We start from the raw sequence: 72,089 nt of genomic DNA, 5'->3' as shown, positions 1-72,089 counted from the left end.
AGGAGCTACAGATTAGATTTTGAGGCTAGAGATTTTGAACACATGAGATCTGCCGGAATGAGAGCACACTTTAAGGAACTGCTTCAAAGTGCTCAGACCTGGAAAGCATTAGACAAATGGGAAGGCAGATGACAAGAGACAAAAGGGATTCTTTGGAGCTGACTGCAAATGTCCAGCAGGGTAAAGATCCAGTGAAAATTTTACTAATGAGAGAGATTCCAGGGGAAATTTTGTTCATGTCCTGTGGAGCAGAAGTGACATTTTGCAATTTACAAATGATTACCCAAAAATTGAGAGAGAAGCCAGTAGAGTGGTATCAGCAGACAGATAGGTTTGTGAAACTTGCGAAGTGCCTATGGGAGGACTTGAACACATTACTAGAGATAGTAGTTCCAGCTGATCTGTGGATCGAGTGTAAGAGGAGTGTGGATTGGCTAACAAGTGAACCAGAGAGAGACAAGAATACAGGTGCACCATCTCCTGAGGTAATGAAATGCTACTGTAAGGTGATTGAATTTTTGAAAACGAAGATTTAGCCCAAGAATATTGATTGGCAGAGGATTGACAGGACAGCTCAGGAAGCAAAGGAGTCAATACATGCGTATTATGAGAGACTGTTGCAGGCATTCAAGCATTACTGTGGTACAGAAACAATTGAGGCGAAAAACATACTCCATTTTGTGTTCAGATTTGTGGAAGGGTTGAGACCTGAAATTAGCCAGATGATTAAGAGTTATTTGATTTGCTGGCAAGCAAAGCCGATTGATGAGGTGTTGCACTAATACCTGCGAAATACTGTAGGGATGAGATTGAGTTAAAGCATAAAACGTTGAAAGAGAAGGCGATGGCAATGGTGAGGCAGATTAAAGGAGCTCAAACAGGAGTGCAAGGGAATTTTCCACAGCAGTTGCCGCCGCAGCAGCAGGGAAACATGATGATTCAGCCCCAGATAAAAGGTAGAGGTTGTGGAGAAATTTCAGTTGTGGTCCAGACTTGAATACTGTAGTGGTTCAGAATGATGTGCAGGGGATGAAGAAGTTATTGCCATGTCACATTTGCGGAACCATTAGACACTGGAAACAGGAGTGTCCAATGATGGTGCAGGAAGGTATAGTTCAGCAGAGAAATGACATCAATTCATTCCAGACTGTGAGAGGACCTAGAGTGAGAGGTCCTAACCCAGATTTTAGAATAATGTGAATCAAGTGCAGAATTTCCAGCCCATGCAGCAGGTGCAAATGCCACGTGCACAAATGTCACAGTTGCAGCAGATGCAACAGTAGGTTCCCATGGTATCTAGACAGCAAATTCAAATACCTCAATCCCCGATGGAACAGCAACAGATGATGCTTTATCAACAGGTCACAGGTCAGAGGCATAATCAAAGTAGTAACACAGAGCACCAATTCCCTTTACACAGTGAGAATGGAATAAAGGATGAATGGATGAGTGACAGTTCAGATGATGAGCCGTGTGTGCTTGCAACTTCCTTAGAAGTAGATCAAAGAGGTCCCTATGTGAAGGGAAGGATTATGGGTCACAGAGTTTCATTCTTGATTGACACAGGAGCTACACGCTCTACAGTGAGAAGTGCAGAAGTTCAAAATGTGCCCCTTTCAGGTAGAACAGTTGAGGTTGCAGGAGTAGCGAACCAGTATTTGACAAACCTGATTACAGATCCAGTTCAAGTAGAGACTGGCAACTTTCAGGGATTGCACAAGTTCGTAGTCTGCAATTCAAGTCCGGTATCCCTACTGGGAAGAGACTTGCTGTGTAAAACGAGGTGTTTGATTACTTGTTCAAATGATGGAATTGAGATTCAGACGAATAGTGATGATGAAGATGACCAAGCACCAGGGATAGAGTGTGAAACTACAAATGAGGAGTACCCTCTGATTGAATTCTTCCCGATGTTCACAGTGAAAGAGCTTCATCCTGATCTGCATGGAACGGTTAAGGAGAAAGTGTGGGATTTGACAGGAAAAGAGGTAGGTTTGATAAAGGGAGTTGAGCCAGTCAAAGTTATTGTGAAGCCGAATGCAGTTTTTCCTCAACTTCCACAGTACCAAATGCCGCAAGATGTCCTTATGAAAGTAGCTTAAGTAATTGCAGACTTTATAAAGCAAGGGGTTCTTAAGGAAGTATTGAGCAGTCCATGTAATTCACCAATAATAGGTTTGAAGAAGCCAGTGGGAAGGTTAGAATTGGTCAGGATTTGAGAAAAATAAATGAGATTGTGGTCAAATATTGTCCCGTGGTGCCAAATCCAGCTGTGATAATGTTTCAGATTCCATGTGATGTCGAATGGTTCACTGTTATCGATTTGTCACAAAAATTTATTTTCTGTGCCTCTTCATGAGGATAGTCAATTTCTCTTTTGTTTCAAATTCCTGGATCAAATTTATTGCTGGTGCAGGATTCCTCAAGTGTTTTCAGACTCACCTTCCATATCAATCAGATCTTGAAAAAGAATTTTGAGTTGTTGGAATTGCCTTTCCAATCGACCTTGGTGCAGTACATTGATGACTTGCTGATTGTGTCCAAAACAAGGTACGAGTGCAAGTATGATACGATTGCCCTGTTGAACCATTTGGGAAAGAATGGTCACAAAGTGTCTCCACTCAAATTGCAGTACTGTCAGAAGGTAGTAAAATACATTGGTCACCAAATTAAGAAGGATTCAAGAAAGGTATCCAGAGAAAGGATTACAACCATATTGCACATAAATCCCCCGACCACACAGAGAAATGTCAGAATGTTTTTAGGGATGGTAGATTATTGTCGCCAATGGATTTCAAATTTTTCAGTCATTTTGAGACCAGTGCAGAAGCTGACTCATAAGGAAGTCACTGATCCCATAATTTTAGACCAGGCTGGAATGAGAACATTCACTGAATTTAGAGAGAGTCTGTGCAAGGCTCCAGCATTAGGTATGCCTGATTACACAAAACCTTTCACATTGTTTTGTCGTGAGCGTTGTCGCCAATGGATTTCACATTTTTCAGTCATTTCAAGACCATTGCAGAAGCTGACTCATAAGGAAGTCACTGATCCCATAGTGTCCCTCACATAATGAAAAGAGGCTTTACAAATAAAGGATTAGCTGACTCAATAACTGTATGATCTGTTACTCCAATGTTAAGAGAAGTAGACCTAGGTGTATATATATATATATAGAGAGAGAGAGAGATATCTATATCTATAAATATATATATATGTATGTGTGTGTATATATATATATATACACACACATACATATATATATATATATGTATATAGATATGTAGATATATATATATATATATATATATATACACACACACACACACATACATACATATATATATATATATATATATATGGTCTGGTTTATATAAAAAATAATAAGTAAAGTTATAGTAATTTTAAGACGTGTGTAAATTATAAATGTAAGGCATAAATATAACTTTAGAATTTCTGATGTGTGTGTAGTTTACGTTTGGTTTGTATAGAAAGAATAAAAAATGGTTTCCTAGCTATAACTAAGTTTTAACCTTTGTTTGTTTCATTGAATTTCAATGTTTTGGGCTTTTTAGTTGAAAAGTGTTTCAAATTGTAGAGTGAAGGGTCATTGAGTGAGGAGTTGTTAAGCGGAGTGTTATAGAGTGCAGTGGATGTGTCATACAGTGTAGAGTCAAACAGTTGAGTGTCTCAGAGTGGAGTGGCATAGATTGGAATAGTGTTGACTGGAGTGGCACAGAGTGGTGCAGAGTCAAGTGGCATGGAGTGAAATAGCATAGACTGGAGTAGCATATAGAGGAGTGGCATACAATGGAGTGGTGTACAGTGGAATGGTGTACGGTAGAGATGCATACAGTGGAATAGCGTAGAGTGGAGTGGCGTAGAGTGGAGTGGCATAAAGTTGAGTGACATAGAGTGGAATGACATAGAGAGTGAAATATCACAGAGTGAAGTGACGTACAGTGGAGTGGAGGAGAGTGTAATACCACAGTGGAATGTCATAAAGTGGTGTAGAGTGGAGTGGCGTAGAGTGGTGTTGAGTGGAATGGCAAAGAGTAGAGATGCGTAGAGTGGCGTGGTATACAGTAGAATGGTGGAAAGTGGAGTGGCATTGAGTAAAGTAGCTATTAAACCTGACAACATTACGGTGGTATTCCCCCAAACATTTTGCCTGCTATGCCTTATTTTTGCTGATCTGTTTTTGTTGGCCTTATGGCCCTGGGAACTTTACCACTGCTACCCAGTGCTTATGTGCATTTGGTCACTCCCTTAAAATATGATAAAATTGGTGTATCAACAATTGGCATAATTAATTTACTTGTAAGTCCCTAGTTAAGTGCACTCTATGTGCCCAGGGTCTGTAAATTAAATGCTACTAGTGCGCTTACAGCACTGATTGTGCCACCCACTTAAGTAGCCCTTTAAACATATCTCAGGCCTGCCACTTCAGAGCCTGTGTGTGCAGTTTCACTAATGAGTCGACTTGGCATTTGAAACCCTTTGCCAAACCTTAAATTCCCCTTTTATTACACATAAGACACTCCTAAGGTAGGACCCAGGCATCCCTGAGGGTAGGGTGCAGTGCCAGTAAAAGGCAGGACATGTGCTACTTAGTTTTACTCCTAAATGTTTTCACTACTGTGAGGCCTACCCCTTTCCATGAATAGCATTGAGGAGTCCTTAAAAAAGTAATTACGTGTAACTCCTGATTGAGCAGGAGTAGGACAGTCATATTTGGTACCTATAGAGTTGTAATTATAAATACTCTTTAATGGTAAAGTTGGATTTATGATTACAACTTTAAAAATGCCACTTTCAGAAAGTTGGCATTTTTCTGCTCTTAAGCCTGTGTGCCTGCTGCCTGCCTCCAATACACATCTTGGTTGTGTGACAGCTGGGGATTTGTGCAGTCTCTCAATACGGTCAGACACATAAGGAGCTGAGGTGTGCAATTTATATCCTGATGGCTCATCACAAGGCTGGTGGGCCTTCCTGAGCTAGATGGGAGGGAGGAGCTGACACATGCACCTGAATACGGCTGTGACTGTCCTCACACAAAGAGCTGCATAGCCTCCTGTAGCGTATCTGGAGCCAGGGCATGGAAGGAATGATCTGTGTGCACTTCAAAGCCCCTCTTTGAAGTCATTCCCCCTATAAAGGCACTGCTGGGTATAAGAACCGGACGTCTGACCCTACCAAATCAGTACACTTCTGGACCTGAGGATACTCTGCCAGGGAGAAGGTAGGCTGTCCTGCTGAAAGGACTGCCTCTCAGATGGACCACTGTTGGACTTTGCTGGACTCCTGCTCTGCTTTCCCTGCCCTGCTGCCTGCTGCCCTCCTTTCCTAGGAGTGAGAAGGACTGGACCTGCAACTCTCCACCCCCAAAACCAAGTATCTCTGAGGGCTTGCTGGTTTGCCTCCTCTTCTAGAAGTCTCAGGGCTATCAAATACTTCCCTCAACTCTCCTTCAGCTGTCAGACTCTGTCCACTGTGAGTCCAGCCCTGCCAAGAGGTGGCAATCCAGTCTTGGGGCTTCAAAGTGGACTCTGCAGTCGTACTTTTCCAAAACTTGATGCTGTTGCGCCATTCAGAACTCACGGAGTGTTCTTCGATGTGATGCAGTGCCGATTCGATGATGAAGTGGGACCCAACTGTGCGGTTCGAAGACAATGCCGCACCCATCAGAAGAAATCTCTGGGCGGCTTGATGACAATGTGTCGCTTGCATCAAAAGGGGTTTGAAGGCAACACAGGACCAGACTGAAAGGCTTGACGACAATGCATCTACCTGACTGCGTGGATCAGAACCGAAGCATTGAGCCTTCAACACTGATGCTTGCTTCGTCCAAGTTAATTTTACAGTGGGCCCTTCATGGGTCCTGTAGCCGGCCTCCCCTCCATCACAGGCAGCCTGAACCTTGGATTTACCCCGGTGTAGCACAACCCGAAGTAACCTTTTAGTGTGGAGTCCTTTTTGTGGTGTTTTCACTAAGTTACTGTAAGATAAGTGTTGCACAAATACATTACACATTGCCTCTTAAGCTAAACCTGACTGCTCTCTGCCAAGCTAGCCAAGGGTGAGCAGAGGTTAATTTGGGGTGTCTCTGACTTACCCTGAATAGGACTTTGGTCCCTACTTGGAAAGTGTACATACATCTGCCAACTAGAGACCCAATTTCTAACAGTAGTGAAAAGGGGCGTGTCGTATAGTGGAGTGGCATAGAGTGGAGTGGTGTAAAGTGGAGTAGCATAAACTGATGTGGAATAGAGTGAAATGGTGTAGAGTGGAGTGACATAGATTGGAGTGGCATAAAGGGGAGTAGATTAGAATGAAATAGTGCAGAGTAGAATGGCATAAATTGGAGTGGCATGGAGGGGAGTGGCATAGAGTGGAGTGGCGGAGAGTGGAGTGACATACAGTGAAGTGGTATAGAGTATAATAGCGTAAAGTGGAGTGGTGTAGAGTGGAGGATCATACAGTGGAATGGCATAGAGTGGAGTGGTGTAGAGTGGCATACAGTCAAGAGGATTAGAAAGAAATAGCACAGAATTGAGTGGTGTGGAGTGGAATAGTATTGAGTGGAGGAGCGTAGGGTGGGGTAAAGTCAAGTGGCATGGAGTGGAATAACACAGAGTGGGGTGGGGCACAGTGAAGTGGCACACGGTAGAGTGGCAGAGAGTGGAGTGGCATAGAGTGGAATAGCGTAGCGTGTAGTGTAGTAGAGTTGTGTGGTGTAGAGTGGAGTGGCATAGAATGGAATGGTGTAGAGTGGAGCTGTGTACAGTGGAATAGCATAGAGTGGAGTGGCATAGAGTGGAGTGGTGTGCAGTACAGTGGCATAGAGTGGAGTATTGTACAGTGGAATAGCGTAGAGTTGAGTGGTGTACAGTGCAATAGTGCAGAGTGGAATGGCATGGAGTAAAATAGCATAGAGTGAAGTGGCAAAAAGTGGAGGGGTTGTAAATTTAAATAGGGTGGAGTAGAGCGGTATAGAGTAGCGGACGGTTGAGTGGTATAGAGTGAAATAGCATAGAGTGGGGAGCCATAGAGTGGCATACAGTCAAGTGCCATAGAGTGGAATTGCATATAGTACAGGGCATAAAGTGGGGTAGCGTAAAGTGGATGAGAGTGGAATAGTGTAGAGTGGAGTGGCATAACATGGAGTGGTGATAGTGGAGAGGTGTACAGTAGAGGTGCATAGAGTGGGGTAGCACAGAATGGAGTATAATAGTGTAGAGTGGCGTGTCATACAGTGGAGTGGCATAGATTGGAGCGGCATAGAGTGGAGTAGCATAGAGTGGAACGGCATACAGTAGAGTGGCATAGAGTGGAGTGGCATAGAGTGGAACAGCATAGAGTGGTGTAAAGATGAGTGGTGCAGAGTAGAATAATGTAGAGTGGAGTAGCTTCAAGTGGAGGGTGTAGAGTGGAGTGGCATAGAATGGAGTAGCATATAGTACAGTGACGTAGACAGGAGTGGTGTTGAGTGGAGTGGCATAGAGTGGGGTGGTGTAGAGTGGATAACCGCAGAATGGAGTGGCATTGAGTAGAGTGGCATAGACTGGAGTCCCGTACAGTCAAATAGCATAGAGTGGAGGGGTGTTCAGTGGACTTGCAGAGAGTGCAGTGGTGTACAGTAGAGTGGAATACAGTGGAATAGCGTAGAATGGAGTGGCATAGGGTGAAATGGCATTGAGGGAGTGGTTTAGAGTGACGTACAGTTGAGTGGCATATAGGGGAGTAGGGTGGAGTGGAGTGTTATAGATTGGAGCAGCACAGAGTGGAGTGGCGTAGAGTGGAATACCATAGTATAGAATGGCATAGAGTAGAGTGTCGCAGAGTGGAGTGGCATAAAGTGGAGTGTTGTAGAGTGGAATAGCATATAAGGGAATGGTGTAGATTGAAGTTGCGCACAGTGGAGTGGCATACAGTACAGTGGCATAGAGAGGAATGACAGAGTGGAGTGGCACAGAGTAGAGTGCGATAGAGTGGAGTGGAATAGAGTGTATTGATGTACAGTAGAGCGGTTTAGTGTGGAGTGCTGTATAGTGGAATAGCATAGAGTGGAGCAGCATGGAGAGGAGTAGCATTGAGTGGAGTACAGTAGATTGTAGTTGCATAGAGTGGTGCATGGTTGAGTGCCACACAGTGGAATAGAGTAAAGTGGAGTAGCATACAGTGGAGCAGCATAGAGTGTAGTGGTGTATAGTGGAGTGGCATAGACTGGAGTGGCATAGAGTGATGGGGCATACAGTGGAATAGTGTACTGTGGAGTGGCATAGACTGGAGTGGCATGTTGTAGACTGGAGTGCCGTGTAGCAGAGTGGAGTGGCTTTGAGTGTTGTGGAGTGGCACATCGTTGAGTGGAGTTTTGTGTGTTATAGGGGAGTAGCATGTGGTGGAGTGGCATGGCGTGCAGTAAAGTGGAGTGGCATGAAGTGTGACACAGTGAAGTTCACTGTCGTAGAGTGGATTGGGATGTTGTACAGTGGAGTGGCATAGAGTGGAGTATCGTAGACTAGAGTGGCGGGTATGCCATAGAGTATTGTTTAACCAGATGTACTGTGAAAATGATTAAATGGATGTAGATGAAATATGTCAGAAATATAGATTATTTGGTGTAAAGGGTCTGTTTTGGTAATAGGCCTAAATCTAAGGAATGATTCGCAAAGGTAAACCTACACTTTTGTGTACGTCTGCAATTGTTTGCTATTCATAAAGGTCTTTTTTGAGTAGTACCTTTAAGACTACGAAGTTTCAGCGCATAAAAAGATGGGAGAGGCCTATCCTTTTATACACTGAGAATCCACAGTCATAAACATACTACCATTAAAATGCCTTTGTGAATAGCAAACAATGGTAAACTTACGAAAAGTGTAACCTTAAATTGTGAATCAGACCCATAAGGCACTAAACCTAGTGAAATGTTGGGCTGCAGTAATCGCAGTAATTTCACAGGATACCGCTGTACATGGCAATAACATAACAATATATGATTAGCTAATGACTCCCCTTCCAAAAGTAAAAGGCAGCCATATTGTTTAGATAAAACTTTGTGTGGTGACTTTTAAGCGTAAAGATTGTATCCTGCTGTTTTATAAGGGCATATAAAGGAATAAGTCAATTTATAAGTGTGCAAAGGTGAGTAAAAGTGTTTTTTTTGCTTTATATATCTGAAAAAAGTTTGCAGACTATTATGGTACCACCATATTATTTAGATTGTCTGCCTTCTGGGTTCCAATGGAAACTATAGTGTAGTGCAGTGTTTGTTAAGATCTTTTTCATTTTTTCCAACTCTTTTCAAGGACACTGTAGAACACTATGGGCCTGATTCTAACTTTGGAGGACGGTGTTAAACCGTCCCAAAAGTGGCGGATATACCACCTACCGTATTACGAGTCCATTATATCCTATGGAACTCGTAATACGGTAGGTGGTATATCCGCCACTTTTGGGACGGTTTAACACCGTCCTCCAAAGTTAGAATCAGGCCCTATATTTCTACTCAAAACTCAGATGGCAGAGTAAGTGTGGTCTAAACAATATTTCGCCCTTACAAAATTAAAAGTACAAAATATAGTTAAGACCAATGCTAAATTGCACCGTCGGTTTTAAGGGAAAATATGGTGTAATACTGTGTTCATTTTTTCATCTTTTTTTCAGAAATTCGTTAAGAACATTGTAATACATTATGGTGGTCATTCTGACCTCGGCGGTAAAAGGCGCCTACCGCCGGTCAGAAATCCTCCATAATTCCGCCGCGGTCGCGGTAACCCACCACAGTCATTCTGACCCGCAGCAGCCAAACCTCCGAAAATCCGACAGCCACAACAGACCGCCAGACCAGCGGTCGGCGGAAAAGTGGAGGTGACCAAACCTCCACCGTCACGCCAACAGAAATACGCTCATGCCATTACGACCCACGAATCCACGCGGCGGTCTTTCAAACGCGGTTTTCCATTGGCGGGACACACCGCCGCGGTCAGAATACACACAAACGAACAAAACTCAGCCACATTGGCCGATTTGAATTCCACACACCTGATACACATACACACACCACTCCCACACACACAATACAATATAAAACACACACCCACATCACCCACAAACCCCTACGACCAACAATTCAGAAAGAAGCACTGAGAGACACATCAGCGATCACAGAATACCATCACACAGAGGCACACTACACCATCACCCACACAATATCCACACACAAAACAACACACACCACCACACTCAACACACTTAACTACACATACTCCACACCACACATCATACACACCACTCCATGGCACCCCAAAGACACCCCCGCTTCTCAGACGAAGAACTCAGGGTCATGGTGGAGGAAATCGTTCGGGTAGAGCCCCAGCTCTTCGGCACACAGGTCCAATACACCAGCATTGCCCGGAGGACGGAGCTATGGCAGAGGATTGTCGACAGGGTCAACGCTGTGGGACAGCACCCCAGAAATCGGGAAGACATCAGGAAGCGATGGAACGACCTACGGGGGAAGGTGCGTTCCATGGTATCCAGGCACAACATCGCCGTGCAGAAGACTGGCGGAGGACCCCCACCTCAACCCCCACAATTTACAACATGGGAGGAGGAAGTCTTGAACATCCTGCATCCTGACGGCCTCACAGGAGTCGGCGGAGGAATGGATTCTGGTAAGTTGAAGCTTCAATACTGCTTCCCCCCCACCTGCATGCCAAATCATACCCCAACCCTCACCCCCATCCTCGAACCCCACCCTCACCCCCACCCCCATCCTCACCCCCACCCTCACCCCCACCACCATCCTCACCCCGACCACCATCCTCACCCCCACCACCATCCTCACCCCCACCCCCAGCACACCTATTCCCTGCCAATGTCTCACCATCACAACCCACACATCCCAAAACCTAGGCCTGCATGCGTCCACTAAGCATGGACACCCATCACCAAAGCATGCCCAATGCATATACACATCCCCCCCACAAGCCACCCTCACCAAAGCCCCCACACACGAATGCCAGCACTTGGGGACACGGGAACCCACAGATACACCCATATGCCACACATTGAAACTATAACCATACCTCTATACCCCTGCAGGACCCGACCGTCAACACACCGCCACGGAGGGCCCAGAATTCTCCACACCCCCCACCCAAGAGGCCGTCAGCGATGACAGCAGCTCTGTCGACCTGGACACTGATGACCAGCCCGGACCATCGGGGACCTCTGGACAGTCGGTTCCCCTCACACAGGCACAGGCCACTACAGACCCAAACCCCTCTGGGAACACCGGCACAGCTCCCACCCAGCGGGCCCATGCCTCTGTCTCCAGGGCGCGTCAATCTGCGGTGTGTCTACCACTACAGGGCACCCAGGATAACCCACCACCCCAACAACAACAGAGACCTGGGGGCAGTGGTAGTGGGCACACCGGCCAGGGGGCAGAGGCCCAGGGAAACAGGCCAACTCGGAGGGCAGCTGTGCGACAGGGGGGGGACGGGCCCAGGGAACCCACTCTCCACGAGGCCCTCACCACCATCATGGGAGCATACAACCGCTCCCAGGAGACGATGGCGACGGTACTGGCCCGGTTCCAGGAGATCCAGGTACTGCAGGAGGAACACTATCGGGGGTACAGGGAGGACATCAGAGCCCTCACTTCCACCCTGGTTACCATGGTAGGGCTGCTGCAGGACCTCATCAACACCAGGACGGACACTCAACAACAACAAAGGGCCCCTGCCACTAGCCTGGCCCAAGAACAGCCAACCACCTCCGCCGGCGCTAGTGGACAGGAGGCCCCCGCACAACAGCAGCCCACCAGACCCCCACCTCCTGCAGGAGAAGAACCACCCCACAAGAGGGCCCTGAGATCTCGCAAGAAGACAGAGTAGGATGTCAAGACCCCCGCCAGCAAAGGATACCACCTGATGTCAGCCCACTGTCCCACATTGTCACCCTGTCCATCCTTGAACTGCCCATGCTCCATCTCTCCACAGGCCTCTGGACAATGCACCTGTGTGACTGTTACTCTGGACTCTGCCATGGACATTCCTTCACCATAGCCCCCACCCACTTGAAACCACCCATCCCATTTTGAGCACTGAAATAAACACCTATTTTGCACAAAACTATCTGGAGTATGGCTGTGATTTCAAAATATTGTAATTGACATGACATTGCAAATATGTCCTTGTACATAGTGAAGTCAACAAACAGCTGCCACAAAGCTGTAGTCCATGGGGAAACGAAGCACAGGACTCGTAGTGGGGACCCCAGATCTGAAATAGGGAGGGAAAAGCCACAACTCAGTCATCATACACTGGGGCAAATAGACAGGCAGCAGAGATGCAGGAGAGTAGTTCACATTTACTAAATTATGTTTGAATTGTTACCTGTGTCCTATTGGAAGTACTGTTCAATGATTCTGTCCCTGTTGTCTGTTTCAGCACCGTCGTCTTCCTCCTCGTCACTCTCCACAGGTTCCACAGCTGCCACAACACCACCGTCTCGACCATCCTCCTGCAGGAAAGGCACCTGGCGGCGCAAAGCCAGGTTGTGAAGCATGCAGCAGGCCACGATGATGTGACACACCTTCTTAGGTGAGTACATTAGGGATCCCCCTGTCATATGCAGGCACCGAAACCTGGCCTTTAGGAGGCCAAAGGTGCGTTCGATCACCCTCCTAGTACGCCCATGGGCCTCATTGTACCGTTCCTCTGCCCTGGTCCGGGGATTCCTTACTGGGGTCAGTAGCCACGACAGGTTGGGGTACCCAGAGTCCCCCAATAGCCATACACGGTGTCTCTCTAGCTGTTCCATCACGTAAGGGATGCTGCTATTCCTCAGGATGTAGGCGTCATGCACTGACCCTGGGAATTTGGCATTTACATGCGAGATGTACTGGTCAGCCAAACACACCACCTGGATGTTCATGGAATGGTAACTTTTTCTGTTCCTGTACACCTGCTCCCTGTCTCTTGGGGGAACCAAAGCCACATGGGTCCCATCAATGGCACCAATGATGTTGGGAATATGTCCAAGGGCGTAGAAATCACCCTTCACTGTAGCCAATTCGCCCACCTCGGGGATAATAATGTAGCTCCTCACGTATTTCATCAGGGCAGACAACACTCTGGATAACACCTTCGAAAACATGGGCTGAGACATCCCAGAAGCAATTCCCACTGTTGTCTGAAATGACCCACTTGCCAAGAAATGTAGTACTGACAGGACCTGCACCAGAGGGGGAATCCCTGTGGGTTGGCGGATGGGGGACATCAGGTCGGGCTCCAGCTGGGCACACAGTTCATGTATAGTGGCACGGTCAAGCCGGTAGGTCAGGATAATGTGGCGTTCTTCCATTGTCGACAGGTCCACCAGCGGTCGGTACACGCGAGGATTCATCCGTCTCCTCGCCAAACCCAGCGGACGGTGCCTAGGAAGGACAACATGGAGCACAGAGTCAAGCAACCCACAGGTACGTACTCACAGCTTGCACAGTAAACGATTCTCTATGCAGTGAATGGCGTGTCTGAGTGGCTATGCAAGGCCTAGGCCTGTGTGACGCAGTTGAAATTGAGCCATGTGGACCCTCGAAATGGCGGCTGCCTGACCTGTGAAGTGTGACAATGGGATGTGAGGTCAATGCGCTGGCGTGGCACACCGCGGCGGTCGGCGGTCGAAGACCGCGGCGCGAAGCCGCATTGGTTAACATTGAAGCCTTTGGGTTTCAGGAGCCAATGGCGAAGGGCGCCGGCGGTGGCGGTACGCACCGCCGCGGTACGCACCGCCGCGGGCGTGACCGCCATTTTCTATCTACTTATTCACTCGCGACTTGAACTTTCACAGGAGAGGACCTATACTGCAAGTGTTGCTGTGACCTCGGTCTGGAAGGGACAATGGCTGCTGCGCCTGGGGAAAGGGCCCCTGCCTTCACTGGAGAAGAGTTGGAGAAACTTGTGGATGGGGTCCTCCCCCAGTATGCGCTACTCTACGGTCCTCCAGACCAACAAGTGAGTTTAATTCAATATGGATTTGGGGCCACTGGCTGGCTTGGGGGCCTGGCGGGGGGCCTGGCGGGGATGGGGGGCATGTTGGGGCTGGCGGGGGGCCTGGCGGGGGGCCTGGCGGGGGGCCTGGCGGGGGGCCTGGCGGTGATGGGGGGCATGTTGGGCCTGGCGGGGGGCCTGGCGGGGGGCCTGGCGGGGATGGGGGGCATGTTGGGCCTGGCGGGGGGCCTGGCGGGGATGGGGGGCATGTTGGGCCTGGCGGGGGGCCTGGCGGGGGGCCTGGCGGGGATGGGGGGCATGTTGGGCCTGGCGGGGGGCCTGGCGGGGATGGGGGGCATGTTGGGCCTGGCGGGGGGCCTGGCGGGTGGCCTGGCGGGGATGGGGGGCGTTGGGCCACTGGCAACGAAAATGCAGACAAACTTGAACGTGGTATTTATCCCTCCCTGTACGTGTCACATAGGTCCGCACCCATGAGAAGATCGGGATTTGGCGTGCCATCGCCAAGGAAGTCCGGACCCTGGGGGTCCACCATCGACGGGGCACCCACTGCCGCAAGAGGTGGGAGGACATCCGCCGCGGGACCAAGAAGACCGCCGAGTCTCTGCTGGGGATGGCCTCCCAACGTAGGCGGGGTGCCTGCCGTCAACTGACCCCCCTGATGTTCCGGATCCTGGCGGTGGCCTACCCTGATTTGGATGGGCGCGTGAGGGCAGCACAGCAGACACAAGGGGGTGAGTACAAGCATTATCTACTCTGTTGTCGCGCAGTGGAGGTGTCTGGGTGGGGGAGGAGGGCTGTGGGTCCCCCTAGGCCAGGGCGATATCTGTAGGCTGGGCACCCCCGTAAGCCCCTGTGTCCCCAGCCACCACCCTCAGTAGTGTGTCAGTACAGCCATCCCTGGGCCGTGTCATCCATGGGTGCAGTTGTCAACTCTAGGCGTGTAGGGCATGTTCCACGGAATGCGTAGCGGACCCCAAGTGCGCAACTTAGTGCAGGGGGCATCTGTGTCTGTCATGTCCGCTAACTGTACCGGTGATCCATGTACTCAAAATCTCTTTATTTCTCTCTCCCCCCCCCTTTTTGTTTGTCTTTCTGTGCTTGTGTGCATCAGCATCATCAGGCGGAGGAGAAGTGGCATCGGGGCAGGAGGGAGCTGCACCTCACATGGCCCAGGAGGGCCATGCCACAGAGTCTGACTGGACCAGTGAGACGGAGGGCGAGGGGAGCTCCACAACGGGGACGACTGGACCCTGCAGCGACACGGACACGTCCTCGGAAGGGAGCTCCCTTGCGGGGGTGGCACCATCCGTGCCCCCGCCATTACAGGTACAGCCGCCACCCAGCGCACCATCTCCGCCCTCCCAGCAGCCCCTCAGCGTTCGCCCCGTGCCCGCTCTGCCAGGAAGCCGGGCATCTCCTTCGCCCCAGGCACCTCAGGCCCTGCCCCTGTTACCCCTGCTGCCCTCAGTGAGGAGGTCATTGACCTCCTCCGAACGCTCATTGTTGGGCAGACTACCCTTTTGAATGCCATCCAGGGGGTGGAGAGGGAGGTTCATCGCAGCAATGCGTACCTGGAGGGCATTCATTCGGGTCAGGCTGCCCATCAGCGATCGTTCCAGGCTCTGGCCTCAGCACTGACGGCAGCCATTGTCCCTGTCTCCTGCCTCCCTCTACTAACTCCCTCCTCCCAGTCTCCTGTTCCTCTGCCTGTCCCACCCACACCATCAGACCAGCCTGCACACACCTCAACACCCAAGAGCAGCTCATCCAAACATAAGCACCACAGATCACGCAGACATTCACACAAGCAACATTCCGATGCAGACATGCCAACAGTCACTACCACCTCTGTGACCCCCACCTCCTCGTCTCCCTCCTCCCTCCCTGTGACGTCTACACTCACACCTTCATTCACCTCACCATCAGCCAGTGTTTCCATCACCAGCATACCCTCCACTACAGTCCGCACACGTGCAGTCACCACCCCCAGTGCCATTTACACGTCCCCTGTGTCCTCTCCCACTGTGTCTGTCACCCCCTCTTCCACACCACACAAACGCAGCCACCCACCCACCCAACAGCCATCCACCTCACGACAGCCTCCCGCTCCTGCACCTGCACCCAAAGACAGCAAACTTGTCTCGCCTACAACCACATCCTCTCCCTCCACTCCCATACCCACTGTACCTACCACTCTCCATTGTCCCAAGAAAATCTATCTCTCTACTGCTACCTTCTTTCCTGACCCTGAGCCCCCCCCTCCTTCTCGTCGGGGTAAAAAGAGCACCTCAGCCACCACCAGCCCTGCAGCCCCCTTGACAAGGGTGCAGGGGTATTGAAGCCCACCAGCCCGCAGGTCTGGATCTTCGCCCAGCAGCAAGGGGACAGCCAGCCCACCCGCTGGGAAGAGGAGCAGAAGGCGGAAGGGCCGCCGCCGGAGCCCGGATTCGATAGCCCCCCAGGACACTAGCCAGCCACCGTCAACAGCCACAGCTCCAAAGGGAGGAAAGGGCCACAGACTCCCGACTAAGGAGGGCAAGGGCAGCAAGGCGGAGAAGTCAGACAGCAGGCCTGCTGCCCATGGAGGACCCGTCACAGCTGCCCAGGAGGAGCCCGCAACCCCCATAGCCGCTGGCCCGGGAGGAACCGGCACAGCTGCCCCGGGAGAGCCCACCACCCCCATAGCCGCTGCCCAGGGAGGACCCAGCCCAGCTGGCCAGGAGGGCCCCACCACCCACAGCCCAGGTGGGCATTGAAGGAGCACCATCCCCGCTGCCCAGGAGGGCACCACCAGGCAATGAGCAGTTGGCCATAGAATGGCCGCCGTCTCCAGCACCGCTCCGCTGGGGACCGCCGTCTCAAGAACCGCTGAACTGGGCCCTTCAAGGCAAGAACCGCTGAACTGGGCCCCGCCGTCTCCAGCACCGCTCCGCTGGGGACCGCCGTCTCAAGAACAGCTGAACTGGGCCCTTCAAGGCAAGAACCGCTGAACTGGGCCCGCCGTCTCCAGCACCGCTCCGCTGGGGACCGCCGTCTCAAGAACCGCTGAACTGGGCCCTTCAAGGCAAGAACCGCTGAACTGGGCCCTTCAAGGCAAGAACCGCTGAACTGGGCCCTTCAAGGCAAGAACCGCTGAACTGGGCCCTTCAAGGCAAGAACCGCAGAACTGGGCCCGCCGTCTCCAGCACCGCTCCGCTGGGGACCGCCGTCTCAAGAACGGCTGAACTGGGCCCTTCAAGGCAAGAACCGCTGAACTGGGCCCTTCAAGGCAAGAACCGCTGAACTGGGCCCTCCAAGGCAAGAACCGCTGAACTGGGCCCTTCAAGGCAAGAACCGCTGAACTGGGCCCCGCCGTCTCCAGCACCGCTCCGCTGGGGACCGCCGTCTCAAGAACCGCTGAACTGGGCCCTTCAAGGCAAGAACCGCTGAACTGGGCCCTTCAAGGCAAGAACCGCTGAACTGGGCCCTTCAAGGCAAGAACCGCTGAACTGGGCCCTTCAAGGCAAGAACCGCTGAACTGGGCCCCGCCGTCTCCAGCACCGCTCCGCTGGGGACCGCCGTCTCAAGAACCGCTGAACTGGGCCCTTCAAGGCAAGAACCGCTGAACTGGGTCCTTCCAGGCAGGAACCGCTGGCCCTTTGGCAGACGTGGCAGGGCAGGATCTTTCTCGGGCAGGGCTGCAGGATGTCCTCTGGCCAACATGCCTCCTCCAGTGGCAGTGGAGTCTGTTATGGACTATTTGGACTGTGGCTTTGCTCTCCCCAGGATGGCCCAGTGGGCAGGCCACCCACTGTATGGACTGTTTGGACTGTGGCTTTGCTCTCCCCAGGATGGCCCAGTGGGCAGGCCACCCACTGTATGGACTGTTTGGACTGTGGCTTTGCTCTCCCCAGGATGGCCAATGGTCATGGAGTCCCCTCGTGGATCTGGCGTCGTGTACTCAAGTGGCTGAGGTGCCCCCCCTTCCCTTCCCCCTGAGGTGCCTGTCCTTTTTTCTTTCTGATGCCCCTGCAGTGTTCTCTCCGTGGAGTTCTTGTCGTTTGACTGGGCCTTGCCCCTTTGCTCAGGACCCCTGTGGTCCACGGACAGTGGTTGGACTACATTTAGTAGCTGTATATATTTTGTACATAGTTTATTTATTTATTTGGATTACTGCTGTCCATTTTTCAATATATCTGCCCGTTTGAGATCTCTTCTTTTGGTCTTTGCATTATTTCGGAAGGGGGGGGTTTGTGGGTTGTGACAGTGATCTGTGGGAATGCATTGATGTGTGTGTTGTAGTGGGTGTGGGTGGGTGGGTGTGTGCCTGTAATCTTTTCCCTCCCCTGTGTCGTAGGTGCAGTACTCACCGATGTCTTCCGCGCCGCCGGGCGTGCTCCTGGTACAGGAGCAGGTATAGGAGTGCGGGGATGACCTGCAACTCGGGTTCCATACTGCCGGAATCTCGCGTGGAGTATGTGGAGGTGAGCGTTTTCCCGTTCGTAGTCTGTTTCCGCCGTGTTTTTATCGGCGGTGCTCCCGCCCCGGAAAAGGTGGCGGATTGGTGGGTCGTGATAGGGTGGGCGGTACATTGTCTGCCGCCTGGCTGTTGGCGGGGACCGCCGCGCTGTTTGTTTGTTCCGCCGTGGCGGGCGGAGTGTTAATGCGGCGGGCTGTGTTGGCGGTTCCCGCCAGGGTCAGAATTGCATATTTTGGACCGCCGGCCTGTTGGCGGGTTGGCCGCCGCTTTATCACCGACCGCCAGGGTCAGAATGAAGGCCTATATGTTCCCTTAAAACCCAGAATGCAGACTAAGTGAACATTTAAAAAAATGCAAAAATATTTTTGAAAAAGCACTGTACTACAGGGTATTACCCTTTAAGAATGATGTAGTGGTGTTTTTTAAAAATGTTTACATATTTCATTTATTTTATATTTTTATAAGTAGCACTGTAATTTCTAAACAGTACAATGGAACTCCATTAACCTTTTTAAAAAAAAATAAATGTGAGGGTGCACTAAGGGTTAGGCATGCGGGGAAAAAATTAACCTCATACACCTCAGATTTATTTTCACCTGGATAAGAGCCAGGGGGCCCAGGGAGGCAGGAAGGAACTGGTGCCATGAACTGATGTCATGGGATGTCAATGGGTTGCGTGTACGAGCTAGGGCGATGAGAGTTCTGCAATTTCTTAGGGACTCTCCAGCCCATATTATAGTTTTACAGAAACACATTTGACTAAAGAGGAAAGTGCAGCCTTGTTCAGAACACAGAGATGGGTAGGGGATTTTGTTACTATCGAGCACAATTTTAACACAAAGGGAGTGGCAATTTTGGTCAAGCGTCAGTTGAATGTCACCCTATCTAAGGTGTTAACGGATAAGTTAGGGAGATGGATTATACTTAGATTGCAGTTGGGGGGTAGGGCATTTACACTGGTAGGATACTATGATCCCAACTGCGATGATTTGGAACCTCTCAGAATGGTTTTTTCCCATCTTTTGAGCTTTTCAGATCCAGTTATTATGATGGGTGACTTTAATGTGATCCTACATAGTAGGCTTGACAGGTCAGCAAAATCTAGGTCAGTGGGTACTCCAAAGTCTCAGCAATATTTAAAATTAATGATGAAGGACTTTAGTTTGTGTGACTTGTGGAGGCAGAGAGTAGGCCGAAAGCAGGAATTTTAATTTGATAATCAAAAGTACGGTCATGCATCACGGATTGATTATTTCCTAGTGGACCACGCTATATGTCATTTGGTAGAGCCTGTAGTTTATTCACCTGCCCATTTATCGGATCATGCTGCAGTGACGTTAAGTTTGAGTTGTCCTCTTGAAGCAGGTGGGGTTAGATGGACTTTCGATCGGTCTCTCTTAATGGAAGATGGGATTATTTGTACTCTTCGGAAGGAGGTTGAGGATTCTTTTAGGGTGAATCATGGGACGCATCAGGAGCAGTAATATGGGACACTTTTAAGGCAGCGGTAAAGGGGAGGATCATAAGTCTTGTGAGCTACAGGAATAAGAAATACAGAGAAGAAGTGAAAGTTTTAGAACAACAAATAGCTCTATATAATACTTACTACGACAAGGGTGAAGATATGACATATTTGGAAAATAAGATTTCTCAGTTAAAATTGCAGTTGGAATCTGTTTTACAAACTAGGATTACTAAGCGATGGGAGGCAAGAGAGAAAATCCACTTTGAATATGGAGAAAACATGGGGAAATTACTAGCTTGGAAGTGTAAAAAGGATCAGGGGGCGTAATAGGGTTAAGGAATTGGTGGATACCCAGACAGGGGCTAGTGTTACATCTTCAGTGGCTATAGAGGAGGTGTTTTATACATTTTTTTCAGAACTCTATACCGAGGAGAGGGAGGTAAGGGAGGAGATGATTGGTGAATGGTTGGGAAGTGATATGACCCCCTGTTTGTCGCAGAGTAAACAGAGCGATTTGTCCAGACCTAACACGGAGGGGGAGATAAGAGCAGTGTTAAAAGAAAGTAAACGTGGTAAGGCCCCGGGCCCAGATAGAATTCCGGTGGAGTTTTATAAAGCATTGGGGGATTCTGTAATCCCCTTTTTTCTGCAACTATTTTCAGAGATTTTTGAGGGTTGAGCCGCTATACCGGCTTCTTGGTATGGGGCCATTATCTCGCTTATTTTAAGGCCTGGTAAGTCTCCATCGAAGTGTGATTCCTATAGACCTATTTCTTTGTTAAATAGTGACTATAAGCTTTTTGCTAAGATATCGGAGAACAGGTTGAGTAGGGTCATGAGTCATTTGGTCCATTCGGATCAGAGGGGATTTATTAGAAATAGATTTCTATATGAGCAGACATTTAACTTGATGGGGGCCATTGATTTAGCTACCACCTTCCAGGACCCCTTGGCAGTTATAGCGGTAGATGCAAAGAAAGCTTTCGATAGAGTGAATTGGAAATATCTATATAGAGTTCTAGACGGTTGCAATTTGGGGCATAAATTCTGTCATGTAATTTGATCTATATATCAGGCACCTGAGGCTGGGCTGTTGGTTAATGGTAGTTCAACTGATTCCTTTAAGATTACAAGGGGTACCAGACAGGGTTGTCCTCTTTCTCCTTTGTTATTTAACTTGTACATAGAACCTTTGGCTAGGAGAATTAGGCAGGATTTGAGAATTTCCCCATTTAGGAGCAAGGGCTGGGAGAAGAAAGTAGCTTTGTTTGCCGACGATCTTCTTATCTATACCTCTGATCTACGGACAACGATGCCTGCTTTGTTGGCTATTACTGAAGAATTTGGGAAGGTTTCAGGCTATTGTATTAATTCGGACAAGACCAAAATAATGGTCTGGAACACGAAGTGTATAAATTGGCGTACCACGACTTGTATGAGGTATTTAGGATTGTCAATTGTCCATGACTTGAAACAAATACCTGTAGTAAATATTAGGTCAATTATAGCTGAGTTTAACAAGTTAATGCTCGGTTGGTTACATCTGCGCTTACAGTTATTGGGAGGGCGAATCTGGTTAAAATTATAATATTGCCTAATTTGAATTTTCTCTTCAATTCTATTCCGTTACTTTTCGATAAAACATTGTTGGCTTTGTGTCAACAGAGAATAACCTCGTTTATATGGGCACATAAGGGCCCTAGGATAGCTTGGAAGAAGTTGCGTAGGAAAAGAGAGAAGGGGGGTTTGACTCTCCCGGATGTTCAGTACTATGCGTGGGCATTCCATTAAAAGAATACAAGTATGTTGTTTGCTTCTCCAGATTTGCCAGCAGTGGGTACAATGTTTAACTGTATGGTGGCTACTGAAAAGGGGGGCACAAGGTATTTTCTATATAAGTTTGGGGATCCCAAATTCTTCAAGAAAGTTAAATTGAGAATACTACAAGATGCTGCTAAAGTTTGGTTTGAGGTGCGTCGAGTGAGAAAGATTCCATATTATAGTCTGGGTGCTCCAGTCTGGGATTCCCCAGGCACTCCTGAATGTTTAACAGATGTACTGGCTCGACCTTTAAAGAGGGATGGAGTTGAAGTGTGGGGGGATCTGATTAGTGCAGGGACCTTGTTGTCCTGGGATGAGCTTCCTGAAATAACAGAGGGATTACTTTCAAGACTGAAATATGTCCAAATAAGGAATTGGTACTGTGAGCCCGTTATTACTTTAGGCCATGCAAATCATCTAGAAGATAGTTTGGTAAGGACTCACGCCCAAGTACAAAAGGTTTCCAAATGGTATTGGGGAATGTTGGATGTTTTAGAGGGTGATTTTAGATTACCAGCTGATCTATGGAGGGAACAGTTTCCTCTTGGGCAGGTCCAGATATGGTGGGAAGTGTCAATGCGAGGGGTGTTCAAAATTGTGAAATTGGCGTCATTGAGGAGGAATCATCTTTTTACCCTGCATAGGGCTTTTTCTCCCCTGATAGGATTTCTAAGATGAGGGGAGGCGAGGATGTGTTGTGTGCGAAATGTGAATTGTCAGGGGCTTCTGATATTCATATGTTTTGTGACTGCCCAAGGGTGTTTCCCTTTTGGAGGGAAGCATGTACAGCTCTTTCAGCTATTTTTTTGACAAAATGTTTATTTAACTTTGTCTTTAGTTATTTTTTTGGTACTGGAAGGGGAGGAATCAACTAAGAATGATGTTAAAACAATATTGTTGTATGCAATATAATTGGCTAGGAGGGAAATTTGTAAGAAGTGGATGGTTTCCTCTGCTCCTTCCTATATAGACTGGCTCAATGCTTTGATGCCTATTTCAAGACGAGATGTGGAAGCAAGCAAGACAAATAGGAACAAGAAGATAAAGATTTGGTCACGTCTATGGGAATGGAAAGATACTTTAGTATAACGTGTTGTGTATTTATTACTTGCGTCCTATGATTAAAGAACTCAGTTAATCTCGTATTTGGGACATCGATGTCAGCTGGTGTTTGAGTGAGAGAGCTTGGTTCTCCCTGGTCGTAGTTAACTCTGTGTATGGTGAACACCATAAGGGCGCCATGGAGTGGTTCGAAGGCCAGAGGTGTATGAGGACAAGAAAAAAAAAAAAAGAAATGTGCACAAAATTGAAAAAGCACCGCCACGAAAATCATAGCCGAAAGGCTACCAGTGACAGGGAATTATTTCCCTGCCACTGGTAGATGACTCCCCTATCTCCTCCATCAAGCACTAAACCCCGCCTCCATACACAGCACCCCCCATCCCTCGACACCCACCTTCTTCACACACAGCGCCCCCTCCAGACCACAGCACCGCCTCCCCGCATACATGCACATGCACACAGACACCCACACGCACCATGCATACACTCATTCACTCACATGCATCCAAACACGCATTCACTTCAACATTCATACACGCATTCACTCACACTCATTCATACTCGCATTCACCTCAGCACTCATACACCCATTCAACCACGCATACTCACACTCATCCAAACATGCATACTCACACACACAGACAAACACGCATGCACTTGCATACACACATTCATACACACTTACATGCAAACATGCACTCACTTCAACATTCAGACATGCAAACAACCACGCATACACACATTCATGCACACACGCAGACACCACACACTCACACACGCACACACACATCCCTCACCCTCTCACCTCCCTCCCCTGTCGGACGATCAACTTACTTGCTCCAAGGGAGAGGTCGTCTGACAAGGAACGGGTAGGGGTGCTTCCACCACCTGCAGCACCCCGTCAGCAGGACACTGCCAGGCCGTATTATTGCATATAATACAGCTGGTGGAGTCATACTTGTGGGGTGGGGCGGGTGGTGGAACCGCCACAGCACCTCCGATTGCCAGCACGACTACTGCAGGATTTCCACCAAAAATGTGGCGGAAATCCTGCAGTACTCGTGATATGGTGGTAGGAAGACCGTCAACACTGGTGGTCTTCTGGCACCCGCGGCTTTGACGATCTTCAGAAAAGACTGCCAAAGTCGTAATGAGGGCCTATATTTTGTTAAATATAGTGTAGTACAGTGTATGTTGTTTTTTTCAATCATTTTTAAGTATTGCAGCACTTCCTAGGTTGTATTAGGGTACAACATAAATGTTTTTTTAAGTATAGAGAAAAAATAAATAGTTTTCCCTACCTATTACTACTTTAACCCTTTCCCTGCTAGATCTCCCCCCCCCCCCAGTTATAAGCCCTTTATTTGGCTATTTAGGGTAGGTTGCACCTAGGTCTCCATAACTTTTTCTCGAGATGGACAGACGTTCCCTGTGGCGAGAAATTCTCCAAAATATAGCTACATTTAGTTTTTGGGGGGACAATGAGAAACAGGTGGTGCAAAAGAAAGTGTCTGTCTTTTTCCCTGCAAATGTCATCAACAAAAGGTTTGGAGTGATAAAATCACCTTTTTCCCAGCTTTCAAGAACTGGTGTACTTGATTCAGAAAACCCATTTTTAGCACAGTTTTGGCATTTTACTGGGAGATAACCCATTTTTTCAATTTTTTTCCCCCTTCAGCCTACTTCCAGTTTGTGGTAGAAACAGGTGTGAAACTCATGGTGGTTCCCGGTGAGCTATACATTTTTTAAAACTGGACAAAATTCTGAATTTAGAAAGGGGTCATTTTCATAGATCTTTCATAGTTTTCTTAAAGAAACTAAGGGCCTGATTACATCCTTGGTGAATGGGATAGTCTGTCACAAATGTGACAGATATCCTGTCCGCCGTATTACAAGTTCCATCATATCCTATGGAACTTATAAAATGGTGGGTGGGATTTCCGTCACAATTGTGATGGAGTTTCCCATCCGCCAAAGTCATAGTCAGGCCCAAAGTCTGGAAATAAACAAATATTGAAAATTAGTAGGAAAAAAGGCCATTTATGGCAACATTTTCATTTGTAACTACTCGACTCAATGGGTGATTTACAAAAGCAATATAACATTCATCTACTAGACCCTTTTGGTTGTGGTGATATTTGGGGTTTGTGGGTTTTCCAAGAACTTGAGATATGCAGAGCCAAAAACGGAGCTGCACCTTACAATACTTTTTCACTCCAGGTACAGGACAATTCATATGGTAAAATAGAAAGACTGAAAGAATGGGTATCAAGCAAACCTATGTATTTGCAAAATGGGCACAAGATATGAAGTTTAGAAGCAGCAGTCATTTGCACATTGCCGAATGTATGGGTACGCATGCTAGCATGTTAATTGGAGGGCATTTCTCAAAATGTCTTCTTTCCTACACACTGGCTTACACTTCGAAGGCACAAATGCAGAGAAATACAAATGGTAGTAACACCTGTTCTACTATTCTGTGTTCCCCTAAATCTCCCAATGAAATGGTACCACACTTATGTTTTTAAGGATAGTACCCATGACAGGAATGTCCCCGAAACACAACATGGACACATCAAATATTTCCACTGAAAACTGATGCTTTTTTGCAATGTGCCTAGAGGTGGATTTTGGGCCATAGATCAGCAGGCACCTAGGGAAATCTAGCCATCCTGTACATTTTTGAAAAACAGATGCACAGGGGAATCCAGGATGGGGTAACATAGGGGGCTCTCACCAGGTTGTTTTATCCATAATCCCTTGCAAACCTTAAACTTTGACTGAAAAAACACATTTTCCTCATATTTCTGTGAGGACCAAAATGCAACATGAATACATCAAATTTTTCAACTTAATACGGACTTGTTTTTTGTAAAGTGTGTAGCTGGGGGTTTTGGGTCCTATCTCAGCCGTCACCTAGAGAAACACAGCAAACCTGTATAATTCTGAAAATTACACAGAGGGAAATCCTGGACTTGCATGGATCCCATGAGGGTTTTCCACCCACAATGCCCTACAAAGCTCAAACTTTGCCTGAAATCACACATTTTCTTTACAGTTCTGTGATGGAAACTTCTGGGATTCACAGGAATCCATTAAATACCTACCATCCAGTATTGCTCCACCTGTGCCAATAAAAATGCTGTCCCATTTGTGTGGCTGGGCCTAGTGCCCAGGACAGGAATGGATCTAACCAAGAACAATGAGAGCCTTTGTGAGGGGACTCCTATTGACCTCAGTTGGCTAGGGCAGAAAGACTGTTTCCCCAATTTTATAAGGGTGGAAGCATGGCCATGCCCATTCTGGGCAGCCCCTACCTCTATAATTAAAAACAAAGTAATCACTGGTGTCTAGTGGGTTTTCTGCCCCCGGGGTGCAGATAAGGGTAATTACCCCCATCTGTTTAGCCTAATTTTCTGGGGTTTGAGGCATGGCCATGCCTATGCTGGGCAGCCCCACCCCTACAATTAGAAAAGTAATCCCTGATGTCTAGTGAGCTTTGGGATAATTGTCCCTATCTGCCTGCCAGGGTAGGCAGACAGGCTGTATTATAAATAAATAAAAAAGGGGGAGAACAAGCCCTTGCCCAAATGGCCACTCCCCCTCTCCCTGGTGTCTAGTATGTGGATCCCTGCCTGGGGACTGCCCTCCTGCAGAGATCCCAAAGCAGGGATCCACTGGGGAATACTGCATTGGAAAGGGGAGATTCTTCCCCTGTCTGAATTGGTGCTAGGAGGGCTGAGCTATCTCCCCAAGAACTGATGCAGTGAAAATTAAATAAGCTGATCATCTCATCTCACTTTCACTTTCAATGTAATGACGTCAGCCTGCCACGCGCGCCGATTGTCATTACATTGACCCAAAAATTGTGGGGAAGCTCTTCCCTGTTCACAACAGAGGAATTTCCTGCCTCATGTGCAAGGGTGGCTTGGAGCTATTCTCAGCACATGAGCACCAATGTGGAGGATGGCACAGAGGCGTCCTCTGCACTAAACAGGGTAAAAAGTGGTAATGGGTAAGGAAAAATATAAAACCTGCTACTTACCAATATCTTGGGCCCTATCCAAGAAGACAGCTTAAGTGTGGTGAAAACAACATGGTTGCCTTTTTACTTATGTAAAGACAGCCATTAGCCAATCATATACTGCCTTGTTATCGGCATGAAAGCAGTATACTGTCAAATTACTGCGGTAACCGCTACCCGATATATAACTAAGTGTTATGCCTTATAACTTACCAATTACTGTACCAATTGACTTAAAATAATAAAAAGGATCATGTACACAACATAATCTATATTCATGACAGATTTTAATTGAATTAGTGAAGCCGTTTTAATGCTACAACTGAGTATACAGTCTGTGGAAACTGCATTGTGCAATAAATGTGCTTTGAGTCCGTCCTTTTTTCTTTGCCCCACCCCCAACAAATCAGCACAAAACATTGCATCATCCACCAATGTAGAAAAAGAAATAGGTCTGCAAAGTTTTGTGGATATTCGTCAAATGGAGGCAAAGTTATCAAAAACTTAAGGAACTCCTGTTGCTGGAAATCCTTACAACTACAGATAGGCCACTGCCTCTCTGTAATATGTATTGCCACTGGATAGTTATAGTTAGGATCAAAATTCCATATGAAATGTTTTTTTTTTATTTGCTAACAACTTTGGCACCATTTGACAAACCTTCACAAAGCTTTCTAAATTAAAAAAGTCTCATCTACCTCAGCTCCTTCTGGAAAGATTTGGGGTTATCCTTCAAACATGGGTTGAGAAAAGTGGGTCCCAAAATGCATTTTCCCCATGCAACTTTCCATAGGCAGCTAGAGCCCAAATGACTGTACAGAATTACACCAAATTTGTCAAAAAGCTAAAGCTTGGTCCACAAAGTGACATTTTTGAAATTCAGGCTCAAAATATATGTATATATAAAGCCACAGAGGATGCGCTGAACTTGCAGATCCCAATATAAGATCTTATACCGCATAACAAAGATTTTTATTCTGTAGGACAAACGCCTCCTGTCCTCTAGGCCTGGTTGGGGGGGTCCCCTGTGGTCCCCTTGTGACAAAAAACTTATTTTTGTTAACAAAACCATGGAATTTTATGCTCCTCAGGGTGGGCCAGAGCCTGGTGCAAACATTGTTTGGTAGACACGGCATGAGGCCCTCTCCCTGACCAATTTTTAGGCACTGGGGATCTCATTCCCCTGGGCCGTAGCTATGTCTAATTGGGGAGTGGGGCCTCCATTTCTGAGCCATCCTATGTCATAGGGACCCTATCCCCAGGGAAATGCTGTCCCCTACCCAGGTGAGTGTGGACAGGGAATAGCATTTTAGTTCCATGGCCACACTCTGCCGGGCAGGTAACACAACTTTGCTCCAGCATATACAAAAGCTGCTCCTACGCAGGTGGGAGCAAAAAGACCAGCCAGCTCCCACGACACCTAAAATGGGTGCTGGCTGTGGAGCCTGCAGGGTTTGTGGGGGCCCTGGTGCTCCACCTGCACCCTCAAAATTATAAAAAGCCATGCTGGCTACCTCCCCGCCGGACCCATTAGGGCTTTCCCGCCAAGGTGTCCGCCTGTCAGCCCAGCAGGAAAGTGGCAGCAGCATTGTTGCAGGCTTGAAATCGAGCCGGCTGCAATGCTGTCACTGCAAAATGCACCAGCAACCTCGCAATGCTCACTGTCTGCACAGCAGATAGTGAGCATTGCGATGGTGCTGGGCAGGGGGACCCCTGCAATGCCCATGCCAAGTGCATGGGCCCGCCTGTGGCCACCTGCACATGTTCTCTACCAGCCTTTAATTGGCAGTGATACTGCCATGAAAAGGCTGGCAGAGAACCAGGTCATAAACAGCAGGGAGGCGCAGATCGCAGCGCCGCCCTGGCTGAGTCTGACCTCTGCCACCGTCAACCCGTCTGGATCACTGATCCCCTCGGAGACTGCGGACCCTGGCGGTTGGATCGCCGAGGTCAAATGTGGCAGTTGGACTGCCACAGCAGCAGCGGTTCTGACTGCCACCGCGTGGCTGGCAGTCTCAAGACCAGCAGCCTCGAAATCAGGCCCAAAGACTTGTGACCTAAAGTAACTATAACTTGCACCCTTGCCATGCACTGTTTGAACTCTCAAATATTGCATCACTCATTATATATTCAAGTAACTGCACTGATAACATCACTAATGACATCTGAAATGACAGTTTTCATACTCAATATGTCAGGCCTACTGCTTTTAATGTAACTTTTTATTATAAACAATGAAGCATATAATCTTGTCACCATGAGCAACTCAAATTTACTGTGTTGGTTCATAAGCCTTCGCACAATGCAACCATTATGCATACTGTAATAAAATTACAAATGTGTACAAACTACAGTCATCAAAACAATAGAAAATCCGTACTGCTAGAACCTAATAAGGATTACCATAGTGCATATTATCTATCGACATGGATTGTTTAGGTGGGGCACCAGCATCAAAACCCTTGTCTACTGCACTAATCTGCATGATTCCATGCAAAAAATGCTTGCCTACAGGCTTTAGCACAGTGTAATAGTAATCCATCCCTAAAAGTGGTTTGGCTTGAACACATACTTTTCACAAAATATAAGTGGGGCCTACTTGCTTTGTCATAACATTTCATTATAAATAGATCACATCTAAGGCATTTGACATAACTTTTTTTACAGTGAACTGATATGGCCAATAGCCTGTGCCAATGGCTTGACACTATATAGAACTCAGGCCTACAGCATTATGCAGAAGGTGGACCCATCAGACATACATTTACAAGATTACAAATATGGACAGAATTACAGTTGGAAGAACAATATTCGGCCCCTCTTAATACGATCTAATAGGAATTATCACAACAAAAATTTTACTCACACGGTTTGACTGAGTCAGTGACCAACAGCAAAAACCCTTGCCTACTAAAATAATCTGTGAGATTACATATAACCAAATACCTTTCTACAGCCTGTAACATAATGTGACAACAATCCACTGTTAGAGGCCTACCAGCGTTACCTTTGCTTTTATTAATAAATAAGCCAAGCCTCCTATTGTTTTAGTACGATTTCCTAATAAACAGGTCAGACCTACGGCATTGAGCATAACATTTCCCTGCACACCAATTAAGCCTATAGCTCTTATGATTTGCTTATCACCATAACCAACTCGGCCTACGTATGAGCATAACTGTTCCCACAAGGCAACCATCATGCATACAGTCATAAATTTGCAAACGTATACAAAATTTCAGTTGATAAAGCAAAATATTATCTCCCCTAACAGGGTTTAACAAGGATTATCACAATGTAAATCTTCTAAACTCATGGTTTGTCAGAGGTGTGATCGACAGCACTACCCTTGCTTACTAATATAATCTATGACATTACGTTAGAAACGGGGTCTCTGTTTGGCAGTCAGTTTGCACTCTGTCCAAGCAGGGTCCCTCACTCTAGTCAGGGTAAAGGAGAAACACACCTGGTTAACCCCGCTGACCCCCTTGGTAGCTTGGCACAAGCAAAAAGGCTAAACCTCAGAAGAAATTTGTAAAGTTTTTGTACCAACACACACAGTAATACAGTGAAAACACTACAAAATGGATACCACACCAGTTTAGAAAAATAGGTCATATTTATCTAAAGCACACAAGAACAGAACCACAAAAATCCAACATACACAAGTCAAGATATGAATTTTCAAAATAATAAGTCTTAATCCATAGAAAACAGTGAGAACGCTGTTGTTACACAAAGTACCTTGTTTGTGTCAAAAATAAAGCTGCACTGGCGAGCGTGCATTGGAAAACTCAGTGATGCGTTGATTCCTTACTAGCAAGTGAGGACGTGCATCGTTTCTTCTCCGTTCTGGTCGGCGATGAATCATTTTCCTCCCTCACAAGAGAGCGATGTGTCAATTTCGGGACAGGCACATTGGGTCCAGGCAGGCTTTGCGTCAATTTATCACACCTAGCAATGTTGCATTCGAATTCTGGTTGCACAGTGTCAGGAAACCACGCGGCGTGGGGTTTGAGTCATTATCAGCAGCCGCAAGTGGGTTTTGAGGGTTGTTTCTCCAGCTGCAGTGCGTTGACCTTTCAGCCGTGATGCAGGTGGAGCATTGATTTCCACCGCAAGGCCGGCGGCATGTCATTTATCAGCCGCAATAAAGATCATGCATCTAAAATTTCCCGGCACGCCGGTCTTTGCGTGGATTACGGTTCTTTTGCACCAGCTTCACCTTTCAAGGGCCCAGGGACTGGATGGGGCACAACTTGGCAGGGCAGGAGTCTCACCAGAGAGTCCTGGTGCTGGAAGATAACGTCTTTGATGGCCCTGAGACTTCAACAACAGGAGGCAAGCTCAGTTCAATCCCTTGGAGATTCTTCTCAAGCAGGAATGCACAACAAAGTCCAGTCTTTGTTCCCCTTTCACGGGAAGAAGCAACAACTACAGGATAGCCCAACAAAGCACAGTCACAGGCAGGGGTAGCACTTCTCCTCAGCTCTTCATCTCTTCTCCTTGGCAGAGGTTCCTCTTGAATCCTTGATGAAGTCTAAAAATGTGGGGAGTTGAGTCCAATACCTATACCCCTTTCTGCCTTTGAAGTTGGCACACTTCAAAGGAAAGTCTCTGTTGTTCACAAGATCCTGCCTTGCTAAGTCCATGCTCCAGACTCACACTAGGGTGTTGGAGACTGCATTGTGAGAGGGCAGACACAGCCCATTCAGGTGTAAGTGATCACTTCTCCCTCCACTCTAGCTCAGATGGCTCATCAGGATATACAGGCTACTCCCCAGCTCCCTTTTTCTTACTGTCTAGAGTGAATTCACAAGCAGACCCACTGTCAGCCTAACCCAGAGAGGGAATCCAGAAACAGGCAGAATCTCAGTATGGTTTAAGCAGGAAAATGTCCACTTTCTAAAAGTGACATTTTCAAACTGACAATTTAAAAAACAACTTTACCAAAAGATGCATTTTAAAATTGTGAGTTCAGAGACACCAAACTCCAGATTTCCATCTGCTCCCAAAGGGAATCTACTCTTAAAAGTTATTTAAAGGCAGTACCCATGTTAACCTATGATAGAGATAGGCCTTGCAACAGTGAAAGCTGACTTAACAGTATTTCACTGATATGACATGTAAAACACACCAGTACATGTCCCACCTTTACCATACTCTGCACTATGCCCATGGGGCTACCTCTGGCCTACCTTAGGGGTTCCTTACATGTAGAAAAAGGAAATGTTTAGGCCTGGCAAGTCGGCACACTTTCCAGGTCAAATTGGCAGTTTAAAACTGCACACACAGACACTGCAGTGGCAGGTCTGAGACATGTTTACAAGGCTACTCATGTGGATGGCACAACCAGTGCTGCAGGCCCACTAGTAGCATTTGATTAACAGGCCCCAGGCACCTCTAGTGCAGTTTACTAGGGACTTACTAGTAAATCAAACTTGCCAATCAGGAATAAGCCAATCACACATACAATTTACACAGGAGCACTTGCAATTTAGCACTGGTCAGCAGTGGTAAAGTGCCCAGAGTACCAAAAACAGCAAAAACAGAGTCCAGCACACAGTCGAAACATGGGAAGCAGAGGCAAAAAAGACAGGGAACACTACGCCAAGGATCCTAGGTCTAACACGTGACCCCCCCAGCTGAAAGCGGGCAGAACTACCCAACCTCATGGGAATTCTCATCATTAAGGCTGAAGAATTTGGACAGACCATGAGCATTGGCGTGTTCTGTTCCAGGGCGGTGTTATACCATAAAGTCCATTCCCTGTAGGGAGATGGACCACCTCAACAGTTTTGGATGCTCACCCCTCATCTGCATCAACCATCAGAGGGGCCTGTGGTCTGTCTGAACCTGGAAGTGAGTCCCAAACAATTAGGGTCTTAGCTTCTTCAGCACCCACACCACAGCAAAAGCCTCACACTCAATTAGACTCCTCCTACGTTCTCGGGGAAGTACCCTCCGACTAATGAAGACTACAGGCTGGTCTAGGCCCTCTTCATTTAGCTGTGATAATACTACTCCCACACAAGGCTCTGAAGCATCCATCTGCACAACAAATTCCTTAGAGAAGTCAGGTGCCTTCAGCACCAGTGCCGTGCACATGGCTGCCTTCAGGGCATCAAAAGCTGTCTGGCAAGCTTTAGTCCAGATCACATTTCTGGGCTGCTTCTTGGAGGTTAATTCAGTCAAGGGAGCAACAATAGTGCCATACCCTTTGACAAACATCCTGTAATATCCTGTGAGACCTAAAAAGGCTCTCACCTCACTCTGGTCTTGGGAGGCTTCCAAGCCAAAATGGTATGTAGGGGTGCCACCTGTCCACTCCCCATCTGGTGTCCTAAGTACACCAAAGAACCCTGCCCTATTTGGCACTCTGTTGCTCTGGGGTCAAGGAGGAGGAGAGGTTCACACCCTCCACAGACCCATCCTTCTCCTTGGCAGACAGGAGATCAGGAAGAGGCTCACTGTATTCCTCCACCCTATCATCTGTTGCCAGGAACATGGTTACCTCAGACTGTTCAAAGTGAGGCTTGAGGTGCTTCACATGCAGGAGCCTCAAGGGGTACCTCGGAGTCCGCAAGTTCACCCAATAGGTGACATCGCTCTTGCTCTCCACCACCTCAAAAGGCCAGTCCACTTATCTTAGAGCACCCTAGGCTCCACTGGGGCCATCACCCAAACCTTTTGCCCGACTGGAAATTCAACCAGAGTGGTATTCTGGTCATACCAGCACTTCATGTCTTCCTGGCTTGCCTCCAGGTTCTCCTGAGCAAGCCGCCAGAAGCGGGCTGTCTGGGTTCTGAAAGCCGGCATGTTACTGAATACATCCCGAGGGGGCTTACTGGGAGCTTTCTCCAAGCCCACCTTCACCAGACTCAAAGGTACCCTGACAGGGTGGACGTACAGTAACTCAAAGGAACTAAATCCAAGACCCTGTTGAGGCACCTTTCTCTAGACGAACTGAAGGCATAGCAAGAGGAAGTCCCACTTCTGCCTCAAGGACTATGGCAAGCACATAATCATGTCTTTCAAGGTGAGGCTGAATCTCTCAACCAGACCATTACTTTGGGGGTGGTAAGGAGTAGTGAACTTATATGTCATCCCACACTTCTTCCATAGAGACTTCATATAAGTAGATATAAAGTTGGTACCCCTATCAGATACCACTTCCTTGGGGAACCCCACGGGGAGAAAAACACCCATAAATGCACTTCCCACCACAGGTGCAGTGATTGATCTTAAGGGAATGGCTTCTGGGTACCTGGGGGAATGGTCCAACAAGACCACGATAAACCTGTTGCCTAAGGTTGTTTTGGGGTACAGAGATCCCACAATGTCAATACCCACCCTCTAAAAGGAGGTGCTGACAACTGGAAAAGGTTGGAGGGAAGCCTTACATTTCCCCCCACTCTTGCCACTTGCCTGACAAGTTTGGCAAGACCTCCAGTATGCATCTGAGTGCCTGCACATTTAGGGCCAGTAAAAGTGGGTAACAAGCCTCTCAAAGGTCTTGTCCTGCCCCAAATGTCCTACCAAAGGCACATCATGAGCCAGACCCAGTAGGAAGGCTATGAAACACTGGGTTGCCACCAGCACACGGCCTGACCCAGGCTCAACAACCTCAGGCTCACCATACTGGAGGCTGTCCTCCCAGTAAATCAAATGTGATCTCGCCTGCTTGCCAGATGCCTGGTCTGCGGCCTGCTGCCTCAAACCCTCCAGAGAAGGGCATGTCTTCTATGCCTCACAGAATGCTATCCTGGTGGGTCCCCCTTCCTGCTGCCACTGAGTCAGCTCAGGGACCTTCCCCAGTTCAGCCACCTGTTCCCCTGTAGGCTCTAGGGCCTCCACCTCAGGATTAGCCTCCTCTTAGAAGGTGGAAATCTTTGGAGTGGGTTTCCGTGCCCCTTGCCCTTCCTCCTTCTGACAGACACCTGGACCACTCTTTCAGGCTCCAGGGTCTCCTGATCACCCTGACGGGCTGCCATGGACCGGGTGGACACGTATACCCACCCAGGAAGACCGAACATCTCCAAGTGAGACCTGCGTTTCACCTCCTTCCAAGGGGAATCCTCCAGGTCATTGCCAAGTAGACAGTCTACAGGCATGGTTGGACTCACAGCTACCCTCAAGGAACCTGAGACCCCCCTTCAAAGGGAGCCTGTGCCACTCTGCAAAGGTACTTTGAGTTGTCCACTGCAACTACTTGGTGAAGTGCATGGGGACCTACCTGTTCTTCAGACACCAGATGACTCCTCACCGTGGTCACACTGACTGCTGTGTCTCTCAGAGCCTCCACCCTCTGCACATTAATGGTCACCCACTGCCTGTAACTCTTAGTGTTCTCAGTCAATTGGGTTCTCTGGACCATTTCACTGTCCCCGAGTGAGACAAGGGTCATCTCAGCTGGCTCCCACCTACCTGGAGCCAACTCCTTCCCAAGAGCTACACTGGCCAACCCCTGTGACTGAGCACAAGTGGATTCCGGTATCCACTTGGGATATTTGGGGTCCCCTCTTGTGTGACCCACCTGATCACATGCAAAGCACTTGTGGAGACCCTTCTCTGCAGGTTTCCCTGAGGAGATCCATTGTTTTCTTTCTATTGGGGGCTGGGAATCCTTACCCTGAGAACTAGCTTGGGCCCTTTAGAAAATACCCCCTGTTTACCCTTACCCCGCACTTCTTCTGATGGGGACCCTGCCCAACATTGACATGGTCTCTCCATACCTATTCTGGATCCGGGTGCTCTCCCACCGGTCCGCTTCCTGTGCAAGCTCTCTGGGGTCAGTCAGCTTGCTGTCAATTAGGTGCTGGCGAGCTCTGGAAAACTAAGACTGGACAATTGTTTCCAAGCAGTCGAATTGTACAGCCCCTCATAAGTTGTAACCTTGCTGCCCTTCACCCAACCATCCAGTGACCTGCAAAAACGAGTCAACACATTCCAACCAAGTTTGGGATTCCTTCTTTTTGTAGGACCTGAACTTATCCCTGTACTGCTCAGGGGTTAGACCATATCTTGTGAGCAGGGCATCCTTCATGAAGGAGTAGGTGAGCCCCTAAGGATCCTCTAAGGATGTCAGAGTGTCCCTCCCTTCTACCTCAAAGTGTTTCCACATTCCCCACAAATGTACTTCAGGGACCATGTTCATGTGGAGAGCAGACTCATACCCCTTGAATCACAGATATATGTCATCTTCTCTCTTGTAATAGTTCACTAAGGGCCAGATGTAAGTAGAGTCTGAATTGCAAGTTGCAATTCAGAATGTAGGATGGTGACCCTGACACCATCTGCGACTCGCAAGGGGGTCACAAAGGCCTACCTCATTAATATTAATGAGGTTGATATCAATTTGCAACCCCCTTGAGAGTTGCGGCACTCACAGGGATGGTGGCCTGCTGGAGACAGCAGACCACCATGTCTGTGACTGCTTTTAAATAAAGCTGTTTTTTTTTTGTAATGCAGCACGTTTTCCTTTAAGGAAAACAAGATGCATTACAAAACTAAAAAATGAAACGTTTTCGTTTCATTTTTTCAGAGCAGGCAGTGGTCCATAGGACCACTGCCTGCTCGGAAAAAAGTTTTCAATGCCATTCATAAAGGGAAGAGGTCCCATGGGGACCCCTTCCGTTTTGCGAATGGGTTAGCACCCATTTGAAATGGGTGCTAACTGCGATTGTTTTGCGACCGCGTTCACGGTCACAAAACAATACAACATCGCACTGCGACTCGCAATTAGGAAGGGGAACACCCCTTCCTAATTGCAACTTGCAGTCCCATTTTTCGAATCAGTAACCAGGTTACTGAATCGCAAAACGGGGATTGGGCATCGCGATGTGCTTTTTGCACGTCGCAAAACGGCAAAATTCGCTGTTTGTGACGTGCAAAAAGTTTTGTACATCTGGCCCTAAGTCTTTTGGAATGTGTACCTCCTTTCAGGCCGCACTGAGGTACTGCTGCCACCATCTCTACTAGACTGGCTCCTCTGATCCAGCTCCCTCAAGCTGAGCTCATGAGCCAGCAGTAACTTTTACTCCTCAATGGCCAATCTCCTCCCTTCCATCTCCACTTTAAGCCTCTCTAACTCCAACTGGTGAGCCCTCTCTGCCTGTCTGACCTGCAACTCTTCAGGAGTCAGACCCTTGGATGACACACTGCTACCCGCCTTGGAGACCCTCCCCCCAGGCATAACAGGTGCATTCACCACACCTTTGTGAACACTGCACCTCCTCGCCCTCATCCTCCTCCTCTGTTTGCCTCTCAGCCTCCTTAGCTGCCACCCAGGCCCTCTGTGCCTTCTGCAGCTCCTCCTTCCTGGTGGAGCTCTTAATGGGACAGGCAAGATCCTTACAAAACTGCTTCGGTTGAGCCACTGTATACTCCTCCAGTTTCTCCAACTCAAAAACAGCTTTTGCAGACACAGCCGATGCATCCCCAGATTGAGACATGAGGCAAAGTTCACTCACTGATGCAAAGTTCTAAAAAGAACAAAAAGTTCCCAATAAAAGTTCAAAAATCATAAAAAAGATCACCAAAATATGGAAGCAGGAAAAATGTCAAAAAAAGAAAAAACAAAAAAACACCAAGACAAGTGACAACTGAAAACAGTTATGTACACTTAAGCACTGTATTTCAAGTACAAATGCAAGTCCAATCCCAACCGCTGATCACCAGTGTTAGAAACGGGGCCCTGGTTAGCAGTCAGTTTGCACTCTGTCCAAGCGGTGACCCTCACTCTAGTCAGGGTAAAGGAGAAAATCAGCTGGTTAACCCCCGGTCGCCCCCTCGGTAGTTTGTCACGAGCAGAAAGGCTTAACCCCAGAAGCAATGTATAAAGTATTTGTACCAACACACACAGTAATACAGTGAAAACGCTACTAAATGGACACCACACCGGATTAGAAAAATAGGTAATATTTATCTAAAGCAAACAAGACCAGAATGGCAAAAATCCAACATACATAAGTCAAAAGAATAAGGTCCTTATGATGACATTGGCGGTGAGTGATAAAGTGGCGGTAATAACGCCAAAAGGCTGGCGGTAATTACCACAAATTATGACTGTTAGACTTTAGAATTTATGATGTTATGCAGGGTCATCCCCAATCTTTTTGCCTCCTGCTTTCTATTTTGTTTGACCTGCTGCTGTTGGCTTTTGAACTCTGAGCACTTTACCACTGCTAAACGGTGCTAAAGTGCATATGCTCTCTGTGTAAATCATATTGTTGATTGGTATATCCATGACTGGCATATTTGATTTATTAGTAATTTCCTAGTAAAGTGCACTAGAGGTGCCCAGGGCCTGTAAATCAAATGCTACAAGTGGGCCTGCAGCACTGGTTGTGCCACCCACATAAGTAGCTCTGTTATCATGTCTCAGACCTGACACTGCAGTGTCTGCGTGTGTAGTTTTAACTGTAAATTCGACCTAAACCTTCTCTTTTCTTACATGTAAAGTACCCCCAAGGTAGGCGGAAGGTAGCCCCAAGGGAAGGGTGTAGTGTATGGTTAAGGTAGGACATATAGTAATGTGTTTTATATGTCCTGACAGTGAAATACTGCTAAATTTGTTGTTCACTGTTGCAAGGCCTGTCCCTCTCTCTCTTAGGTTAACATGGGGGCTACCTTTAAATATGATTAAAGTGTAGATTCCCTTTGGGAGCGGATGGACATGTGGAGTTTGGGGTCTCTGAGCTCACAATTTAAAAATACATCTTTTAGTAAAGTTGATTTTAAGATTGTGTGTTTGAAAATGCCACTTTTAGAAAGTGAGCATTTTCTTGCTTAAACCATTTCTATGACTCTGCCTGTTTGTGGATTCCCTGTCTGGGTCAGTTTGACAGTTGGGCTGGTTGCACTTCACACTAGACAGTGACACAAAGGGAACTGGGGTGTAGTCTGCATTTCCTGATGAGCCATATGTGCTAGGAGGGAGGGAAGGAGTGGTCACTCACACCTGAAAGGGCTGTGCCTGTCCTCACACACTGCACTCTCCAACCCCCTGGTGAGTGTCTGGGGCCTGGCCTGGCAAGGCAGGATTTTACATTCAAGAGAAACTTTGCTTTAGGGAGCTGCCCCAGGTTCATGACCTCCAGCGGCGATATGATTTCCACGTGTGGCGCGAGGGAGGGCTGTCCCGCGTCGGTGAGTTGTTTCAAGATGGGAAACGGCATACTTTCCAGGCACTCTGTACCCTCTATCATTTAGATCCTGGACAATTCCTAGCCCATGCTGCCCTACAGGCTGTAGTTCGACAAATATGGTGCCTTGGCTCCTTGGAACCTCCAGTCCATACCATCCTCCACCATTTATTGACCAGGACAGTGGAAAGGAAAGCAATCACTAATTTATACGCCCTATTGAGAGACACACCTGAGGTTCCCCACTCCCATAGCAGATCTAAATGGGACCGAGGCCTGGGAGTGACCCTCACAGACCCCCAATGGACGATGGCCTTACAAAAAGTCAAATACGTATCGCGGAACGCCAGACTGAAATTTACACATGTCAATTACATCCATCAAACCTATCTGTCTCCTCATAGACTGCATTGAATATTTCCGGGAGCTCTCTCGGTGTGCCCGCAATGTGGCCAAAACAACGCCACCTTCCTACATATGACATGGGAATGCGCTGACATAGCTCTCACCTGGGCACATGTTGTACAGCATATTTCTGATATTGTAGACGTTTCCATCCCTTTAGACCCACTTCCATGCCTCTTAGGGATAACTCGCAGATCTAAATTGTCCAAGTATTATTTAAAATTTGTAGATCTCGCCCTTATCCTCTTTAAACGCTTGATTGCTATGAACTGGAAGGCCCCGAAACTGTCAGGTGCTAGCCGGCGCCTACAGGGCCGATCGGGAGATTGTAGTCATTAGGGACTACACCTCCCATGAAGCCCAGCGCGGTAGAGATCGCGTAAGAGTCAGCACACCCCGGAAAGGGTGTGCGTTATTCTGTGCTAATGAGGCAGGTCGGAGCCTCAACGAGGTCGGAGCGGACGGCGTTCCCAAGGGGGAAATCATCGGCGGCCGGAAAAGAGGAATGAGATTCATCAGGGCCCCCTCCTGGAAACTGACATTTTACCGGCAGAAGGAGTTCCTAGCTGCTCCTCCGTTCAAGATCCAAGTACTAAGGAGGTGGTAAGCGGCAAGCTGTGCTACTTGCCGGAGGCTATCGCCTTTCTTTATTTCTGCATTCCTTATGGCCAGGTTGTGAGTGACTGTCATATACTGGAGCACCTTACCTTTTGATATACCATAATAAAGGAACGGCGATCTTATGAGACATAGGGCCTGATTCTAACTTTGGAGGACGGTGTTAAACCATCCCAAAAGTGGCGGATATACCACCTACCGTATTACGAGTTCCATAGGATATAATGGACTCGTAATACGGTAGGTGGTATATCCGCCACTTTTGGGACGGTTTAACACCGTCCTCCAAAGTTAGAATCAGGCCCATAATCTTTTGGCTTTTTTTTGGCAGCAATTCAGAATAAGATTTACTGTTTGCAGGATTCCAAACAGCCGGGACAAATGATTCTTGTCAATACTCAATGAGATATGAACGAGTTACTTCTTCAAATATACGTGACATTAACAAAAGGCTCAGTGTGTTAACTGAATCATAGGAAGAAGTGCAAAATAGATTTTCTTCACCTTATTCCTTCTCCTCATGTTTGTTTCTTTATACGTACTGTAGTATTGTTTAGGAGGAGGGGCGGTGAGACCCTTAAGTGATTATTAGTGGCCGTAGTTGGCTTGGGGCATCCATTGGTGATACTGATGGAACATAGTCAGGCTTTGGACTAGTTCTGCCCTTATGAGTTATGGGCAGGCCGGGTCGTTTTGGTTTTAGTGAGACCTTATGAGAATAGACAGACAATGTGATAATTAACACTGTGTATTTTTCTTTACAGTTATCCCGTCCCTGCTGATCCTTCCCCTTCCTTCCCTCGCCTGATTACTCCAATGCACTGTGGTTTTTTATCGGTGACTTGGTGGTGTCAGGAGGTGGACCTTGTTTGCATCACACCGAGTCTGAGGAGTACCTACACCGTGACAGAAACCTCCTGATATATCGCAATGGCTTCGAGGGGTGCTACACTGGGCTACGGTTGAGGCACAGGCACTTGTACACGAGAACCGCAAATGTGGGGGTGAAGGTGGGATTACACTATGGGAGACGTATCTAGTGAAAGTAGAAGATAAATTGGCCGCTCCTGCCCCCACCGCTTCACCCTGTGTAGACACCCCACCCAATCCTAGCTAAATTTATCATATATGTCAGTTCCATAGTCCAGACACGCTGGCAGTTCTCGTGCTCTGAACACCCGGCTCCCTCACATCGTCTCACCCCTATTTCACAATTCCTGTGTTGCACCACTTATTGTCTTCCCCCCCCCCACTCTCTCTGATTGTAGTGGTTTCACATCAAACTATTGCGCCTCCCTTGATGATGTGCCTATTCAAATTGTTTGCCGATGCGCCTTCTCCTCACCAAGTAGCTCTTTATTGATGTTTTCACTGTTTCTTGTTCTTATTGGTTCTTGTACCTCACTATATTTTTCCTATCTTGGATTACATTATGCCCCATAATGTCTCTATTTATAAAATGTTATAGACTCAATTATTAGTTCATGTATCTCTGACTTTCCCTATTCTGTATAAACGGGATACAATGTTTCCCAACATTTGATATGCACCACCCCAATTGTGCCTTATTGGTGATAATAGGTGATGCCCGGATAGTACAGATATGTTTTTCTCATCCATGATTCTGGTTTCTGCTGGCTGTGCTTGGTTGTATAACAGCCCGATCACGATATGTAACAGATCATTTATACAGTGATGTTTTATTATGTATGTTGTATCAAAATTAAAATACCAATAAACAGATTTAACAAAAAAGAGAGACTTTGCTTTGAAGTAGGCCTACTTCAAAGGAGAAATTGGGTATAATAAGGGTACCCATACCACAGACTTTGGAATACTTCTGGAAACCAAGAGGAACATCTGCCTGGAGAAGAACTGAAGAGCTGAGGAAGAAGAGCTGCCCTGCCTGTGACTGTTCTTTGTGGAGCTATCCTGCAGTTGCTGCTTCTGCCAGAGTAAGAGGGCAAAGACTGGACTTTGTGTGCCTTCCATCTTGTGAAGATCTCCAAGGGCTTGATTTAAAGCTTGCCTCCTGTTGTTTGAAGTCTCAGGCACATCTAAGACTTCTCTCTGCCAACACCTGTAGTCTCTGGAGAGACTCCTACTCTGCCACGTGGTGCCTATCCAGTTCCTGGGACCCTGAAAGGAGAAGCTGGCAGGGTAAGAGGAAGAAATCCACTTACAGAACGCTGTGCAGGGAAAAGATTGACGCAACTCCGATCTGCGGCTGAAAAATTGACACGCCGCCAGCTTGACGGCTGAAAATTAACGCTCGTCTGTAACGCGACTGGAAGATCGACACACGGAGCTGGGGAGACGATGCGCAGCATCGCTGACGGAGGCTAGTGAGATTGCAACCTACGCTGTGTGGTTTTCGGATCATCATGCGGCTGGATTTCCGACGCAAGTACCGCTGGGTATGTAAAAACAACGCAAGGCCTGCCCAGACACGAGAGTGCTGACCGGATCGACGCATCGCTCTGCTGCAGAGAGAAGAAATTACGTGCCCGACCTGCCGAAAGGAGAAACGACGCAAGGTTTCGTTCGTGAGTGAAATCGACGCATCGCAAGCCCTTTTTGACGCACACTCGCCTGTGCAGGGTAATTTTGTGACGCAAGGTAAATTTTCACGCTAACAGTGTTAGTGTGTTTTTAAAACTACATGAAGGCTCTTTTTGCTTTTTAATTGATAACTTGGCTTGTATGTTGTGGATTTTTGTCATTTTGGTCTTGTTTTGGTTAGATAAATATTCTCTATTTTTCTAAATCTGTGTTGTGTCATTTTGTAGTGTTTTCATTAAGTTACTGTGCATGTTGGTACAAATACTTTACACCTACCACTCTGGAGTTAAGCCTACTGCTCATGCCAAGCTACCAAGGGGGCAAGCAGGGGTTAACTTAGGGTGATTCTCTTTTGTCCTGACTAGAGCGAGGGTCCTTCCTTGGACAGGGAGTAAGCTGACTGCCAACCAAAGACCCCATTTCAAACAATGACCATGGCAGAGATAACTCCCATAGACAGCCAGTGTGCCACACCAACCTCCAGGGTGTTAGCCGTCAACAGCCAGATGAAAGACAAAGTACTGCTCACCATATCATAACACAGGAAACCACCACAACTTCCGGGGCGGTACAAACACCATCAAATCTTGGCGGAAACACATCACAGAAGACCAAAGACTCACCATCAGAGACACAGAGAAGGACAAAACCGCCATGGAACTGGAACTGCAAGTCTTCCCCATGCTCATCTACGCCATCTTTCACCTGGAACACCAACACCCACGAAGATGGTGAGTATAGCCGCCTAGCACACAAGGGAGGGAGTGGGGAAAAGGAGAGTGACACACACACGCACAACACATACCATACACACACACACCATACACACAACCAGCTGCAGACGTAAAACAATGGCACACGACACACGTCATAATAATGCAAGGACAACAAGAATGCAGTAATGCAAATGTATTGATTGTGAACAGCTACCAAATTAACCAATTGTACAAAAAACAGATATGTACAAATGTACACAAAGGGCCAATGCCCAGTCCAAAGTACTAAGGATCCACATGGCCACAGGGCACTCTAATCCTGACATCATCCGGATAGAATTCTGCAGGGGCATTAGTTTACAAGTGGGAAGGCACCTCAGGGGGAGGCACCTCAGCCAAATACAGGAACATCCTCAGTGGTTCTGGAGGGGGCTCCATGTCCATTTCTCTCTGCTGGGGAGTGCAAGGTCACAGTCTCTCAGGTGGCTGACTTGCCCACTGCTTCTGGAGGGGGTTCCATGCCCATTTCTCTCTGCTGGCCTGCATACCCTCCGCTGATGGTGAGGGCTGAACTGTCTCATCTGGAGGTGAGGGCTGCACTGTTTCAGCAGGTGAAGGTGCATCCTGTGCAGCCTCTGCTGGAGGTGAGGGCTGCACTGTCTCAGCAGGTGAAGGTGCCTCCAGGGCACCCTCTGCAGGAGGAGTGGGCTGCACTTCCTCAGCTGGTGGTGAGGGCTCCGTGACCATAGGTGGTGGTGTCACCCTGATAGCCTCTGCTGAGCTCGAGGGCTTCTTCCTCTTCATGGCAGGAGGTGTGGGATTCTTACCCTTCCTGGCAGGGGTTGAGGGCTTCTTCCCCTTCATGGCAGGATTTTCGGGCTCCTTAGCCTTCCTGGCAGGAGTCAATGGCTTCTTCCCCTTTATGGCAGGAGGTGCGGGCTCCTTCTCCTTCATGGCAGGAGTTGAAGGCTTCTTCCCCTTTATGGCAGGCGGTGTTGGATCCTTAACCTTCCTGGCTGGTGGAGTGGTATCCTTCACTGGGGACACATGGATGTATGTAGTGGAGGTGTCTGCTAGTGAGGTGTGTGTGATGCTTGGTATGGTGATGCTGGTGGTGGATGTTGATGCAGTGCATGCAGGTGTTAGTGTGGACGTGACTGTGAGGGAGGTGGAGGAGGAGGAGGGGGAGACAGTGGAGGCAGTGGATGTGGTTGTGTCTGCAACTGTCTGGTGTTTGCGTGAGTGCTTGTGGGATGAAGTGTGGTGCCTGTGTTTGACTCTGCCACTATCGTGTGTTGTCTTGTGTGCATGCTCGTCTGTATGTGTGCATGGGTTGGGTTGGGGTTGAGGAGACTGGGACTGGGAAGTGGTAGTTGGAGGGGGGATGGTAGGAACAGGGACAATGGCTGCCATCAGAGATGAGGCCAGAGCCTGAATCGATCTCTGTTGGGCCGCCAGTCCACCGTGGATGCCCTCCAGGAATGCATTGCTTTGCTGCATCTGGGATGCCAGCCCAGATCCCAGCCATTGTGAATGATTGACTGCCCTACAGAGATGGATCTCAGGAGGTCATTAGCCTCCTCATTCAGGGAAGCAGGGCTCACTGGGGCAGGGCCTGAGGTGCCTGCGGTGAAGGAGATGCCCACCCTCTTGGGTAAGCGGGCACAGGCAACTCATGAGGGGATCCTGGGAGGGCGGTGCTGGTACAGGGATGGCTGTACCTGCAGCTGGGGTGGTCACAGAGGTGTCCGCCACCACCAGGGAGCTTCCATTAGAGGAGGTATCTGAGCCTGTGTTGTCAAGTCTTGTCTCCACCATGGAGCTCCCCTCACCCTCCGTCCCACTGGTTCCCTCGGCGTCGGTGTACTCTGCCTCCAGGGTCCTGTTGGATGCAGCTCCCTCGATCGCCGGTGCCCCTGCTCGTCAGCCAGATGATGCTAATGCACACATGGACAGGATGACAAAAGGAAAAATGGGGGGAAGAGTAAGGAAACACTGGGTCAATTGCTGCACCAACATCACAGTTGGCATACACAGCACCATCACACACAGGGATCAGGTTTGAGCACTATGCATTGCACTGTCAGTGATTTGTCTAGATGCCACGGCAAGATGAGGAGCACACACTGCCAACTGCACCCCTCCTGGGACCCACAAAATCCTGACTTACATGGAATGCTAACAAGCTATTTTACCCTTGAGCTGGATCACGCTGCAATGTGTGACCTGGCTTTAAAGGGCACCCACTAACTCACACCCAGATCCCATGCCATCTACCAATTATAGTTGTAATGCCCACTGTACTCACCCCCTTGTGGCTGCTGTGATGCCCTCAAGCGCCCATCCAGCTCTGGGTAAGCCACCGCCAGTATGCAGGCCATCGGGGGGGGTCAGGATCCGACGGGCACCCCTTCCACGTTGGGAGGCCATCCCCAGCTGGGCCTCCACGGTCTTCCATGCCCAGCATCTCAGGTTCTCCCACTGTTTCCTTCAGTGGGTGCTCCGCCTGCAATACACCCCCAGGGTCCACACGCCCTTGGCGATGGCATGCCATAATCCCTTCTTTTGATGGGCGCTGATCTGCAGAGGTAATACAGACAGGAAGACACCATTACACATGCAATCCAGCCTGTCACACATATGGCCCACCAATCCCGTTTTCATCACCATTGGCACACACATTGCCTGGTGCACACCATGTACACCACCACAAGACATCTCCCCCATGACACAATGCTTGCACACACATCTCCATGTATCCTTCACACATGCATCATGTCCAAGGTGTACTCACCTGTTGGTCTGGAGGCCCATACAGCAGTCCGTACTGGGGTAGGACCCCACCCACCAATCGCTCCAACTCCTCCGCAGTGAAGGTAGGGTGCCTTTCACCGGTCACACGGGCCGTGGTAGGTTACAGACACAAGTCACAGCTGCACACGCAGTGTAGGTGTTCTACTGTTGAAAGTCGGGAAACATGTGAGGAATCAGATGGAAAATGGCGGTCACATCCACGGTGGTGTATACCGTCACTGCCAGTGCTGATCCCAGTGGCCACTATACTCCATAGAGCCCCATATTATCCAATGATTAATTGCACGCCACGATGCCCAGCATCTGCAGACTTACCTCACTTCCACCTGTCCCTACATACAGGACAGGCGGTCACAATTTCATGGTGGTGGACAATGATCATATCAACCTTAACTGCGTCACGGCCTAGATTAGCACATACCTCGCCTTTCTCACTGTCCCATCACATAAATGCACTATGTACACTGAGGTGGATGGTTCCAATGTTCAAATTGTGACAGACTACTCACTCTTGTGTCCCTTAGATACCTACAGCTACAGATGAATAGGAGGAGGAGACAACCCCCAGTGTACAGACGCCTTGTGGGCTTGGCTACACTGGAGGACAGGCACATTATACTCACCTATAGACGGGACAGGGCCACAATCACAGAGCTGTGTGGCCAAATGGAGCCTGGCCTGATCTCAGCGATCCGTCATCCGACTGGGATCCCCCTCTTGAGCAAGTGCTATCAGTGCTCCATTTCCTGGAAAATGGTTCTTTCCAAGTGACAGTGGGCTTGACAGCAGGAATGTCACAGCCAATGTTTTCATTTGTGCTGGCAAGGGTTTTGTCTGCACTGGTGAAACACATGTGCAGCTACATAGCTTCTCCCCAGTGGTAGATTTGGCCACTGTGAAGGCCAGATTCTCTGCAATGGGACATATCCCTAATATTGTTGGGACGATTGACGGGACACTTATAGCGTTTGCCCCTCCCCCCCACCAGAATGAACAGGTGTTCAGGAATCATAAGAGTTTCCACTCAATGAATGTGCAAATGGTGTGCCTGGTGGACCAGTACATCTCCCATGTCACTGCCAAGTATCCTGGGTCGGTGCATGGCGTCTTTGTCCTGAGGAATAGCAGCATCCCAAATCTGATGGCCCAACTACAGAGGCACAGGGTGTGGCAAATAGGTGAGCCAGGGTCCCCACCCACTCTATGTTAGTGTATGCCTTCAGGTGTCATCCCTATAGCATTGTGTGAGGCTAAATGTTGTCCCTCAATGCTTGCAGGTGACTCTGGCTACCCAAACCTATTGTGGCTCCTGACCCCTGTGAGGAATGCCAGGACAGGGGCTGAGAATCATTACAATGATGCATATTGGAGAACCAGAAGGATCATCGAGAAGACCTTCGGGTTCCTGAAGGGCCAGGTTCAAGTGCTTCCATCTGACAAGTGGATCCCTCTGCTACTCACCCGGGAAGGTCTGCCAGAGAGTAGTGTCATGCTGCATGTTGCACAACCTGGCCCTCAGGCGGCATGTACCTTTTCTGCAGGAGGAGGAGACTGGAAATGCCCCTGTGGCAGCAGGTGACCCTGAGGACAGTGAGGATGAGGGGGCAGAGGATGAGGATGAGGACAACAGAACATCAGTCATATGTCAATACTTCCAATGACACACAGGTGAGACAGTGCAACTGACCATTCCTCTGACTATTGATGTTTTCTGTGTGGCTGTAGCATGATGGCATTAACTCCTTTGCATCTCAACTTACTGTCACCTATGGCTTGTCATTTTACAGATGTTGGTGATATAACAACTGTGTACTTATGTGATGACTAAAGAGAGCTACAGGTCATTATTTCTATGCTCTCAGAGTGCTCATATAATTTGCACTAGATGTGACTGTTTCCATAAATGCACATTTTCAACACATAAAATACTAGTAGTCAAGTTGTGTTCAAGGGTGTATATTGTAGTGCTATGAAATTGAGGGAAAAGTGCAATGGAATGTGGTGATGGTGGCGTAAAGTCGAGGGTCTTGTTCCTGTCTGTTTGAAGCACAGGTCCAGTGTCCAAGGAACCATAGGAAGGGGAGCAAAGGCAGTTCAAAGTGGACATTTCCTGAAGGTGGTCTTTGCAAGTGTCTCTGACTTCTGTCTGGGTTGCAGGGAACGTTTGTGGGGTGGTTCACCTTCTGCACATTCTGAGGGTCCTGTGGCGGGGCCTCCTGCCCACTAGCTGCAGCGGAAGTGGAGGTCTGGACAATGGACTGGCTAGTGGTAGTGGCACGCTGCTGTCTTCTGCTTCCCTCATGATGTTGGCCATGTCAGCCAGTACCCCTGCTATGGAGCTCAAGGTGGTGTTAATGGCCTGCAAGTCCTCCCTGATCCCCTGATACTGTTCCGCCTGCAGCCACCTGTTCTGGTGCATGTTGTCAAGGATCTGGCCCATCGTGTCCTGGGAATGTTGGTAGGCTCCCAGGATCTCGGTAAGTGCCTCCTGGAAAGTTGGTTGTCCGGGCCTGTCCTCCCCCTGGCGCATAGCGGTCCTCCCAGTGTCCCTGTTGCCCCGTGCCTCTGTCCCCTGAACGGTATGCTCACTGCCACTGACCCCAGGTCCCTGATTGTCTTGGGGGTGAGGTGTGGACTGGGGTCCCTGTACAGGTGGGCACACTGCTGATTGACGTGTTCTGGGGACAGAGGTGTGGGTGCGCTGGGTGGGTGCAGTGGTGTTGGATGCTGATGGGGGAGGCTCTGTGGTGGGCTGTGAGTAAGCTGGGGTGACCGGCTGTCCAGTGGTCCCTGATGGGTCAGGTTGTGGATCCAGATCCTAAAGTCCAGAGTTACTGTCATCACTGGGGGCAATTTTTGTTGGGGGACTGGATAGTCGTGGCACCTCCTCTCCGCTGACATTGGCTGGGGCACCTATCGGGATGTAAGTGATGTATTATGATTCATGTCTGTGACATATTGTACATCCCTGGCTTCCCCTCTATCAGTGCTGTTGACCTGTCACCTTTGTTTGTGTATGGTGATGTATTTTGGGATTGTTAGTTTCTCTATGCTGTGCATGCTTTAGTGAAGGGTGTCCATGCAAGGCTGGGAGGGCGGTCCATGCATTGGTTTGGCATGCAGGGTTTGGCATTGGGGTTAGTCATATGTGTAGGTGCAGTGTATGGGGTGGAGTGGAGTGATGGGAGTGAGGGTGAGGGGGTTTGATGGAATGCAGGTATGGGGGGTGATAAGTAGTAAATATTGACTCACCAGTGTACAGTCTTCCGGCTACTCCAGCAAGTCCCTCAGGATGCACTAATGCCAAGACTAGCTCTTCCCATGCTGTGAGCTGTGGGGAAGGACGTGGGGGTCCACTGCCAGTCCTCTGAATGGCGAGCTGGTGCCTTGCTGCCACGGAACTCACCTTCCCCCATAGGTCATTCTACCTCTTCCTGATGTCGTCCCTTATTCTTGGGTGCTGTTCAACGACATTCACCCTGTCCATGATTCTCCGCCATAGCTCCATCTTCCTGGCAATGGATATCTGCTGTACCTGTGCTCCAAACAGTTGTGGCTCTACCCTGACTATTTTGTCCACCATGACCCTTAATTCCTCATCAGTAAAACTGGGGTGCCTTAGTGGGGACACGGGTTTTGTGTGGTGTGTGTTGGTGAGAGTGTGTTGAGTAATGTGGTGGGGTATGTGATGTGGGGTGCGTGAGGGTTGTATGGGTGTATGTGGTGTATGTGTCTAGTTGTCTCTGTGCTGTCCGTGTCAATCTCCTGGCAGTGATTGTTGTTCGTAAAGGATTGTGGGTAATGTGGGTGTGTGTTTTATGGTGCTGTGAGTGGATGGTTATGTTGTGTGTATGAGTGTCAGGTGTGTGTTTTTGGTACTTGCCAATGTAGTGTTGTTTTGTATTTGTATTGCCAATGGTTTACTGCCATTGAATGTCCGTTGTGGTGATTTGTGGGTCATAATGTGGTGGGTGCTGTTTTGTTTGCGTAACGGTATGGGTGTTGGTGCCAACAGTTTAACACTGACCTTTGGGCTGGCGGATTTGTGTATGTGGCAGTATTCTGTCGGATTGGTGTGTGTGTGTCATAATATGAAGAATGGATATTCGTCATCGGGCGGTATGTTGGCGGCCGTCACCATGGCGGTAAGCAGGTTTAAACGTCAATGCTAAAATGGAGGTCTAAGAGTGTTAATCTACTGAAACCAATGAGAGCGTTGTTGTTGCAGAAAGTACCTGGTTTGGTCAAAAATAAAGCTGTGCCGGCGAACGTGCATCAGAAAAGTCAGTGATGCGTCGATTCCTTATTCGCAAGTGAGGCCGTACGTCATTTCTTCTACGGTCGGGTCGGCGATGCATAATTTTTCTACCTTGAAAGAGAGCGATGCATTGATATCCAAATGGGCACCTCGGGTCTGGGGAGGCTTTGCATCGATTTTTCAGGCCCATCAATGTTGCACTCGAAATTCAGTCACACGGTGTCAGGAAACCGCGCTGGGAGGGGTTTGTGCTGCAAGCTGGTGTTTCATGTCGTTTCTCTAGCCGCGATGCATCGATCCTCCAGCCCCGGTGCAGGTAGAGCGCTGACTTCAGCCATGAGGCCGGTGGTGTATCATTTATTATCCGGGTTGCTGATGGTGTGTCGAAAATGTCCCCACACGCCGGTCTTTGCATGGATTTCAGTCTTTTTCCACCAGCTTCATCTTTCAAGGGCCCAGTGACTGGATGGGGCACCACTTGGCATCGCAGGAGTCTCACCAGAGAGTCCAGGTGCTGGCAAAGGAAGTCTTTGGTGGCCCTGAGACTTCAACAACAGAGGCAGGCTCAGTTCAAGCCCTTGGAGAGTTTTCTCAAGCAGGAATGCACAACAAAGTCGTCTTTGTCCCCTTTCACATGCAGAAGCAGCAACTACAGGATAAACCAACAAAGCACAGTCACATGCAGAGGCAGCACTTCTCCTCACCTCTTCAGCTCTTCTCCTTAACAGAGGTTCCTCTTGAATCCTTGAAGAAATCTAGAAATGTGGGGTTTGGGGTCCAATACTTATACCCCTTTCTGCCTTTGAAGTTGGCAAACTTCAAAGGAAAGTCTCTGTTGTTCACAAGAACCTGCGTTGCCCAGGCCAGGCTCCAGACTCACACCAGGGGGTTGGAGACTGCATTGTGAGAGGGCAGACACAGCCCATTCAGGTGTAAGTGACCACTCCTCCCTCCACTCTAGCTCAGATGGCTCATCAGAATATGCAGGCTACTTCCCAGCTCCCTTTGTCTCACTGTCTAGAGGGGAATCACAAACAGCCCAACTGTCAGTCTGACCCAGACAGGGATCCACAAACAGGCAGAGCCACAGAATAGTTTTAGCAGGAAAATGCCCACTGTCTAAAATTGGCGTTTACACACTGAGAATTTAAAAACCAACTTTACCAAAAGATGCATTTTTAAAGTGTGAGTTCAGAGACGCCAAACACCACATTTCTATCTGCTTCCAAAGGAAATCTGCACTTAAATGTTATATAAACACAGTCCCCATGTTAAAAGAGATAGGTCTTGCAAAAGTGAAAACTGAACTTAGCAGTATTTCACTGTTAGGACATGTAAGACACATCAGTACATGTCCCACCTTTAACATACACTGCACCCTACCCATGGGGCTACCTCGGGCCTATGCTGGGGGGTGCCTTACATGTAGAAAAAGTGAAGGTTTAGGCCTGGCAAGTGAGTACACTTGCCAGGTCGAATTGGCAGTTTTAAACAGCACACACAGACACTGCAGTGGCAGGTCTGAGCCATGTTTACAGGGCTACTAGTGTGTGTTGCACAACCAGTGCTGCAGGCCCACTAGTAGCATTTGATTTACAGCCCCTGGGCACTTCTAGTGTACTTTACTAGGGACCTACTAGTAAATCAAATATGATATGCCAATCATGGATAAGCCAATTTACACATATAATTTATACAGGGAACACTTACACTTTAGCACTGGTCAATAGTGGTAAAGGGCCTGATTCAGACCTTGGCGGGCGGCCGAGGCCGCCCGCCAAGGTCCCGCCGACAAATGACCGCACCGCGGTCAAAAGACCGCGGCGGCCATTCATACATTTCCGCTGGGCCGGCGGGCGCTCTCCAAAAGAGCGCCCGCCGGCCCAGCGGAAATGCCCCTGCAACGAGGATGCCGGCTCCGAATGGAGCCGGCGGAGTTGCAGGGGTGCGACGGGTGCAGTGGCACCCGTCGCGTATTTCAGTGTCTGCATAGCAGACACTGAAATACTTTGTGGGGCCCTCTTACGGGGGCCCCTGCAGTGCCCATGCCATTGGCATGGGCACTGCAGGGGCCCCCAGGGGCCCCGCGGCACCCCCTACCGCCATCCTGTTCCTGGCGGGAGACCCGCCAGGAACAGGATGGCGGTAGGGGGGGTCAGAATCCCCATGGCGGCGGAGCACGCTCCGCCGCCATGGAGGATTCTGCAGGGCAGCGGGAAACCGGCGGGAGACCGCCGGTTTCCCGCATCTGACCGCGGCCGAACCGCCGCGGTCAGAATGCCCTGCGGGGCACCACCGGTCTGTCGGCGGTGCTCCCGCCGACCCTGGCCCCGGCGGTCAGAATGACCCCCTAAGTGTCCAGAGCAAACAAAACGACAAAAACAGAGACCAGCACACAGGAACAACCTGGGAAACAGAGGGAAAAAACTAGGAGAAACCACGTGAAGGATGCTAAGTCTATCACTTCCCTGGTGCTGGCTGAAGTACAGCCCAAAACCTTAGCTACCCACTTTACAAAAAAACAGGCCAATTTTGGATAGAAAAATGTGGAGTATCCCTGTTGCATCTTGAGCTGTTTCCTGTCACAGGTACTAGGCCTACACATACAAGTGATGTGTAATTTTAATCAGAAGACTTAGGAGAATGCGGGGTGGAAAACAGTTTGTGGCTGTGTGCAGATTCCAGAACTTTCCATCACAGAAATGTGAGGAGAATGTGTTTTTAGTCAAAATTTTAGGTTTGCAGGACATTCTGGGTAAAACAAGTTGGTGAGAACCACAAAAGTCACACCACTCTGGATTTCCCTATGTGTCTAGATTTTAATAATGTATAGGTTTGCAAGGTTTCCTTAGGTGCCAGCTGAGGTAGGGCCGAAAAACTATAGCTCCCACTTTGCAAAAAACAGGTCAGTTTTATGGAACAATTTGATGTATCAATGTTGCATTTTGGCTATTTCCTGTTGTGGGCACTAGGCCTACCCACACAAGTGAGGTACCATTTTTATCACAAGACACAGAATAGTAGAAAAAGTATTATTACCAATTGTCGTTCTCCGCATTTGCACCTTCCAAATGTAAGACAGTGTATAAGAAAGAAGTCATTTTGAGGAATGCCCTCTAATTCACATAATAGTATTGGCGCCCCAAATTCAGAGGTGTGTAAATAACCACTGTTTCTAAACTCCATATCTTGTGCCCATTTCGGAAATACTTAGGTTTCCTTGATATCTATTTTTCACTCTTTTTATTTTACCAAATGAATTACTGTGCACCCGGTACACAATGAAAAACCATTACAAGGTGCAGTTCAGTTATTGGCTCAAGGTACTTAGGGTTCTTGGTGAACTTACAAGCCTTATATGTCTCCACAATTGGAAGGGTCCAGCGGATATAACAGTATATTGTTTTTGAAAATCCTCCATAGTTACAGGAAGTTACAGGTGAAAACATAGACACAAATTACTGTTTTTGTAACTCACTTTCAATATTTTTTTAATTTCAGCTATTACTTTCTTTGGAAAAACCTTGAACGATCTGCACAAATTACCCCCTGCTGAATTCGGACTTTTATCTACATTTCAGCAATGTATAGCTTTTCAGGATTTACCATTGGTTTCACACCCATTTCTACCACTAACTGGAAGGAGGTTGAAAGCACAACAAATAGGAAAAATAGACTATGGCCTCATTACAACCCTGGCGGTCAAGGACCGCCAGGGCTGTTTCGACGGAAGCACAGCCAACAGGCTGGCGGTACTTTCCATGGGATTACGACCACGGTTGCCCCGCTGGGACCAGCGGTTTTCCGCCACATTGGTCCCGGCGGTTGTAATCCTCCACGGCAGCGCTGCTTGCAGCACTGCCCAGGGGATTACGAGTCCCCCTCCCGCCAGACTTTTCATGGCGGTATGAACTGCCATGAAAAGGCTGACGGAAAGGGGAGCCACGGGGCCCCTGGGCCTGGGCCATGGCCCTCTGGCATGGGCAGTGCAGGGGCCCCCTGCCACGGCCCCAGGGAGCTTTTCACTGTCTGCATAACAGTGAAAAGCGCAACGGGTGCAACTGCACCCGTCGCACGCCGCAACACCGCCGGCTCCATTTGGAGCCGGCTCCCGTGTTGCGGCCGAGATCCCCGCTGGGCCGGCGTGAGGAAACTAGGTTTCCACCTGCCGGCCCAGCGGGGATCTTTAAATAGCCACCACTGGAGTGCGGCCGCATTGGTGGCCACGCGGCGGATTCAACTTGGCAGGCGGCGCTTGCCAATGTTGAAATGAGGGCCTCTGTGTCAGTAAAATGCCAAAACTGTGCTGAAAAATTTGGTTTTCTGATTCAAGTCTGTCTGTTCCTGAAAGAGGGGAAGGTAGTAATTTCAGCACTGTAAACCCCTCATTGATGCCATTTGCAGGGAAAAAGCACTGAGGGGAAAACGCCTAGCAGCTAAAGGGTTAAAAGTGATAATTATGATTATTATTCTTATTATTATCATCATCATTAATATTATTATTTTTATGGCTGTTAAATACAGTGAACATATAAAGTTCTACCTCATTAAGGGCCTCATTACGAGTCTGGCGGTCACTAGACTGCCAGACTCGCGGATGGCGGTTTGACCGCCGCCAATGCGGTGGTCTGAGCGCCTCATCAAAACCCTGGCGATCGGGCAACCAGGGAACCACCAGCTCCACCAGGATCAGAGATCCCCGCAGTCTGGCGGTGACGGCAGTCCGAATCCACTAGGGCAGCGCTGCAAGCAGTGCTGCCCTGTGGATTACGACCCCCTTCTCTGCCAGCGGTTTAATGGCAGTACCACCGCCATGTAAATGCTAACGGAGAACGGGTGTAAGGACCTGTAGGAAAGTACCATCTTGCCTGGCATGTTACCCCCATTTTTACTGTATGTATGTTTGTTCCTGCCTATGTGTCACTGGGATCCTGCTAGCCAGGACCCCAGTGCTCCTAAAGTATGCCCTGTATGTGTTCCCTGTGTGGTGCCTAACTGTATCACTGAGGCTCTGCTAACCAGAACCTCAGTGTTCATGCTCTCTCTGCTTTTAAAATTGTCACTGCAGGCTAGTGACTAATTTTACCAATTCTCATTGGCACACTGGAACACCCTTATAATTCCCTAGTATATGGTAGCTAGGTACCCAGGGTATTGGGGTTCCAGGAGATCCCAATGGGCTGCAGCATTTCTTTTGCCACCCATAGGGAGCTCAGACAATTCTTACACAGGACTGCCACTGCAGCCTGAGTGAAATAACATCCACGTTATTTCACAGCCATTTTACACTGCACTTAAGTAACTTATAAGTCACTTAGTGAAGGTTAGGTGCAAAGTTACTTAGTGTGTGGGCACCCTGGCACTAGCCAAGGCACTCCACATTGTGCGGGGACACCACTACACGCGTGCACTACATATAGGTCAATACCTATATGTAACGTCACCATGGTAACTCCGAACATGGCCATGTAACATGTCTAGGATCATGGAATTGTCCATGCATCCCTGGGTCTCCAGCATAGAGCCCGGGTACTGCCAAACTAACTTTGCGGGGTCTCCTCTGCAGCTACCGCTGCTGCCAACCCCTCAGACAGGTTTCTGCCCCCCTTGGGCCTGGGCAGCCTGGTCCCAGGAAGGCAGAACAAAGGATTTCCTCTGAGAGAGGGTGTTACACCCTCCCCCTTTGGAAATAGGTGTGAAGGGCCTGGGAGGAGTAGCCTCTCCTGGCCTCTGGAAATGCGTTGAAGGGCACAGATGGTGCCCTCCTTGCATAAGCCAGTCTACACCGGTTCAGGGATCCCCCCAGCCCTGCTCTGGCACGAAACTGGACAAAGGAAAGGAGAGTGACCACTCCCCTGACCAGCACCTCCCAGGGGAGGTGCCCAGAGCTCCTCTAGTGTGTCTCAGACCTCTGACATCTTGGATGCAGAGGTGTGAGGGCACAATGGACACCTCTGAGTGGCCAGTGCCAGCAGGTGACGTCAGAGACCCCTCCTGATAAGTGCTTACCTTTCTCTGTAGCCAATCCTCCTCTGAGGGCTATTTAGGGTCTCTCCTGTGGGAATCTCACCAGATAACGAATGGAAGAGCTCACCAGAGTTCCTCTGCACTTCCCTCTTCGACTTCTGCCAAGGATCGACCGCTGACTGCTCCAGGACGCCTGCATAACTGCAACAAAGTAGCAAGAAGACTACCAGCAACATTGTAGCTCCTCATCCTGACGGCTTTCTTGACTGTTTCCTGGTGGTGCATGCTCTGAGGACTGTCTGCCTTCACCCTACACTGGAAGCCAAGAAGAAATCTCCCGTGGGTCGACGGAATCTTCCCCCTGTTAACGCAGGCACCAAACTTCTGCATCACCGGTCCTCTGGGTCCCCTCTCATCCTGACGAGCGTGGTCCCTGGAACACAGGAGCTGGGTCCAAGTGTCTTCGACAATCTAGTGGCCCTTCTGTCCAAATTTGGTGGAGGTAAGTCCTTGCCTCCCCACGCCAGACAGTAATCCTGTGTACTGCATGAACTGCAGCTGCTCGGGCTTCTGTGCACTTTTGCAAGACTTCCTTTGTGCACAGCCTAGCCCAGGTCCCCAGCACTCCGTCATCCATTGCCTAACTCACTGAGTTGGACTCCGACGTCGTGGGACCCTCTTTTGTTGCTCTGAGTTGACCGTCGTCCTCAGATCTTCAAAGTGCCTGTTCAGGTGCTTCTGCGGGTGCTGCCTGCTTCTGCATGGGCTCCCTGTGTGACTGAGCACCCCCTCTGTCTCCTCCTCCAAGGGGCGACCTCCTGGTCCTTCCTGGGCCCTAGCAGCACCCAAAAATCTTCAACTGCGACTCTTGCAGCTAGCAAAGCTTGTTTGCAGTCTTTCTGTGTGGAAACAACTCTGCATCCTCCAACACACCGTGGGACATCTTCTGACCAAGGGAGAAGTTGCTGGCACCTTCCGTTGTTGCAGAATCATTGGCTTCTTCCACCCAGAGGCAGCCCTTTTGCACCCTCATCCGGGGTTTAGTGGGCTCCTGCCCCCCGGACACTTGCGTGACTCTTGGACTTGGTCCCCTTCCTTTACAGGTCCTCAGGTCCATGAATCCGTCTTCAGTGTTTCGCAGTCAGTTGTTGTCCTTGCAGAATCCCCTATCTTGACTTTACTGTCTTTCTGGGGTGCTAGGGTAACTTTACTCCTACTTTTCAGGGTCTTGGGGTGGGGTATCTTGGACATCCTTAGTGTTTTCTTACACTCCCAGTGACCCTCTACACACTACACTAGGCCTGGGGTCCATTCGTGGTTCGCATTCCACTTTTGGAGTGTATAGTTTGTGTTGCCCCAGGCCTATTTCTCCCTATTGCATTCTATTGTGTTCTACATTGTTTGCACTACTTTTCTAACTGTTACTTACCTGGTTTTGGTTTGTGTGTATATATTTTGTGTATATTACTTACCTCCTAAGGGAGTATATCCTCTGAGATACTTTTGGCATATGGTCACTAAAATAAAGTACCTTTATTTTTTAGTAACTCTGAGTATCGTGTTTGCTTATGATATAGTGCTATATGATATAAGTGGCATAGTAGTAGCTTTGCATGTCTCCTAGTTCAGCCTAAGCTGCTCTGCTATAGCTACCTCCATCAGCCTAAGCTGCTAGAACACCTCTATTCTACTAATAAGGGATAACTGGACCTGGCACAAGGTGTAAGTACCACAAGGTACCCACTATAAGCCAGGCCAGCCTCCTACAGGACCCCCTGGCCAGCACCCTCACAATGTTCACTCTACAGCATTGCCACTGGCTCAATTACGAGCTGGACTGAATGCTGTAGGCTGTTTCCCACTAGCCCAGTGGGTGGAAACTCAGATTTCCACCCGCTGACCTAGCAGGAAACTCTTAATGGGGCGGCGGGGAGGTAGCCTGTGTGGCGGCAACCTCCCTGTTGGAAGTTCGGCAGACAGTGTACACTGTCCACGGAACACATGATGAGCCTCTAAATCTGACTTTATATTCCTGCCCATTAAGGGTCTGTGTTGCTTGACTCCTTTCTTGCATAGCTTAGAGGTTGTTTTTTGCCTATGTTCCTGAGTCTGGCTATGTAGGAATGTAGGCATTATTTACTATAGAGTAGAGTAGAGGTGGTGTGATTTCACTCTTGGTGCTATGAATGTTTTAACTGATAGTGCATTTTTATGTGAATATAAACCTAGAAAATGTTAATTCTTTTAAAGAACAACCATTGTTAGAGCTATGCATTTAGCCCCGTGGATAGGTCTCCCTGTGAGGTTGTTGATGCTGTTCAAACGCTTTTTAAGAGCTTTTCAGTGTTTACGTTGATTGTCACCACCTCTTATGCCTAGGCTACACCTGAACCAGTAACATGGCACTGTGATATCGCACCCAATCTCTTTGAAACCATATGGTATTACCACACCTTCAGTTGTTCAGTTGGTCATTATAAGTTTGACATCTGGAATGGAGAATAACACGCCAACGTCTGTTTCTGCATAGATTCCTACATTTGTTGGCAGTTTTTCACTTACACATTTTGCCTGCTTTGAGCAGTTGAAATATCTGGGTGAAACTTTAAAGCTGTGCCTGTGCCCCAGTGTTTCTGCATTTCTTGGGATCCTAATCAAGCTGGCTGCATTGGCATTACCAGGATACTAGTAATGCCGGTGAAGGATAGGGACTAGATATTGTGTGCGACCATTTCTAATTTATCTCAATTTTCCTTTTCTTTCCCTAGCTGTCTTGTTATTTTTTTTTTGTGCATTGGCTACTTGTTGGTCACTTACAACAATCTAATTCACGGAAAGTCTAATGTTGATATTTTGTTCGGTCACTTTATATTATATGATATTTAAGTGCATTTGAGAACTGGATTTCAATGTTAGGAAAAAGCAAATGCAGAAATGTATCAAAGATGCCATGAGCTCGGGAGCAAGCAAGGTAAAAGGCATTTGGAACTGCTATTGGGGTAGTAAAATACAGCAATTAACCAGGGTGGATGGCCGCCGGTGTCACTGCACCGGTTGCACCAATGGTAGCCATATACACACAGCAGGTAACTGTAAACTTAAAAACATGACTATAATTTGATGGTTGGTGTTTTCTCTCTACATCAGTGCTTTAAATGGAAAAATAGAAGTGCAGGTACTCTGTGTCAGAGTACCTGCTTGTTTCTGAGAAGTGCCGGTACTCTACAATTAAAAGTATTACGTTTTTCTTGAGATGTGCCGGTACTCTCCCTCTCAAAATAAAAAAGTGCCGGTACTCAGTACCGGAGAGTACCGGCCCATTTAAAGCACTGCTCTACATGTAGGCAACTGCATTTAAAATGAAGCAGGCCAAAAATGTGCATTATTAGACATGATCAAAACTGAATACTGCAGTACTCAGCTTAGCATACAGCACTCTCAATCACCTTAGCTAATTTGTATTAGCAGCAAGCACCCAGGCCAGTGTTTACCGTGATAGAAATATTTACTGAATTAGGCTAAGTTGTCAAAATGAAAATAACATAGGCTCATCAATATTAATAGTAACTCATCAGAATTCGCCCAAAATGTTTTAATAAATGCCATATCAGGCCATTGTAATGATAAACAAAACAGCTTGGGAAATCGAGAAAATATTTGCTTTCACTACAGGAAAATGAACTTCAGGTATTGAACTGAATTATGCAGCGCTGGATGGTGAGAAGAGCCAGACTCAGTGACTGATTCCAGTGGCAAGTGTCCATACAGAACGTTTTAGCTCCTTATTGCTGATTTTTTTTTTAGCTCTGCAGGGTTTATGTCGATTACTTTCAAAACTTTAGTTTAGATTTCTACTTTTTTCATCCAACTCTATACCCTAGCTTTCTCGATTCAAACTTATAAATGCACTTGTTTTGAAGAGATTCCCAAACATTACCCTTTCTCCTTTTTCTATTAGGTGTTCGGAAGAATAGTCTGCACTCCATCTCGATCAGAACTATTAGAAGATAAAACCAGTGAGGGAATACCGTTTCCCACCATGGTCAATTTTGCAAGATTGTGGGAGTTGATCATTCCACAGCACCTGGTTATCAGTGAGGGAGTCCTGTTAACTGTAGGGCTGCAGAATTATAGAGAATTCTGGGCTGAACACCTAGAAAGTCTTAATCAGAAGCAATTCGTCATTATCTCTACGTCCTATTGTCCTCGTCCCCCTTCATTACTTTTGAGGTGGAGTTAATCTCACAGGACAGAAAAAAACAGAAGGAAACGCTCATACGGGTGTATCTCGCTCCTAGGCAATCGCCTGTAAAGATACACCGTACCCAGCATTCCTCTGTTCTGTTTTTCTGCATCACTGGGACGAAGTTTGGAACGCCAGTTCCCGCTTGGTTAGGGCCAAACTAGCTTCGGAAGTATCTCTCTCGCTTGCAAGGAAATCTTACTTTTTGCCCCGGGCGTCCCTTGAGGGATTGAGCTCTGGAGGGGTTTGATGTACAGACCCATGTTGAGTCCTGCTGTGCCTCGGTGTGTACGGTGTTACAGCATGTTCCTGGAGGGAGAGACAGGTAAGTCTGCATAGCGGATAGTTGTTGATGGTGAAATGCCCTCTGTATTTTCTGTGACTGTGCAGTACTACACAGCTCTGTGCACTAATATTAGCGAGACGATGAGCAGGCATTCGAGGAAAATGAAGTAAGTGGAACAGCCCACCATGGAGGACTCATCTTCCTCTCCTCCCCTGAGAAAGGTGCTAAAGAGGGGGAGGATGAGAGGATAAAAGGCTAATTAAAGAGACCCTTTTGGATTTAAAAGCAGAGAAGGGTCCTGCCAAGGGCATATGGGGGAACATGGCATTTCCTCGGAGTCTGAAGAGGAGGAGAGTCAGATTGATGAACACAGTGGCAAATACATTGGGAAGGATTTGCTTCCAGAGCTACTGTTTAACTAAAAGGATTTTCAGCAGGAAGAGGTTCCGGAAACTTCCTCGTGTAATTTGCTGAGCCAGTTTAAGAAATCTTTTTAATTGGATTTTCCAGTACTCCATGATATTCCTTAAAAAGGTAATGGAGAAATCCTGACAAGATAATTCTTCCTCGTTTTATGGCAAAGTTATTTCCTATGGTTGATATGAAGAATTCACTTCCTGATAATATTTCTATTGACTGTTTTGTGGCAAGCCTTGTTGTTAGAACTCCTGTTATGGAGGATGTTGTCATTAAGGATCAATTGTTTAAGGCTGTGGAGGATGGAGCAAAGTGGTCTTCTCTGTTGGAAGGTATAGAGAGGCACATTTAATATGTTTCAGATATCTCTTTTGACATTGTCAGGGCTACAGCCTTGCCTGCTGGAGTATTTATCGCTACAAGGAGTAATTTGTTTCTGGCAGATTGGAAGACAGATTCGGTTCAGATGCCTTCTGCCTTGAGGATCATGTATGAAGCTATACACTTCTTTGGAGATGAACTTCAGAAGATGATTCATAACATCTTTAAGGAGAAAAAGCACTCATCTTCTTTTGACCAGAGTTCTTCTCCACAGAGTTGAAAGAAGTCTCCTTTTTTGCCAACCCTCTCACAGGCACATTCAGAATCAGCAGGGAAAGTTCAGACCTAGGAATGTTGCTCAGAACAAAGTCCAAGTCCCTTAACGAGCAAAGGATCTGACTATCACAGAGATGGCCAAGGGTTTGTGGTAGGAGGTGGAATTTGCCACTTCCTGGAGGCTTGGCTACTCTCACTTCAGATTAATGGGTTATCCACACTGTCAAAACTGGCAAGAAAATAGAGTTTGGAACACTTTCTAAGGACTTTGGACTGAGACATATCTCTTGGGCATCCAACAAAGACAGGAGACTAATTATTCAGCAAGCAATAGACATTCACCTATAAAAAAGAGGTGATTTTGCTGGTTCCCTTGTTAGAAAAGGTCCATCTATTTTTCTGGCCGAGAAGTCAACAGGGGGATTTCGGATGGCGTTGGATCTCAAGAGTCTCAACAAGTTTGTTAAAACCCTCCCCTTCACGTTGGGGACATTGAAAAAGATGATATCTTTTGTATCAAAGTGCCATTTTATGATCATCCTGGATCTTCAAATGGGCACTTCCATGTACCGTTCTTCACATCTCATCAGATGTTTCTGCATTTTATTGTCCAGGCAGGACACTCACAATTCAGTGTTTCGCTATTTGGCCTCAAGACATCTCCTTGTGTTTTCATGAAGGTAGTAGCTCCTTTGATAGCATCTCTTCATCTGCAAGGAATAACAATGTACTCTTATTAGGATGACTGACTTTACCATATACCATCAAAGACTCTACTGCTCCAGGAGATGACTGTAATGTTCAAGTATGTCCAGTCTCACAGCTTTCTTCTGAATCTGTAAAAGTTCAATCTCTAGCCAGCAACAGATGTCTTTTTTATAGGGACAAGGTTCTGGACAGACCTAAACAGATTTTCTTTACCAGAGGGCTAAGCTATGGCCCTGAGAAACTTGGCATCAAAGGTCAATTACAGACAGTCTCTTCCGGTCAGGGAATAGCTCAAGCTTGAGCTCCATCTGACAGCAGCTGTTTGCACAATTCCTTGGTGTGAGGCTCACATTGGGTCCTACTGGGTTAATCTTTACTCCTTTTGGAATCCAAAATCAGACACTTTCGAAATAATGGTGCCAGTAACTCAAGAGATCAGGAAGGAGCTGAGGTGGTAGTTTATCCCAGAATCTTTGTCCAAGGGTGAGACTCCCCAGCTGGACCTCTAAAAGGTTCTATTAATGGATGCGGGTGCCTTTGGTTAGGGAGCAACACTGGACTCCATGTCAGCACAAGCTAAATGAACATTTCAAGAGAGCTGGCACTCTTCCAATTCGAGAGAGTTCACTGTCATTCTAGATCAGTACTGCATTTTCAGCAGCAGTTGCTGGGTCACAACCTCATGATCAGATAGGACAACATGGTGGAATTGGCCCATCAGAATAACCATGGGGTACTAGGTCCCGATTTCTGTACCAAGTAGCAGTCCATTTATTTCAGTGAGCCAAGATTCACATTTTGTCCCTGGTAGCAGTACACAAAAAACGATCAGATAATGCAGCAGTAGATTCCCTGATTCGGATCCTGACCTCCTCTCATGAAGTGACTTTGTCCAGTCCAATTTTTCAGTCAATATGTTGGAGATTTGACAACCCTTAATTTGATCAATCCTCAGGTTCCAAGGTTCTGCGCTAGGAATCTACAGAGCAAAGCATGGGAGGGTGGATGCATTATCGATTCCTTGGTCCAACAAGGTATTTTTTAATGCCTTCCTCCATTTCCTTTGGTACCAAAGCTTCTAGCCAGCCTCCAGCAGGAGGATAGACTAATGGTGTTGGTAGTTCCATTTTGGCCAAGAAGATCTTGATTCCCTATTTTCAAATCTCTGACAATTCAGGAACTATGGCTTGTTCCTCTGAACCCTCTCCCTTGAGATCCAGCAAGAAAATCCTCTCCCATAGGCTTCAGTAATTGGTGTGGAAATTTAGAGGAGGGGGTTGCAAAATAACAGACTGTCCAGTCACCTTGCTTCTGCGTTTCAACATTCCTGTAGCTGTTACACTTTAAAATCATATGGACAGCATTGGGGACATTTTCAAAAGTGGTGTTCTCTGCATATTATTGCTCCTGTATAATGTAATCATAATAATGTTACCTAGTTTATGAGAGAGGGATATGAGAAACATCTTACTGTCTGAACTTTATGCTCTCATCGGATGGATATTAGGGCCTTTCGGGATCCTTCAGGAAACTTAATCAATAAAGATTATTTAGTTTCTCAGGACTTGAAAAGTTTTTCTCTTTCTCCTTCCATTATATCTTCTTGGGGAATTACCTTTGGCTCAGAGAGCCGTAATTCCCAATTCTTGGTGGCAATAATATTGACAAAGGGAACTAGGAAGATTTCAGCTCTTATGGCTAGAGAACCCTTTCTTTCTTTCTTTGAAGATGGTGTTGTTCTAAGGCTGAATTCGTCCTTTATTGCTAAAGTCACATCTACTTTTCATTGAATCAGAAGATAGTTCTCACTGCTTTAATTGAGTTGACTAATACTTCTCAAGATTTGTAGAGGCGCTGTTTAGATGTTAGAAGAGCCTTGAAGGTTTACCTAGAAAGATCTAAACTTTTTAGGAAGTCATATACTGCCTTTATTGCTTTTGGATCATCTATAAGGGAGAAAGAGCACCTTTGGTTTCTCTTAGCAGATGGATTAAGCAAACAATCTTTTAAGCCTATTTCCTATCGGGGACCCCTCCTCTAGAAGGTATACAGGGTCATTCTACCATAGGAGTGTCAGCTTCTTGGGCTGAACTAAGGGGCGTGTCTATCAGTGAAATTGATGGGACAGCCACCTGGGCAGCTCCTAATACCTTTGTAAAGCATTATTGACTTCAAAATGTTTTGGAAGACAATTCGAATTTTGGTGTTGGTGTTGGTGCTTTGAATTCTGGCTTGCCTTAAGGATTTTCCTTAGAATAATTTGCTAAGTGGTGTAGTATGTAACAGTGGTTTATGGTTTCTGTTCTTGATATTTGAATATATTTTAATACTGCTTTGGTATTTCTAAAAAGTCATAAAGGGGGATGAGGACAATGAGATGTGGTGGTAATGCTCACACTAGTCTACCGGTATTCTTCATTTCTCCTAGTCCTGTTTTCTTCCTCATCCTATTTATTACGTATCTCCTCCCAGATTATCAACCTTCATATCATAATAGAGGAGCTTTGTATTCCAGGAGGAATGCTGGGCATGTTGTATCATTTTAGAGGTTTAGTTTAAGAGGGAGGGACAGCAATATGAACATTTCCTGTTCTTTTTTCAATATCGTGAAGTGGACCGTACCTCAGAAGTAATGAATAGGATGAGGACAAATAGGACTAGGAGCAATGAACATTACTGATAAGTAATTTGAACATTCTGCCCTGCAGTTTCCATAACAGATTTCAGATGATTTCAGTGATCCAAGGTACTTACAGAGACCTCATAATTCCTATTGGGGCTGGTAATAAGATTACCAGCCAATTTGCAAATTACAGGCCACGCATAATGAGAGCACCTATGTTTTTTCCTAAGGCAGTTTTACCTCTTGGATATTGAGTTGTACAGTACAGAACAGATGCTTCCATGCAGTTTTAGTTTAGCTTTGCAATAAAATGGCATACCTTCTCCATTCCAGCTTTTATGACCTGGCCAAATTTTTCCCCATTCTTGCACGAGGATTATGCAAGGGGAAAATGCTGGTTTTTAGTGCAAATATCACTAAACATTGACTCCCATGTGCCTCCTACTTTAGATTGAGAAAGTGGCTAAGAATGTGATGTTAGTGGCCAAACCATTACTCTCGCTCTAAATGTTTTTTTTTTTTTTTAATTGATGTTATTTTTCTGTTGTTATGTCAGAGTACTTTTTTAGGAGGGGTGGACAATTCTGTGATTTGGAGTGCACATAACCATGACACGTGTAAATCCAAATGTATAGGTACAGCAGCCATATTCTACCTTATTCAAGTGAAGCATGATAAAGGCCACCTACTTTCATCTGAATGAGGCTTATTAATGGTTTTTAAAATACCCTAAGGGGGCACATGAAGTCAATGGTGGATGAGCCAAAGGGTATTCACTAATGATATCCCTTATTAAATCCCAAAGATGATCCTCCAATGACAGTACCACAAAAAAGATATGACCTAGAAGCTAAAGATACTCACCTTGGAACTTGGAACCAGTTTGAATCTCACCCCCATTTCAATTTCCTGTCATTCTGGGTAAATCACTCAATGGCCTTGTGCCTTAAAAAAATGTAATGTAATCTGGTTCTCATGTGAACCACTCTCAGGGTTATGTTTGCACTATGTAAAACTGCCACAAAATCTTCTGCATTACATCTGATTTTAGAGGGATTGTGGATAATGTATTGTGCTTTGACTTTAGAAAATCACAGCACAGATGATATTGTGAATCAGAAATACAAGAAACGTTTGCCCTCATTTGAGAGCATATTTTCAAATCTTCTGTTAAATAACAACAATCAATTTGAGCTCTATTTTTTGTGAACCTGGTACCATTTTGCTTCATCGGAGAAAACTACAGTCACCTATGAAGGCTGTCCTAAACTATACATGAACATTTCCTCTCTCTACCACATCCTAGCAATGTGAGATAAATTGAAAGTGTTGTAATCCCTTGGCATACAGATTGCCCTTCAGCTCCCTATTAATGGGGGGTGTTACCAGACAGAGAAAAGGTCTGGAACAGCAGAAAAAGCAAGCATTGGAAAGGTCCATAGGTTGCTGACAGTAGCAAAATAAAATAAATTGTTACTGTAGTGGAAAACAGTAGAAACAACATTGATGTGTGTAGACAATTTGCAGATAGATAATTAATAAATGTATCCCTCAGATATGTCAAATGTGGCAGAAGGATACACCAAAACAGGCAATAGAATGAAGGTAAGACTGAAATACTCCTTTGGGATGCTTCAAGAGACGATTGACAATGCCTCAAGTCAGTGGCTGAAAGTTCCTAAGGAAAAGAAGCCAATGACAGAAGAAGGCTGTGAACCAATGCCCGTTAGTGTATGAATAAAATATGTTTACCATGAATGGGACAAAGTGTCATTACACATCAAACCTACCAAGCATTGGTAAAGCCAAATGGCCTCACTACTAATGTTGAGGGATCAATAGTTACCTCAGGGAATTAATTACAGTTACTAGAGAATACTTAAATTGGTGAATTTCAGTATTTTTTTAGTTTAAAACATTACGTTAGCACTAAAATGTTCACCTGACTATACCTTCACTTTAAACTTTTTTTCAGGGAATTTCTAGGGTTTTTTAATATAAAGTTATATTTTATCACTATTCTTAAAGGCCAAACCACCACCATGCACGACATTTGTCCGTGCGTGGCAAGCTTTGGCCACAAGCAAGCAACACAAATCACCTCCTGAAAAAAACTAAAAACAATTAGCAAAACTTACATTACAATGCGTGACACACAACTGTGAGAAAACAAGGGTGATTTCAGAGGCCCCCTAACTTTTTGACCCTATTTTTCACTTTTTGCTGGTGGTTTTCTGACTCTGAACGTGCCCTGGGTACTGCTAACCAATCCCAGGGCATGTGCTCTGTATAAAGTAAGTATGCAAATTAGGCTAATTATAATTTACTAAGTCAACCTTCCTATAAGTTCCTAGTATTTGGTAGGGCATGTTGGTTTAGGGGACCCAGCATAGGTGGTGCACCCCTAGATGCACTGCTGAGGTGCCCAGGGTCATTTTAAAGGCAGACCTGCCTTGCTGGCTGCTTTTAAATTAAAGTTACTTGCGAATTCGACTATGGAATTAAAAGTAGTTCCAAAGTCTTAAACTACCTTATTTTTACATATGTCACCCCTACGGTGTGCCCTGTGTGCCCCTAGGTCTGGGTGCAATGTAACTATCAGCAGGGACCTTATAAATATAGTTTTATAAGCCCTGGTGAGGTAAAACAGCCACATTTGTTTTTACCTCATTGTAGTGAGTGGCCTCCATAGGCTACAATAGGGATCCTTTATTTTAATTTATAAAGTCCCCTTAAGTGTAATATACATCACGTTTGGTATCAAATGAATTGTAATAATAAATTCCACAACGTACAATTGTTGGATTTAATTTAACTTGTTGAGGTAAAGAGTTTTAAACTTTACCTAAAAGTTGCCAACTTCAGCCCTGTAGTGCTTTACTCTGATTGGCCAGCCTCTGGCAGCCTGGCCAGGCTGCATTCTTGAGGTGTAAAGTATCCTGGGCTGAACACAAAGAGATGTGCCTGGGGGAGGAGAACTTCCCTCAGCAGATGGATAGGCAGGAAGGGGGAAGGGCTGCCAAACTGGTCTTTAAAGGCAGGGAAGGACATTTGGAGCAGCCCAGCACCTCCCTCACATCCTACAAAATCAGACAATTAGGTTCCCCCTTGATTACATTAGGAGAGGGCAGGAGAGGGGAGTGTTTAGGATTTTTAGCCACACTCGTGGGTGGGCTCAGCCAGATTTAACCTCCAAAAATCATTTTCAGCCATGATGGATTTCTGAGGAATTATGCTCCCGGGGATTGATTTTTTTCACACTTCCCAGGAAGTGGTCATGACAAGGGGAAGGACCCTGCATCTTATTGGAGAACCATGACCCCCCTGTTTTTCCCCCAGGAGCAAGGATAAAACTGGTAGAGCTGCACCCACACCTCAGTTCCCTACCAGATCCCAACAAGGAAGAACATCAGAAGAAGAAGGACTGCCCTGCTGGACCCCTGACCTGCACCTTGACACTGCACTTTGAAGGACTGCACCAGCTGCATACTTGGGCTTCACCACTAAAAGGACTTTGCCTGTCTTCTGCTTCAAGAAGGGGCTCCCTGTTTGCTACAGGTACAAAGGAGCTACTGAGAGTCCCCTGCATCAAGTCCTGCAAGCAGAGCCCAGCTGACCAGTGTCCAGTGGCTATTTGAGGATTCTGACTAGGTGCATTCTGGGAATTGTAGTCCCAACTCTCAAGGAGAAACTCAGAGCTTCTGGAACCTTGGATCAAGTTGTGGGCACTTCAAGGACCGCAAAAGGACCTCTGGGAGAAGATCCAGAAGTTTGGAGACATTTGGAGTGACTTCATAAATTGAAGAGGTGCAGTGTGGGAGTTGTAGTCCCAGACCCCAAGAGGCAAACCAGAGCCTCTGAGCCCTTGGCTGATGCTGTGGACCACTTTCCTGAATCAAGAAAAACTTCTGAAAGTAAGTGTGACAGTGTTACCTCGTGGGTGGCCTGAACTCTGGACTTTTTCCCTTTCCAGTGTGACCTTTTTGAACCCTTTGAGGTGTAGTTGCTTCCCTGAGCTAGAGAGCATTAATTCTTTAAAAATCTCCTGTTCCCCTTATCGTCTTTAAATCATTTTGGTGTCATGTTAAAGATAAAAATATAATCTATTTTTATAAATTGATGTTGGATTTTTATTCAGTTTTACTTATTTACTATTTTGTGATTTTTAAATGCTTAACACATTTGACTCCTAAGTTAAGCCTTGTTGCTCGTTGCCAAGCTACCAAGGGTTGAGCTGGGTTTAATTTATTGAAACCTAACTGTACCTAAGTGGAGGTTAGTGGCCTATTGCTAAGTGTTGGTACTTACCTGCCCTTACCAATAACCCATTTTCCAACAATAAGAAACCATGATATTAACACAATCAACCTTAAAAGTAATAAACATATCTACCCAATAAAGAGTGTAAAGAGTGTTGTTGCTGACGTCCATGAGCTCAATGTAAAAATTCACATCTACAGGTTAAAATAGTACTCCTCAGAAAACATTAAAAAAAAACTAAAAACAAAATATAAAAGACGTTCAAGAAAAAGCAAAAAGTGAAATCCTGCAGTCCAACAAAAAAACCTGTTAAAAAAACACACAAAATACCCAAAAATTCCTTAAATGTGGTAGTAAAAATAACATTACGTTCTAAATACCATACCAATTGGCGAAAGCAAATGAGTGCTAGATCAACATGAAAAAGACTACATAGCCATAGAAAACAAATTATTTAAAAAGGTTATTAATACATTTCTATGTTGGAATTTTTTTTTTAAATATAAAAATGTTATAAAAAATATGGAAAATTTACCAAAGTAAAAAAAAAAGAATAATATTTTAAAAAAACTGATATCATTATTATGTGTATATATATATATATATATATATATATATATATATATATATTTTACATTCCTTAGTGATATATTTCCTATTCTGACTCCAGTGGCAACTACATATTGGAAAACATTGGATATTGAAGTGTTTAGATTTATTATTCCCACTCCAACCAAAGTCTCACTGGGGAAAGCATTAGACATTAAAGAGCCAGATTTACTGGTTCCCACTCCAATCTAAACTACATTGAGGAAAGAGTTGACTATTGAAGCTGTTAGTTTTATTATTCCCACTCTAATTCAAGGTAATGTTCGGAAAGTGTTGGACATTGAAGGGGTTAGATTTACTAGTCTCATTCCTATCTAAGCTACTCTGGGTAAGGAAAAGGATATTATCATGGTTAGGTTTAATATGTCGACTCCAATCTGTGTTACTTTGGGGAAAGGGATGGACATTGAAGGGGTTTGATTAACTATTTTTACTCTGATCCAAGCTACAGTGGGGAACGTGTTGGAGCTTGAAAGGGGTTAGATTTAATATTCCCACTCACATCTAACCTGTACTGGGGAACAATACAGGGACATTGAAAGGGTAGCGATTACAGCCACATTTCCCATTCCCACTGCAAAAAACCTACAAATTAAAAATAATATTTTTAACCATTTTAAATGGGGTAATTTAATTTGACATTATTTCCTATGGGCTTTTGTATTAATTCCCTACTTCCATTATTTTGTATAGGGGGATGTTCAGTAGCAGTGCTTGGCCATTAGTGATGGTAAACTTTACAGTTTTTTTAGTACTAGCTTATACTAACTGTGAATAATCAAAAAGTAGTACAGCTACTCAAAATTCTAAGGGCTGTTATTACAAGGCTGGTGGTCTTTAGCCTGCCAGACACGTGGTGGTGATCAGATCACCGCACTCCAGAAACATGGTACCTGACTGGGTGGCAGCGGTCGGAGCCGTGGTCAGGTACGGTGGTGCTGAGTTCAGAGAGCAGTTCTTATCACAAATCCACTTTCTAACAGCCTTTTCATGGCAGAAACCTCGCCATGAAAAGGCTGGTGGAAAGCCAGTGCTGGGAGCCACAGGGGAGCCCCCGCACTCCTATGACCATGTCCTGGTCAGTGCAGCTATCTTGGAATGCACACTGTCAGCTCCGGCAGACAGTGTGTGTTGCGAGGGTGCTGAGGCTCCATGAGGAGCTGAGGCCAATGCTGGAAACAGTTTCCAATGGGCTGACTGGCGGAAACTTCTGATTTCAGAGGTTTCCGCTGGTCAGCCCAGTGGAAACCTTGTAATCGTCCTGGGGAGAAGACCTCCAGCTCCACTACGGTCTCCTCTCCACTGGGCCAGCAAGCCAACGGTCGGTCTGCCAACCTCGTATTGAGGCCCTAAGTAACTCAAAAGTGTAAGCTACCTTTGGGAGTCATACCCTAGTATCAAACTGAAAGCTAACTCTATCCTGTTTTACCACTCACTCCATCAATAAACATTATTAATGCAGAGCACCCCAGAAGCTCAAATTATTGAACGACAAAACACCGAGGGCATCATTACAACTTAGGTGTTCGTTTGGTGGTGGTGGCAGCCGCTGCGGTGGCAGCCGCCAAAAGACCGCCACGTTGGCGGTCATCCTACCATCGTATTACGACCCACACCGTGTAGACCACCAAAAAACAGCTGAAATTCTGAAACCACCAGGGCACTGGAGGGCGGGAAAGAGGCGGTTCTACCACCAGCACCACCAGCCTGACATCAATCCCCCCACCAGATTGCGATCCACAAATCACCACAGTCATCCTTCCATGGTGGAAAAACATTGGCGGTTCGAGATGCTGCGGTTAGAAACCACCACTGACAGAACACAACACCACATTGCACAGTTTGAATACCCCACATCTGACACACATCTACACACCACTATATAACACACCCCCACACAACCCAGAATCCTTTGCAACAAAACCGCAATACTGAGAAACAGAGAGCAGGCACACACACACAGAGCATGCTAACACTATAGGCACACACATCAGATGCATCACACACA

Source organism: Pleurodeles waltl, chromosome 2_2, assembly GCF_031143425.1.
Source record: "Pleurodeles waltl isolate 20211129_DDA chromosome 2_2, aPleWal1.hap1.20221129, whole genome shotgun sequence".
NCBI classification, from domain to species: domain Eukaryota; kingdom Metazoa; phylum Chordata; class Amphibia; order Caudata; family Salamandridae; genus Pleurodeles; species Pleurodeles waltl.
This window is presented reverse-complemented; position numbering follows the sequence as displayed.